The sequence below is a fragment of a genome, unplaced genomic scaffold (genome assembly GCF_019419815.1).
Source record: "Pyrus x bretschneideri cultivar Hongxiangsu unplaced genomic scaffold, Pyrus_bretschneideri_v1 Contig15, whole genome shotgun sequence".
Taxonomy (NCBI): Eukaryota; Viridiplantae; Streptophyta; class Magnoliopsida; order Rosales; family Rosaceae; genus Pyrus; species Pyrus x bretschneideri.
In genome coordinates, this window is record NW_025999446.1 from 7,012,913 (window position 1) to 7,085,001 (window position 72,089).

General features: G+C 38.6%; 4 protein-coding genes across 4 annotated transcripts; 2 read left to right on the plus strand and 2 right to left on the minus strand.

Annotated features, from left to right (window-relative positions):
* Window positions 1–7,141: 7,141 nt before the first annotated feature.
* Window positions 7,142–21,721, plus strand: LOC103952491 (flotillin-like protein 4). The gene is made up of 3 exons (XM_048580512.1): window positions 7,142–7,972; window positions 19,945–20,158; window positions 21,153–21,721. Exons 1-3 carry the CDS (start codon window positions 7,260–7,262, stop codon window positions 21,663–21,665), a joined length of 1,440 nt encoding a protein of 479 aa, XP_048436469.1. The 5' UTR covers window positions 7,142–7,259; the 3' UTR covers window positions 21,666–21,721.
* A 528-nt stretch (window positions 21,722–22,249) lies between these two features.
* LOC103952468 (hydroxyproline O-arabinosyltransferase 1-like) lies at window positions 22,250–23,762 on the minus strand. Its single transcript, XM_048580515.1, has 6 exons — window positions 23,604–23,762; window positions 23,415–23,512; window positions 23,235–23,304; window positions 22,986–23,057; window positions 22,738–22,851; window positions 22,250–22,617 (listed from the first exon to the last, which is right to left on the minus strand). Exons 1-6 carry the CDS (start codon window positions 23,745–23,747, stop codon window positions 22,558–22,560), a joined length of 558 nt encoding a protein of 185 aa, XP_048436472.1. The 5' UTR covers window positions 23,748–23,762; the 3' UTR covers window positions 22,250–22,557.
* A 19,755-nt stretch (window positions 23,763–43,517) lies between these two features.
* On the plus strand, window positions 43,518–46,132 carry LOC103952466 (flotillin-like protein 4). The gene is made up of 2 exons (XM_048580513.1): window positions 43,518–44,459; window positions 45,467–46,132. Exons 1-2 carry the CDS (start codon window positions 43,533–43,535, stop codon window positions 45,977–45,979), a joined length of 1,440 nt encoding a protein of 479 aa, XP_048436470.1. The 5' UTR covers window positions 43,518–43,532; the 3' UTR covers window positions 45,980–46,132.
* A 646-nt stretch (window positions 46,133–46,778) lies between these two features.
* On the minus strand, window positions 46,779–49,394 carry LOC103952465 (hydroxyproline O-arabinosyltransferase 1). Its single transcript, XM_009364049.3, has 8 exons — window positions 48,972–49,394; window positions 48,512–48,579; window positions 48,204–48,405; window positions 48,015–48,112; window positions 47,835–47,904; window positions 47,586–47,657; window positions 47,338–47,451; window positions 46,779–47,217 (listed from the first exon to the last, which is right to left on the minus strand). The coding sequence occupies exons 1-8, from the start codon at window positions 49,377–49,379 to the stop codon at window positions 47,158–47,160; spliced, it is 1,092 nt and encodes a 363-aa protein (XP_009362324.1). The 5' UTR covers window positions 49,380–49,394; the 3' UTR covers window positions 46,779–47,157.
* Window positions 49,395–72,089: the final 22,695 nt, after the last annotated feature.

The window sequence follows — 72,089 nt, forward strand, 5'->3', positions numbered from 1 at the left end:
TCCCTTGAAGCAACCTGGTCATGATTGTCGGAGGTTGCCGATTCCTTTCTTGCTATCTCTACCATTTCGTGACTAAAACTTCCTGAGCTGCTTGCTGACATGCCATGCAGTCCATCCTCTATCAGCGATGTTTATAAGATTTAGAAAGAACGGTATATGCGCCTGCAGGAAGATTATAACTATGCCACCGGTGGTCGCGTGGCTCATGTGGTTTGAAAGTTTGTTGGGTCGTGGATGAACTTGAACTTCCAGAGTTGTGGACATAATAATCCTCATCATAAAATGGCCCGTCAAAATTAAGGCGCTGTCTAACTGAAGGTGATTGGTAATTCAGCTGTTGAGGGTTGAGTCTATAAAAAAACCCTTAGCTGGTGTTGTCTCGAGCCGAGCGCTGGTTAATATTTCACCGGAATCTTAGATGCAGGTTCAGCCGAAGGTTTCTGTGGTTTTGACTCAGTTATGACGACTTCTGACTACACCTACTACACGAGACTATTGGGCTCTCAGACTCATCGAAAACGGAGTCAGACACCGGCTTAGCATATATTTGATTCGAGAAGAAACTAAGAGGTCGTTCTCGGTTGAAAAATCGATTTTCAGGTGCGGTCGAGGATTTTGTTTTAGGACATGATAGGCTGGGATGTACTCAACTTTTCCTTTTTTTTTCTTATCCTTCGGCAAATGGACGTCTACCATGCCTATTGTTACTGAAGGGAAATGATCAACATCGACCAACATCTATGTCTTTTCTGGGAACTTTAGTTTGCCATTATCAATCTAGCTTTGAATAACATCACGGAACACAACACAGTTGTTCGTCGTGTATTTGTTTGAGTTATGATATTTGCAATATGTTTTCCCTTTTAAATATTCAGCCTTAAGAATGCCATTCCCTAGCCGAAGCTTGATGATCTTTGCAAGTTGTAGCTGGTTAAAGATAGCATCAGCCTGAGTGATGTCAAAGGTATATACCTTTGATGTTCTGATGACTGTTTCAATAGAGGCCGAATGCATTTTGACATCTTTGGAACTAGCATGAGCCAATTCCTTGCATACATAAGGTTTGTTGATGACTATCTCGGCTGTGTCTATGCTTACATATTGGGACTCGTCACCCCCGGCTGATGCATATCGTATCGTTGGGTTCTTATTTATTGTCCCATAGGTTGGAGTTTTCGAGATCTTTTCTTCATAAAGCAGATAATCATATTGCTCAACATGTTGAGTCAACTTATAATATCTCGAAAGTTTGCCCCCAAGAATTTCTTCTAGTACTCTATATCTAGGACATTCTGGGCAAGCCTAACAAATTCCACCTCGGGAAGGGGTACTCGACACCAATTCTTGCCTGATTTGAACCTGGTAAGGAATTCCATCGATGACTCATTAGATGACTGGGCCGTCCTAGCTAAAGAGGAGATTAACACTTCCATCCTGGTCAATAAAATTGTTCGTGGAATTTTCAACTAGCTCATCCCGGTTTTGTGTAGAGTTCGGTGGAAGGTTAATGTACCATGCAAACACTGTGCCCGTCAACAAGAAATCAAACAGTCATAGTTTATGAAAATCATTGTTGACATTTTCACATTGGGTAGTGATTGGCCACATGTTCTAATGAGGACAACAACGATTCCCTGGCGAAGAGACTGGAACTGGAATCTTGAATCCTTGAGGATATTCAAACCTTTCTACAAAGGCTGGATATGCATAAATAAATTTTGGGAAATTTGACCCCTTTTTCAAGGCCAAATCGATCATCTTCTGGACTCGGCTGGTGTTACTTCTGTTATTCGGCCAAATTCGACCGAACTGGTGCTTGGTTCACCATATGTTTTCTTGAGATTGATTATCCTAGGCCAAGTAAGTTTTATCTTGGTCGATATCTGTGCCAACCTTTCTTCACCTAAAAGGATATTCTTGATAAAACACTGCCTAGGTTGATTGACTGGCTTATTTTCATAAGCTTTGTTAACTAGAATTTCGAGCAACTTATTATTCGAAGCACTATTATCACGTACTTCTTTAAGTACGCTTTTCATCTCTTGACCAAACAGTTGCTCAAACTACCGAGATTGTTCTTTCAATCGTCGTCGGAGGAAAGATTTAGATCGTGGACTAGAGATCTCATCATTGTCGTTACAATCCTCTACCAGACCTTCAATAAAAGAATCTTTTGCCATCTTGGTAGTCGGGGTGAAAACTACGGCAACCGCTGAGATTAATTTCCTTTTCATAGCGCGTCGTACCTGTGACTTCAGGTGTTACAGCAACAGGAGGATTCTGCGCATGCGACACGTTACTTTGTACTGGACTCTGAACTATAAGTGCTAAACTAGTAGTCGAATTGCCCATAGTTGTTTTCTTTTTGACTGACCATGTTTCAATGGTTATGAACTTCACTTTAGCACTGGGTCCCACCGGGCGTGCCAAAATGTTGACCTTAAAAACTACTTAGTCTACGTGGCGCGCTTGTCGAGTAATTAATAAGCTAACTATGTTATTCGGTCGAATGTAAGGCATGCCAACTCATCGGCTAAACTCGACCGGGGAGTAAAATGAATGCTGATGTGGCGTTGGGCGTGCTGCTGACTTCTGCATCTTGCGATTGGGATTGAGGAAGGAAATCATCTCAGCCTTTGGGTTCTAGAACCAGAAGACAAGGCTGCTAGTTTCTTCGAAGTTCACGAATCGTCAGCGTTGAGTTCGGCCTTAGTAATTATATTTGTGAGAATATAAGTACGCCGAACTGGTACAAGACTGTACGGACACAAATACTCAAATAAGATAAGTGTCTTGATTATAAATGTGGTTCGGCCGTCGGAATGCCGAACTCTAAAATGTAATTGCGCATATCCAATCATAAAATAAAATCGGTTTTCAATGTGCTGAGCTTGGTAACACCTCAGTTCACCGAGAAAGCTGATGAGATGACCTCTTCCAACAAGGACTCGGAAATCTTGTTGACAGAGACTTGGATAAATAACCAGTCGATCTTGAAGCAGTGTTATTCATCTAAATTGAAGGTGCTCCACTGGTCGACTGATTCTACGGCTCCAGTGTTGTTTATCCAAATTGAAGATGTTGTTGGTTGCCTTCATAGTAATATTTATCCAAATTGAAGATGTGTTGGCGGGAAAAAAGAAAATAAAAATCTGAAGGTGTTTGAGAGGTTTGCGCAAGGCAGTTTTGTGTTTAATTAGAGTGGCTTGAATGATGCATCTCCCTCTCTATTTATAGTAGTGATTTCCCAAATAATCAAACTAGAATTTCACTCGGACTAAAATTCCTCATCCCAATCTAATTCGGTCTTGACCAATCCTAACCTCTATAGGACTCTGAACCAAGCTATTTAATCATTCAGATTCATCCCTTGAAGTTTGGCACCTTATCTGACTTAGAAGTTTTTATTTTAACTCTAGAGAGTCCCTCTTGTATTAGGATTCGATCATTTCATCTTTATCCAGGCGGAAATCACATTCTGATAGGATACGGCCAAACTCTACTAGGCTCAACCCATGGCAGAATATTCTTGATACTCCTTATTAGACCGAGAACCCTGGGCTTTGCCGAAAATATCATTTTGGGCCCAAACAAAACTACAAAAGCAATTTGCAAGTAATTATATGTAAGAGAAGCGGATGAATACCCTAAACTGCTGCATAAAAGCTACAAAGGCAATTTATATAAAACATAAATTTATTTACTAAACATGCATTTAACTTTAGTCTCTTACATTGCAAACATACATTTATTTACAGATTATGGGATATAAGAATCGGCAAAATAGTTAAAAAACTTGAGAACAAACGAAAGTGTGCCAAAATACCATATACTTTCTTCTGAAGCTCCGCATATTACTTGAGTCAGCCCACCTCCCACCATTGTTCACTAAAATTGCCAAACTAGACATTTTCTAGAAATATAAGCAAAACAATAAGTAAAAAAAAGTGACATACAGACACGGCTAAGATCGATATATATGTGAAAATAAAGAGGGTGTTGTAAAACCTGGATTGACTCATGAGAACAAGGCTGGGCGTTAATATATATACAAGACATCATGCATTTGAGCAATGGAAGAAGGACCTTGTTGATCAAGGTGCTGTTCTGGAAGTTTACTTATGACTATTTTACGCATTGAAAAATATTAATTTGATATTTCCCAGATTATTAGTACAATAATTAACAATTTCCAAACCAAGATAAGAAGAATAAAAGCACAAAGAAAGAAAAATTTCTATTCCATAAACCCTAATTTTTCTAATATGCGCTAAAAGAACTATTAGCTTTGCCTCTAACTGATTGGCAAATGCTATTAGATTTGTCAATCTTCCACTGACACAAGAAACCTAATTTTTCTTATATGCACTAAAGACTTTATATTCCGTAAACTTTAAAAAATTCTTTTGCACTTTCTAAGAATAGCAAATCCCTCGATTCACTATCATAGTCAATAGTAACCTACAAAACAGAATCTGAATTCATAAAACACCCTTAATAATGCAAAGGTATGGAAAACTAAATATGAAGCACATATAATTCAAAGAAAAATTGAGATAAATTACGTTACAAAGATTGACGGTTCATTCTTCAATAAATATTCAACTGAAGCAAAAAACTACGAAAGCAAAGAAAAAAAATGTAGACGAGGAAAAATGAAAAAAAATTAACCATCTATGCCAGTAGTCGATGCCTTCAGTATGTCTCCACAATTTCTTAGGTTTTGACGTCAATTTTTTATCTAATAGGGTTTTGGTTTTTTAATTTATTTGGTTTTAAAGTTTGAAGGCATTTGTGTCTATTTAAGTGATAGTTTTGGATATATTTGAAAGTTTTTATAAAAACGACTATTTTTGAAATTAAGGCCAATGTTTGGCTATATTTGATAAATACTCATATCTATCCACCATTTAGAGGGAGAGTGTTTGAGTGAGTCAACTTTCCTATTTATTGTAAATTTGTAATTGATAGAATTTCCTCCTTAAATAGGAATTCCATGTACCTAGAGATCCTTGCACTTGTATATCCTTAAAGAAAAATACAACATAACAATTCAAACCATAAAACTCTCATATAGTTTTACACTTTTATATATCTACTCATTTGAAGAGAACATAACAAAGCAAAATTGCATGTCCTAACTGAATGAGATGAGGGCCAAAATTTTGGGCATATGGAACCCCTTCGCATGATTTAGCATGTATGCCAGCTTTCGAAAGCCGTACATACATTCATAGGGCAAAATCCAATTGTTTATTCTTTCAATCAAATCAAACTAACAAAAAAATAAAACAAAACACAACAAACTAAGACATTAAAAGCATCAATGTACATATGGCCAAACCATAACGAGTTAAAATGATAATTATAACGGACAAAAGGTCGACTAAATAACTACATATTTTGCTTCAATAATTTGATGGACCACAATCTTAATTCGAAAGTAAACCGAAACAAACCATAGATTTTGAAACAAATACCTCGATTTTGGGGCTCAATCGAGAAGGAGAGAATAAGAGAGTCGAGAACTCAAGATAGTATGGTGTGAGTCGTGGTGGCTGGAGTAAGATGAGAGGAGAGGGTATGGTGTGGTGGCCAGAGTCGAGACTTGGAGAAGGTTGGGGGAGAAGAGGTAGAGGTGGAGGAGAGGTAGAGGTGGAGGAGAGGTAGAGGCGGAGAGAACAAAGAGACAACTCGAGAGAGATGAGAGAGGGTTCAAAATGCTGAATGGTAGAATGTGAGAGACTGAGAAACTAAAACCTTAAGTTAGATGGACGTTTGAAATTAAATCTTAACCAATCTGACAGTCCACATAATTCCTAAACCTAATTTAAAATTATATATATATATATATATATATATATTAGTGTTCTAAAAATAGGCCTAGGCGGCGTCTAGGTGCTGGGTGGCGGAGCTCCTATCCGATTTAGACCAAAACGCTCAATTAGGCGGGCTAGGCGACGCTAGGCGGTTTGAATCTCACTATAATTTTTGCAACCGGATCTACAACTTCCGATAGCAGCAGAGCTCCGGCAAATTTTTGTAGCTTGTCTCTGTAAAGATGAGGGAAGAAAGAGTGTGAAGAGAGAGAGAGAGAGTATTAAACATTTCAATCTGTGGTGGCGCAAGTTGGATTTGAGATCCAATTTTGATGTTCTGAAAGTGAAAGGGCGAAGAAGAAGAAGAACGAAGATGAGGGAAGAGACCATGCCGATAGAGAGAGAGAGAGAGAGACTAAAAAATTCATTTTGAGGTTCTGAAAGGGCAAATAAGAAGAAACGAAATTTTCTAAGGTCAAAAGCAGGTGATGGGTCCATCTTGGGTGATGTGAAATAAGTAAGGTGGATAGCTAAGGGTCAGATGGTTTTAATTATGAAAACCACCGACTTGCGTGGGCTTTTTATATTTTTAAAAGTTTGAGACGTATATTATATGTATATAAATTATAAATTATTTAGATAATATTTTTTTTTTCCTAGGCAAGCATATTAGATATGTACATAAAACATTCATATATGTATGTTCTTCTATAAGAAATAACATATTATTCAATAATTATTTACATTTGATACAGTAAATTTAATTAATTCATATAATATATAAGAAATTTACCTAAATCCGCCAAGGCCGCCTAGATCCCTCCTAGCCGCCTAGGCGCTAGGCGCTAGCTCACCGCCTAACTAGCGCCTAATGTTTTTTAGAACCTTGATATATATATATATATATATATCTATTATATATATAAATATATATTATAAAATATGTTTCTATTCGGTTCGGGATTACTGAATGAAGACATATGAGATTCTTTTTGGGACTGATTCAGTTTCGGGTATTGAACAATATAAGATTTTCGATTTGAGACATTTTCGGTTCGGTTTAGTGACATTTTTAGTTCGGTTAGAGATTTTCAGTTATTTTTTCACCCCTAGAATTAGCTAGTTGCAGGGTCACAAGTCCTGGATGGGTTGTCCACAACAAACAAACGACACGACCCCCATCCTATCCATATAATCCACATAAATTATCCTAAACCCAATCTTTTTTTGTGAACCCAATCTTTTTTAGTTTTTTAATTTTTTTGGTCAATAAACCCAATCTTAAATAAATGAGTTCATTGACTATACCACACATAAATTATCCTAAACCCAATTTTTTGATAAATGAGTTCTGCATATCGTTTACTATATACCTATGCTCCTTGTTGCTTTCCCTCATATAACATAGCTCTTGCATTGCTCAAGTAAAGAAGGACAAAAATGTATAAAGTAGCAAACCCTTCAGAGTATCTGGTGATCACCGGGATCGGAATCACCGACATAAAGCTTGCAAAGAAGGCATGGATCCTCCCCGGCCAGTACTTCATAATCTTCGACGTGTCCCCCGTCAACTATACCTTCGAAGTCCAAGCCATGAGCTCGGAAAAGCTCCCCTTCATGCTGCCCGCCGTCTTCACCATCGGCCCACGGATCGATGACATCCACAGTCTCCAAAAGTACGCCAAGCTCATTTCCCGCCATGACAAGCTCTCTAGCCACGTGAAAGAGCTTGTTCAGGGGATCATTGAGGGTGAGACTCGTGTTCTCGCGGCCTCGATGACCATGGAGGAGGTGTTTAAGGGGACAAAAGAGTTTAAGCAAGAGGTGTTTGAGAAGGTTCAGTTGGAACTCAATCAGTTTGGGCTTTTGATTTATAATGCAAATGTCAAGCAGTTGGTGGATGTGCCGGGGCATGAGTATTTTAGTTACTTGGGGCAGAAAACACAGATGGAGGCGGCAAATCAGGCAAGGGTTGACGTGGCGGAGGCAAGAAAGAAGGGGGAGATAGGGTCGAAGATGAGGGAGGGCGAGACGCTGCAGTATGCGGCCAAGATTGACGCAGAGACGAAGATATATGGGACGAAGAGGGAGGGGGAGGGGAGGATGGCGGAGATTAAGGTGAAGGCGGAGGTCAAGGTGTATGAGAATGTGAGGGAGTGATGCGAACTAAGTAAGCACACAAATTAAAACCCTCTTGTGACAATTGTAGTAAAGATGCAAGTAGGGATCGTTCTAGACCGGGGATTAGGAGGGATTACTAAATCACTTGGAAACTGACTCAAAAACGTAAAACAAACGTTAAAAACACTAAACTAGACTCAAAGAATGTAAAACTAAACAATAAAATACTAAAGCAAATCAAAAGACTCAAAGAATACAAAACACTTATAAACACAAACTAAGACACTTTCTAACTAAATTGGACACTAAAGTAAAGGGGGATTGAGGTTTTGACGAAATTAAACTAAATGTAACGATTGTAATTTAAAGGCAGAATGTAAATATGAATGTGATGAAAATATGGATGAATGCTAGCTAGAAGGTTCTTCTCCACACATGTCACACTTGCATACAAAATGACTTTTAGTTGGTCTTTCGATAAATTATGGAACTCGACACTCCAAGTTAATTAGGTCCGCTTAAATTAACCTTCAAATTTCCCTAGAATCATTGAATTGGATGAATATGCATCGCAAACAAATTATTCCTAACAAGTTCTCTATATGAACAGCATGATAAAGATACAAGTTAGAATCATTACGTTCTTTGGAAATTATAAGCATCGACAAGGCATTTGTAACTATGAAAAGCATGATACTCTTGCCAGGAATTCAATTAACGCGATTGTTTATAAGCAACCTCCATTACTTGTGAATATAAGTTCATAACTATTAGGTGAAACTCACTTATATTCTAGCGTCAAATTCATGCATGAACATTAAGCGTGCACTCTCAATAAACATACACAAACAAGTTATCAATCAAACAGTTAAATGAATTGAATCCAACATTCATGAAATTCCAACCAAAAGTAATCAATTCATATTGCAAGTATAACCATGGTTTCCAATCACCCCCTAGCTAACTAGGGGGATTTAGCCTCTCATGTTCGCAAAAAGAGAAATACAATTGAATTTAAACATAAAGAACAAAGGATGGATTACACCTCGAACGCCCAACGAATCTACTTGAATTTCTGCGCGTCTAAGTCCTCTTTCCTCTTCTCCTTGCTGCGGCAGTGAGGTTAAATGGATGATTTGGATGTTATTTTGGGTTGGGGATGGATTTAGGGAGGATTGGTGGTGCGGCAAGGTGGTGGAATTATGGGGGAAAGCTGGAATTGGTGTTGCGGCTGTTTGTGAAAAAATCTGGAAGATGAATTAGGGTGCGGCTGTTTAGTGTGTGAAGGGGGCTGGAAATTAAGGGGTTAATATTAGGTTGAAAAATATCCTGGAATGCACGGCATTTTGGAGAGAATAATAAAAAATGGTGCTGCGGCTTTTTGGAATGGATGAAAGTGTAATGCACGGTTTATGGAATGGGAGAATTAGGTTGTGGCTGAATAGAAAATATGAATCAATCACGGCTCCCAGGGTGAATGGGATTTATTATGTGATGGTGCTGCGGGTAAAGGACTAAAAAAATTGGAATTATGGTGGCTCAATGATTAGGGTTAATGGAAAATGCACCGCTTAAAATATATGGTTTATTAGGGTTTTTGATAAATGGGGGGGGCCACGGCTGAATGGAATGGTGGGATTATGGGATGGTTTCCTTGCGGCTAAATGTGGGAAAAAGGATGGGAATGTGGGAAAAAGGATGGGATTTGCGGCTAGGGTTAGGAAAATGTATGATTTCAGAAAACTAACCCTAGCTTATTTAAAATTAAATCAAAGGCTTACGAAAATAGGAAATTAAAACATAAATATAAAGGTGCGGCTAGGAAGGGAAATAGGGCTAGGGCCTTGGTTTTGTGTCCTAAAGTGCCTATAAGGCCGTCAAAGTGGCTAGAAAATATGGACGTTTAAGTTTAGGAAAGGTTACCAAAACGGGAAACTTAGGGTTAACTTTCCTAAAATAGGAAACCTTGTTTGAGTAGGATTCCTCGTTTTGGTAAGAATTCATCGTTGGAGTATGATTTCATCGTTTCTTCAAGTCTTCAACTCATTCGTTCCTCTTTCGCTCCAAAAGACTCCAATTTGCATCTTCTTGCACACTTTGGCCTTATAATCTGAAAATACACAAAAGTGGCCTTAAACACTAAAACAACTAAGTAAACACAACATAAATGCACGAGAACAAGCTAATTAAGTCGCATGAATATGCTCCTATCAAATTCCCCCACACTTAACTTTTGCTAGTCCTCGAGCAAAACAAAACAACTAAAGTAAACAAAACGCAACAAAACAAACAAAACATAACCTAAACCTTCCAACGTTTGCCTCAGGGATTTCCAATGAAACATGACATGTCAAAGATCATTACTCACATAGCTTTTAGTCTTCCTTCCCCTCAAGCACATACTTAATCATAGTCACCATTCACTAGTTCGCATTTAATCAATTAAAACATATTTTGAATGTAGTAACATGCCTTAGAGAATTCCCTCAATTCCTCACTAGTTATGCACTCAATTTTCACTCAGATTTTCTGACTACACACCCTACACTAGTTATATGTGAGAAGATTGATGTAAACATGAAAGACTAGTACTCACATATGTTATAACAAAGAACGCAATTTCTGGAGTAATTAAACATGTTTAGATATGATCTCATGAATGGAATGCTACTACTTAGATGCGAGAACCAGTGACACCATATGCTCATACCAAATTCAAACTCCACAATTGAAATGCACAACACTCAAGATAGAAGTCAAGGGTTGTAACGGGGCCTGGGGTATTGGCTAACAACGAAAGGTAGGGATAAACAAAAGTTCTTTAAGCAATAGCAAGCAAAGTATTGAAATTAAGTCCTAGAATTCCCTTAGAATGCAGAAATCAACTTTTAAACAAATAGGGAAGATTCAAACAACTCTTAGGGCCTAATTCATTGTTTTGGGCCCTTACTTCAACAACCAATACTTTGGAACTCTTTTTCACTTCTTTTTTTTTCGTTCTTTTTTTTTTTTTTTTTTTTTTTTTTTTTTTTCTTTCTAGCCATGCCTATGGCACATAAACTCACATCAATAATCTTTCCCCCACACTTATTTCCTGCAACACATTAATCAAAAGGAATTCATTGCTTACTATGCTTCAAGAACAAGGGTAAGGATGGTCCTAATCTAGGCTAGGTGAGGAAAACATGAGTTAACAAATAATGAAGGCTAACAAGGCTCAATGGGGTTAAATCCTACAAAACAAATGAAAAGGGAAATATGGCAATTTGGCTATGGTGTTCACTACACAACTTCATCTTGAATATGTGTTATGCAAATCAATGACATGCTTTGAATGAAATGGGCATGAGTTCTAGCATTTGGAACTAAGTGATGAAACGCCTTCTAAGTAGTAACCAAGCAATGAATAATGAGATCATGCAATGACTTAGAAAACAATGATGAACAGATTACAACTCTCCAAATAACGTTTAGGCTCAAGTCTCACAGGGATGTAGCATTAGTTTGAGTTCATTCCTTCAAGCATGTTACAAAAACTAATTTTTATCATTTGTGATTACATGTGAATTCGTAAACTATAACGACAACCAAGCATAAACCAAAGAGTATATCAAACGTCCATCCATGTTTGTAACTTTCTTTAACCATCATGCAATTAAAAACCAAATCCTCATCATTGTGTTGGAAGGTACCCTACGACACAAACAAACACACAAAAATAACTCTTTTTGGGTTTTTAAAAACAATTTTTCAAATTTTTATGGTATTTTCGGATTTTTAAGTCAACACACTCTAAAATACTCTAAAATAGCTTAAAAACACTTAAAACAGTGGGAAACAAGTTTAGACATGCTAGGTGGTAATACCCTACGAATTTCATGCACAAATATCTCAAAACAGAATGTTACCCCCCCACACTTAAACTAAACGTTGTCCTCAATGTTTTAGACACAATTAAAAACACAATACACATAACATAAAGTAAGCAACAAAGGAAAGGGTTTAGGGACGCAAATCTGAGTGTGGAGCGATTCCCAAGTTCTTCCTTTGTTGATTGCATGGGTTGCCTCCCACGAAGCGCTTGCTTTAACGTTTTCCAGCCGGACGATGCTTCCATTCAAACTTTACTAGGGCCCACAGCTTCCAAGGGTATGTCATCCACGGCATGCTCCACAAAGGTGTCATAATAGGGCTTCAAACGATGCCCGTTCACCTTGAATTCATGTCCCGTTTTCAAGCTTTGGATTTGGACTGCACCATGAACAAAAACATCAGTAATAACAAATGGTCCAATCCACTTAGAACGTAACTTACCAGGAAACAAACGTAAACGGGAATTGAACAATAGCACTTTCTGCCCAATTGAGAATGATTTCCCACGGATCATGTTGTCATGGAAAGCTTTGGTCTTTTGCTTGTAAATGCTTGCATTATCATACGCCTCGTGCCTTATCTCATCAAGCTCATTTAATTGCCATCTCCTTTGACTTCCTGCTTCATCGAGGTTCATGTTAAACTTCTTGATGGCCCAAAGTGCTTTATGCTCCAATTCAACGGGAAGATGGCACGCCTTGCCATAGACAAGTCGAAAGGGGGACATCCCAATGGGAGTTTTGTACGCCGTACGATACGCCCAAAGTGCATCATCTAACCGTAAGCTCCAATCCTTCCTTGTTGGCCCAACAGTCTTCTCAAGTATTTGCTTGATCTCTCGGTTGGAAACCTCGGCTTGGCCATTCGTTTGAGGATGGTAAGGTGTAGAAACCTTATGGGTGACATGGTATTTCCTCAATAACGCTTCAATGGTCCGATTGCAAAAGTGTGACCCTCCATCACTAATGATCACTCGTGGCATTCCAAACCTTGCAAAAATGTTAGTTCTAATAAACTCTGCAACCACTTTAGAATCATTAGTCCGGGTGGCCTTGGCTTCCACCCATTTTGACACATAATCAACCGCAACCAAAATATACATGAAACCATACGATGAAGGGAAGGGACCCATAAAATCAATACCCCAAACATCAAAAATTTCAACATTTAGGATAGAAACCTGCGGCATTTGGTCCTTTGCACTAATACCACCCATTCTTTGGCATTTATCACATGTTAAGCAAAATGTTCTAGCATCCTTAAAAATACTAGGCCAATAAAATCCACATTGTAACACTTTGAGGGCCGTGCGTTGTGTGCCAAAGTGCCCTCCACATGCATATGTATGACAAAAACTCAAGATTGAATGACATTCAGAATCATGCACACAACGACGTATAATCTGATCGGGACAAAATTTCCATAAGTATGGATCATCCCACACATAAAACCGTGCATCATGCCTAAGTTTGTCACGTTGGTGCCTATTGAACTCACTTGGAATACGTTTTGACACCAAAAAATTAACTATATCGGCATACCAAGGTGTACTAACCTTTATGGACAGCAATTGTTCATCGGGGAATGTCTCTGCAATGGGTAGGGACTCCTCATTATGCACCATTCGGCTTAGGTGGTCAGCCACCATATTCTCCACACCCTTCTTATCCCGAATCTCAATGTCAAACTCTTGTAAGAGCAAAAACCATCGAATTAGTCTAGGCTTGGCCTCCTTCTTCGTGAGCAAATACTTGAGAGCTGCATGATCAGTAAAAATAATAACTTTAGTCCCAAGTAAGTATGACCGAAACTTATCTAATGCAAATACCACAGCAAGTAATTCTTTTTCAGTGGTTGAGTAATTTAATTGAGCATCATTTAATGTTCTAGATGCATAATAAATAACATGAGGTTGTTTGTCCTTTCGCTGCCCCAAAACAGCACCAATCGCATAGTCCGAAGCATCGCACATCAACTCGAATGGAAGGCTCCAATCTGGAGGTGTGATAATGGGAGCCGAAGTGAGAGCCTCCTTGAGGTGCTTGAATGCCGTGGAACATGCTTCATCAAACTCAAACGCCACCTCTTTTTGCAGCAATCGGCATAATGGCTGTGCAATCTTTGAGAAATCCTTTATGAACCGCCTATAAAAACCTGCATGGCCAAGAAACGAACGAACCTCTCTAACCGAAGTTGGAGAGGGTAAGTGACGAACAAGGTCTACCTTAGATTTATCTACTTCAATGCCTTTTTTAGAAATAATATGGCCTAGAACAATACCTTGTTTAACCATGAAGTGACATTTTTCCCAATTGAGCACAAGATTTGTTTCAACACAACGGTTCAAAATCAAACTAAGATTACTCAAACAACCATCAAATGAATTACCAAACACACTGAAATCATCCATAAAAACCTCAATAATTTTCTCTACATAATCAGAAAATATGCTCATCATGCATCTTTGAAATGTAGCAGGTGCATTACATAAACCAAATGGCATGCGACGATAAGCAAATGTACCAAAGGGGCATGTAAAAGTAGTCTTTTCTTGATCATTCGGGGCAATAACAATTTGATTATAACCAGAATATCCATCAAGAAAACAATAAAATGAATGACCCGCTAACCTTTCCAACATTTGATCTAGGAACGGCAATGGGAAGTGGTCCTTCCTCGTGGTAGCATTTATCTTCCTATAGTCCGTGCATACGCGCCAACCGGTTTGGATTCGGGTGGGCACTAGCTCATTCTCCGCGTTCTCCACAACCGTCACTCCAGATTTCTTCGGCACACATTGGATCGGTGACACCCACTTACTATCCGAGATTGGATAGATAACTCCACAATCTAACAGCTTGATTATCTCCTTCTTCACAACTTCCATCATCGGAGGGTTAAGACGGCGTTGAGCCTCTCTAGTTGGTTTGGCCCCCTCCTCAAGAAATATGTGATGCATGCATGTAGCGGGACTAATACCTTTGATATCGGCCAACGTCCAACCTAGGGCAGATTTGAACTCCTTCAAAACACGCACTAGTTTCTCCTCTTCTTGTGCCGTGAGTGATGAAGAAATGATGGCCGGTAATGTCTCCTCTTCCCCCAAGAAAATGTACTTCAAATGGCCCGGTAATGGTTTGAGATCAAGGGTAGGTGCCTGAATGATAGATGGAAGCAATTTGTTAGTCGAAATGGGAATGGACTCACGGTTAGTATACTTACCATCAAGCTTAGGTGAGGACTCAAGGGCAGCCACAACTTCAAGTAATTCCTCACTAGGGGGCACGGCATAGGATGACTCTTGTATGCCGTGGGCATGCATGCAATCTGTCCCCTTTGTTTTGAGTTCCATGCCTCGTGTAATGACTTTTTCAAGCGCATCGTCATTCAAATCGTCGAGATATCCCTGCGCCAAAGAGTCAATTATATCAATAGAAAAGCATGAATGGTCCTCACTAGGGTATTTAATGGAATCAGAAAGATTAAAATTAACAACTTCCCCATCGAATTCCATGGACAAAGTTCCACTATACACGTCAATCTTCGTCCGGGCCGTCTTCATGAATGGCCTTCCAAGTAGAATGGGCAGCGAAGGAGCATGGTCCGATTCATCCATTTCAAGGACATAGAAATCCGCAGGGAAGACCAAATGATTAACCTGTACAAGAACATCTTCCAAAACTCCCTTTGGATAGGCGTTAGATCTATCGGCCAATTGTATTATTACCCCATCATTTTTCAATGCTCCTAAGTTCATAGATGCATAAATGGAATATGGCATAACATTTATAGAAGCACCTAAATCAAGCATGGCAGATTCAAATCTAGTATTCCCAATGACACAAGGAATGGTAAAACTACCTGGATCCTTGCATTTGGGCGGTAGTTTGCGTTGCAAGATGGCGGACACATTCTCACCTACCTTTACCACTTCCTTGGTCGACATCCTCTTCCTCGTGTTGCAAAGCTCCTTTAAGAACTTGGCATACCTCGGGACTTGCTTGATTGCATCCAACAGGGGTATGTTCACTTGAACTTTACGAAACGTCTCAAGGATGTCCTTTTCAGCTTCTTCTTTCTTCGTTTGCCTGAACCTACTAGGAAAAGGGACATTCGAAGGGAAAACATTAGTAGGAACTGAATTTAACACATTTTTACCTTTATTGGCCGAATTGGACAATTTGGGGTCATTTGAAGCTTGCGGCAAAGGTATGTCCACCTTTGTCGTGGGTTGCCTTGATTCCTCCTCTTTGATTCTTCGTTTTTCATCCTCTTCGGGGCTTGATGGTGATGGTGTAGGACCTGCCCCGACTTCTTTTCCACTTCTCAATAGTATGGCCTTTGCGCTTTCGAAGCCTCCCTTCGGATTTGGAATGGTGGAACTAGGGAGTTGTCCGGGATCTCGAAACTTACCTACAAACTCGGCAATCTGCCCAATTTGTTTCTCAAGTTGATCCACCCTCTTATCTTGGTTTTGCATAGCCTTCGCTTGATCTTCCTGCCCATTAGACAACTTAGTTAGTATCTTAAGAAGTGCATCATTGTCAAGAGACGTACCTGAGGCACTTGGGCCGGATTGGGCTTGATTTTGGGGTGGGCCGTAGGTTTTGGGAAAGAACCCCGGAGGTTGTTGCCTAAAGCCTCCTTGGTTCTGAGGTTGCTGGGAATCCCTCCACTTGAAATTTGGGTGGTCTCGCCACCCCGGATTATACGTGTTGGAGTATGGATCATGTCTTGACTGATTTTGGCTTTGAAACCCAATGGCATTCGCACTCTCCCATCCGCCATTCTCGATGAGTTGAGGACACTTTTCGGAGGCATGTCCTTGGATAGAACATACGCCACATACCACAGGTCCTTGCATCTTCATTCCCTCGGCCATCTGTGAAACAATAGAAGTAAGATTAGCCAATTGTGAATGAAGATCGGACGTTGAACTTACCTCATGTACTTGGTGCCGTGGGGGTCCTCTTTGGCCTACTCCCTCATACTGTTGAGCATTCAATGCTCGGTTCGCGATCAAGACCTTGGCATCCCTGGGCGTTTTGTCCACCAATGCTCCACCCGCCGATGCGTCAAGCATTTGACGTTCTAGAGGTAGGAGCCCCTCGTAGAAATATTGCAAGAGCAACTCCTCCTTCATCTGATGCTGTGGACAAGAAGCAACCAGTGATTTAAATCGTTCATAATACGAAGGAAAAGACTCACCTTCTTCTTGCTGGATACCACTTATCCTTTTTCGTAAAAGGATGATTCGAGAAGTTGGGAAAAACTTCTCCAGAAAGGCCCTCTTCATGCTCTCCCACGATGTGACGGTTCCGGGAGCTAAATCGTACAACCAATCCTTGGCTTTGTCCATCAAAGAAAATGGAAAAGCCTTCATCTTCAATATACTTCCATCAACGTTGACGGGAGTCATACTTGAGCACACCACCTCAAATTCCTTTAGGTGCTTGTTCGGATCCTCCATGGACAACCCATGGTACTTCGGAATATGATGGAGCAAGCTTGACTTCAACTCAAACTCCTCGGACTTCCCTTCGGCCGGTGGGGGATATTGGATGCACAAGGGTGCTGCATTAGCCAATCCCGAAGCGGAAAGCTCCTTAAGTGTCCGGTTGTCTACGGCCATGTCTTGTGGCTCCTCAAAGATCCCTGCCGTGGCCTCTTCTTCCTCTTCTAGGCCTTGTTCGTCAAGCTCAGGTTCCGGGCTTGGCGGATTTGATTCGTGATGCTTCTTCCTTCGTCTCAAAGTCCTCTCAAAGTCACTGTCAAAGTCCGAGATACGCTCACGAATTGGTTGAGAACTCCGAGTCATGCACTAGTACCTAAAACAAGGAAAACAAAACAAAATCAGAAACTTCAACAAAATAAATAAATAAACAGAAATTAAACAATCCAAGGGATTAGCAAAGTTGCTAATCCCCGGCAACGGCGCCAAAAATTTGATGCGAACTAAGTAAGCACACAAATTAAAACCCTCTTGTGACAATTGTAGTAAAGATGCAAGTAGGGATCGTTCTAGACCGGGGATTAGGAGGGATTACTAAATCACTTGGAAACTGACTCAAAAACGTAAAACAAACGTTAAAAACACTAAACTAGACTCAAAGAATGTAAAACTAAACAATAAAATACTAAAACAAATCAAAAGACTCAAAGAATACAAAACACTTATAAACACAAACTAAGACACTTTCTAACTAAATTGGACACTAAAGTAAAGGGGGATTGAGGTTTTGACGAAATTAAACTAAATGTAACGATTGTAATTTAAAGGCAGAATGTAAATATGAATGTGATGAAAATATGGATGAATGCTAGCTAGAAGGTTCTTCTCCACACATGTCACACTTGCATACAAAATGACTTTTAGTTGGTCTTTCGATAAATTATGGAACTCGACACTCCAAGTTAATTAGGTCCGCTTAAATTAACCTTCAAATTTCCCTAGAATCATTGAATTGGATGAATATGCATCGCAAACAAATTATTCCTAACAAGTTCTCTATATGAACAGCATGATAAAGATACAAGTTAGAATCATTACGTTCTTTGGAAATTATAAGCATCGACAAGGCATTTGTAACTATGAAAAGCATGATACTCTTGCCAGGAATTCAATTAACGCGATTGTTTATAAGCAACCTCCACTACTTGTGAATATAAGTTCATAACTATTAGGTGAAACTCACTTATATTCTAGCGTCAAATTCATGCATGAACATTAAGCGTGCACTCTCAATAAACATACACAAACAAGTTATCAATCAAACAGTTAAATGAATTGAATCCAACATTCATGAAATTCCAACCAAAAGTAATCAATTCATATTGCAAGTATAACCATGGTTTCGAATCACCCCCTAGCTAACTAGGGGGATTTAGCCTCTCATGTTCGCAAAAAGAGAAATACAATTGAATTTAAACATAAAGAACAAAGGATGGATTACACCTCGAACGCCCAACGAATCTACTTGAATTTCTGCGCGTCTAAGTCCTCTTTCCTCTTCTCCTTGCTGCGGCAGTGAGGTTAAATGGATGATTTGGATGTTATTTTGGGTTGGGGATGGATTTAGGGAGGATTGGTGGTGCGGCAAGGTGGTGGAATTATGGGGGAAAGCTGGAATTGGTGTTGCGGCTGTTTGTGAAAAAAATTGGAAGATGAATTAGGGTGCGGCTGTTTAGTGTGTGAAGGGGGCTGGAAATTAAGGGGTTAATATTAGGTTGAAAAATATCCTGGAATGCACGGCATTTTGGAGAGAATAATAAAAAATGGTGCTGCGGCTTTTTGGAATGGATGAAAGTGTAATGCACGGTTTATGGAATGGGAGAATTAGGTTGTGGCTGAATAGAAAATATGAATCAATCACGGCTCCCAGGGTGAATGGGATTTATTATGTGATGGTGCTGCGGGTAAAGGACTAAAAAAATTGGAATTATGGTGGCTCAATGATTAGGGTTAATGGAAAATGCACCGCTTAAAATATATGGTTTATTAGGGTTTTTGATAAATGGGGGGGGGGGGGGGCCACGGCTGAATGGAATGGTGGGATTATGGGATGGTTTCCTTGCGGCTAAATGTGGGAAAAAGGATGGGAATGTGGGAAAAAGGATGGGATTTGCGGCTAGGGTTAGGAAAATGTATGATTTCAGAAAACTAACCCTAGCTTATTTAAAATTAAATCAAAGGCTTACGAAAATAGGAAATTAAAACATAAATATAAAGGTGCGGCTAGGAAGGGAAATAGGGCTAGGGCCTTGGTTTTGTGTCCTAAAGTGCCTATAAGGCCGTCAAAGTGGCTAGAAAATATGGACGTTTAAGTTTAGGAAAGGTTACCAAAACGGGAAACTTAGGGTTAACTTTCCTAAAATAGGAAACCTTGTTTGAGTAGGATTCCTCGTTTTGGTAAGAATTCATCGTTGGAGTATGATTTCATCGTTTCTTCAAGTCTTCAACTCATTCGTTCCTCTTTCGCTCCAAAAGACTCCAATTTGCATCTTCTTGCACACTTTGGCCTTATAATCTGAAAATACACAAAAGTGGCCTTAAACACTAAAACAACTAAGTAAACACAACATAAATGCACGAGAACAAGCTAATTAAGTCGCATGAATATGCTCCTATCAGGGAGGCTGAGGTGGCTGAGGCAAATGCTGAGCTGGCCAAGAAGAAGGCCGGGTGGGCGAAAGAGGCGCAGGTGGCGGAGCTGGAGGCCGCAAAGGCTGTGGCATTGAGGGATGCCGAGTTGCAAACGGAGGTTGAGAGGATGAATGCCTTGACTAGGACCGAGAAGCTAAAGGCTGAGTTCTTGAGCAAGGCTAGCGTTGAGTATGAAACAAAGGTATCTAATATATATATATATATATATATATATATATTTTTTTTTTTTTTTGCGTTTAAAAATAAAATATGCTACTCGTTTTTTTATTCTAATTAAATCTTCTTTAGTGATTTTTTTTTATTCTAGTTAGTTCACAATTTCTTAGCCTTTTTCTTTCTACTCTAAAATCTCGATTAAGTTAACTGAGTAGTGGCTCTTTCCCACAGTGATGAAAAAGAGTTGAGCCATTGCGTGACAGGATGAGTTTGAACCTCGCTAGTGGCTAATCTAACAAAATCTATCGTTTAACAAAAAAATAAACTGAGCAGTAATTAATCTCATATCTTGATTAAGTTAATTGAGTAGTAATTATCTCAAATCTCGATTAAGTTAACTGAATAGTAATTAATCTTTATAAGATCTTTATTTAATTCTCGAATAATGCCAAGGAGACTAAAATTGCAAACTAAATGATGTGAAACCAATAGAAATGAGCACGTCCATCAACATTTAACTGATAAACCAATCATCAACTTCCATATCCTTTAGTTTCTAAATTGAGTCTCCCTAGCATTACTCTTAATTCTCTATATCTTAGACTATGATTAATATTGATGTCTGGTTTCTCTTATTAGTCTCAATATAATTGTCTTTAGTATGTGTCTTGAAGTTTCTCAACGTATGAGTTGGTGATACTTGATTTTGGAATATGTAACTCATCTATTAGATGTTTTGGGTTAGAGTTTGTTAGAGGTTCACTAACATGAAATTCTAACTCTGTCACTGTCTCAACCCACATCATCTAACAAATCCATGCATATTGGAGTTTCAAAAGCTATTTTTTGTTGATGGACATAATCCTTCCCTTTGCTTATATCCATTAGTTCCAAATCCACACACGCACGCGCGCACACATATATAAATAGATTTGGAATTAATTGACGACGGTTGGTTGATTAGTAAAGTTATTGTGTCAAAGCTTTATCTAACAACAGTGTTCATAAACAAATTAAAGGTACAAGAGGCAGATTGGGAGTTATACAACAAACAAAAAGCCTCAGAGGCAATTCGTTTCCAAAGGGAGAAAGAGGCAGAGGCCAAAAAGGCATTGGCGGAGGCAGAATTCTATGCACGTCAACAAGTTGCCGACGGAGAATTTTATGCAAAGAAAAAAGAGGCTGAGGGACTCATGGCCCTTGGACAAGCTCAAGGTGCTTATCTACGCCACCTTTTGGATGCAGTTGGAGGAAACTATGCAGCCATGAGAGACTTTATGATGATCAACAGTGGCATGTTTCAAGAAATTGCTAAGATCAATGCCGAGGCCATGCGCGGACTTCAGCCGAAAATCAGCATTTGGACAAATGGCGGGGGAGAGGGTGGTGATGGTGGTGCAAGTGGGGCAATGAAGGAGGTTGCCGGAGTTTACAAGATGCTGCCACCATTGTTCAAGACGGTTCATGAACAAACCGGCATGTCGCCTCCGGCTTGGATGGGCACTTTGGAAAATTCCCACTCTAGCAACTAAACTCTCAATTGAGTCCGAGGGTACTTTTACATGTGTTGTGAATGAGAATTATCCGAGCGTATGTATATAAAAAACATCGAGTTGTTGATGTCAAATGACATATTCAGGATACCAAGTAATAAATTGACTGAGAAGTTTAATTCTTATACAATGCACCTCCCTAATCCTTGGTTGGAAGAATATTTCTCTAGATAATACTTGCATCCCTTTCTCGTGGGATGAACTCATACCTTGACACATGTTACTTTTGTTTAAAAGAAAACAATCCCTAAATTCTAGAAACACTAATCTCTTAGGGTCCGTCGAATAACGTTTTACAAAACGAAATGACAAGGACGATGGATTCGAACGTGATTCCTTAAGGGCGTTTTCATCTTTCCAAAGCGGACGAATCGCTATTTTTATTTGTCTTTTGTGTTTTTCACCAACATCAAAAGTTAAGAGGACTACAGTTAACCAAAACATAGGAGTTATCAAGTTTATGCAGCCACATCCACACCACACGATTTAAAATCAAAGGGAAACCCACAATTCCAATCAAGGGGAAAATCCCAACATTTGTTCGCAAAAGATAAATTCATAGGTAGGAGAAAGCAAATGTAGTCATCTTCGTATTCGATCATCAAATGACTCAACGGCTCTGTCCAAGCTCGTGCATTACCTATACATGTAACTTAATCATTCACAAAATGAATTCGTGTTCATGTTTGTATAATTTGGTCATACGAACAACTGAATTCAAGTGTATGACACGACGTGTGCAACCCAAGTTGATTAGCGAGACATGGCAATTCTCACCAACTTTTCTGTAAGTGGCATCTGTACCAAAAGGCGGCGCAGCTTTGTTATATACAGACTCAGTGTCTACACCAGCTCCAACCAGCTCTTTTACCTATTCCCCCCAATTGGGAATGTTTGCTGTGGCTTCATTCACCATTTTCACCAGGGTCACCAACACGTTTAAATTTCGAGACAAGATGGAATAAGCAGGGGCAAAGCAATATCAGTTATGTTATTCGCTAGCGTAACCAATTATGCAGAAACACTACTACTACTAGGTGATGATACATACCACACTTTCTGGAACACCATGTGGAGGCATGGTAAGGTTTCTAGGCGGTGCGACAGTATCATAAGACCTTTTATCAAATCTCCATTCTCCAATTTTCCCATATGTTAGTTCACCCTGATATCAGAATATCAAAACCAGACATTAAAGAGCTGAAAGTATTCATTTGAAAACTGAAGACACGTATTGGGCAGTAAATCGAACTGTCAGAAATAAAATAAAAGTATACAAGAGCTTATCGTACATACTACCTTCATATTATAGTCACATCCATAAGTGTAATGAATTATGAACTTCTTGCCAATTTTTTTATCCCACGGAGGCTGATATACATCAGAAAAATAGTAATGCTGGTAAGTTAAACGGTAGTAGTAAATAATGAAATATATAAACAAATCAATTAATCTTGTAGAAGGTAACAAATGGCTAAATTCAAAATTACGTAATAACTTGCAATCGAGATAAGTTATACGTTCAAAGAAAGAAAAGGGGTTCTAAACCTGAAGCATGATGTCCTTGTATAAGATATTACCAACCCCATGGTGAGCAGATGCAACAGCATAAGCATACCTATATCATGATGCAAAACTAACTTATAAGGTCAAGGAGTGTTCTGATAACTAATTTAGTTAACCGGCTGGAACGTCATCAAAGAACTAAATTAACTAGTGAGAGCTCACATTTCAAGAACCCAACCAAAAGCTTTATCTGTCTCAGGATCCTTCTTCATTGCCAAAGAAACATTCATCCACGTGGGAGCAATTTTCTTGAGAGATTCCTAATATGATTTATTTTAAAAAGAAAAGTCAAAACACCATAAACCTAAAGATAACTGTTGTTATAACTGGGAGAGACGACAAGTTTAATACCTTCCCAACGATAACGGGAGAATTTCCAATTGGATCAATTTTAGTTATTGGTCCCTTGTCCTCAGAGAAGTATTTCCGGAGGACTGACTCCCATCCTATCCAAGATTTTCGATTTGAGACATTTTCGGTTCGGTTTCGAGACATTTTTGGTTCGGTTAGAGATTTTCGGTATCATTTTCACCCCTAGAATTAGCTAGTTGCAGGCTCACAAGTCCTGGATGGTTTGTCCACAACAAACAAATGACACGACTCCCATCCTATCCATATAATACTAGCCTATCCTATCCAAAGTACCGACTCCCATTCTGTTTTGCATGCATTGGATGGGATTTGTTACGCCTGGCAAACGGGTCGTGTTTGTCGTGTTCGTGTCGTTTTCGTGTAACACTTGTTATCTTAACGGGTCGTGTCGTGTCACACCCGTTATGACCCGTTAAGAAAAAAAATATATTTTTTTTTTAAATTTGCACATATCACACATTGCCACATAAATATTACTTCAAAACATTAAAACATTTGTCGTTTAAGTACTATATCTACATTCGAAAATAAGAGCCTAATAAAAAAAATAATACATACACTACTAATCTATTACAAATATTAAATGTGCAAGGATATGCAAAATGGAAGAGTTTTTGTTTTCAAGATTGTAAGTCTTTCTCAAAAGTTTACACCTCTATCTACAAAATCTTCAATTTACATCGATCATTATGAAATTATATTGAAACTTTGGCTTCATCTATTGCCTTGAAGAGTTATGTTGAAGATGTTTTCAGTAAGGTTTTCCACGTCAGAACTCTCTTCCGCATAAACTAAGTATAGAAAAACCAAAAATTAAAAATCATTCAAATTATGAGAAGTTTACCAAAATAATTATGAAAAGAAATAAAATAATAATACTATACCATATAAAAATATATTAAAATAACCGTTAAATCGTGATTTTTCGTATATAACCGTCGAAAAGCTTTGTTCCATTCCTTGATCTCTGAATGTTTGTTTTTTGTGATTTTTTGTTGATGTGATCTCCAAGCATATACAAACAAGTTTGACGGTTTGGATTGTTGAAATTAGTTTTGGAGAATTCGTATCCCAACAAAACGATAGATTGACTAACACTTAGAGTTTATTTATACTTTCATTAAGTACAACATAAGATTTTGTGGTATCCACTTGTGTAAATATTTTAAATTGAAGATCGAATTCATTCATTGTATTCATATAGGGTCAAGGAGTGTACCTGTAAAAAATCATCAAAATCGGAGTTAAAATAACCGTTAAATCATGATTTTTCGTATATAACCGTCGAAAAGCTTTGTTCCATTCCTTGATCTCTGAATGTTTGTTTTTTGTGATTTTTTGTTGATGTGATCTCCAAGCATATACAAACAAGTTTGATGGTTTGGATTGTTGAAATTAGTTTTGGAGAATTCGTATCCCAACAAAACGATAGATTGACTAACACTTAGAGTTTATTTATACTTTCATTAAGTACAACATAAGATTTTGTGGTATCCACTTGTGTAAATATTTTAAATTGAAGATCGAATTCATTCATTGTATTCATATAGGGTCAAGGAGTGTACCTGTAAAAAATCATCAAAATCGGAGTTAAAATAACCGTTAAATCATGATTTTTCGTTTATAACCGTCGAAAAGCTTTGTTCCTTTACTTGATCTTTGAATGTTTGTTTTTTGTGATTTTTTGTTGATGTGATCTCCAAGCATATACAAACAAGTTTGACGGTTTGGATTGTTGAAATTAGTTTTGGAGAATTCGTATCCCAACAAAACGATAGATTGACTAACACTTAGAGTTTATTTATACTTTCATTAAGTACAACATAAGATTTTGTGGTATCCACTTGTGTAAATATTTTAAATTGAAGATCGAATTCATTCATTGTATTCATATAGGGTCAAGGAGTGTACCTGTAAAAAATCATCAAAATCGGAGTTAAAATAACCGTTAAATCATGATTTTTCGTTTATAACCGTCGAAAAGCTTTGTCCCGTTACTTGATCTTTGAATGTTTGTTTTTTGTAATTTTTTGTTGATGTGATCTCCAAGCATATACAAACAAGTTTGACGATTTGGATCGTTGAAATTAGTTTTGGAGAATTCGTATCCCAACAAAACGATAGATTAACTAACACTTAGAGTTTATTTATACTTTCATTAAGTACAACATAAGATTTTGTGGTATCCACTTGTGTAAATATTTTAAATTGAGGATTGAATTCATTCATTGTATTCATATAGGGTCAAGGAGTGTACCTGTAAAAAATCATCAAAATCGGAGTTAAAATAACCGTTAAATTGTGATTTTTCGTTTATAACCGTCGAAAAGGTTTGTCCCGTTACTTGATCTCTAAATGTTATTTTTTTGTGATTTTTTGTTGATGTGATCTCCAAGCATATACAAACAAGTTGACGGTTTGGATCGTTGAAATTAGTTTTGGAGAATTCGTATCCCATCAAAACGATAGATTAACTAACACTTAAGAGTTTATTTATACTTTCATTAAGTATAACATAAGATTTTGTGGTATCCACTTGTGTAAATATTTTAAATTGAAGATCGAATTCATTCATTGTATTCATATAGGATCAAGGAATGTACCTGTAAAAAATCATCAAAATCGGAGTTAAAATAACCGTTAAATCGTGATTTTTCGTTTATAACCGTCGAAAAGATTTGTCCCTGATAGGAGCATAATTAGGCGACTTACTTAGCTTGTTTTCGTGCATTTATATTGTTAATTCCTAGTTGTTTTAGTAGTTTAAGCCATTTTCGTGTGTTTTTAGGTTCATATGGCAAAGGGAGCAAGAAAGTGCATTTTGAGGCTATTTGGAGCATTTTTGGGCATGGATTGGATAGCTTAATCATGGAGCAAAGAGGATGGACGAAATTGAAGCCTTGCATGCTCTTTAGGACATAAAACAAAGGGCCTAGCCCAATCAAACAATCCTTTGAGCCATGCAAAACCCCTAGCCCAATCAAACAATCCATCAATTCACATGCAAAACCACCATTTCCAACCCACATGCACCCAAACACTTCCTTGTTGCCATGCCTTTCCCTTCCACTTTCCAACCTTTCCAAATGCAATTTCATCAACACATGCATTTCCTTCATCATTTCCAACCCACATGCACCCAAACAAAGCCAACCTAGCTAACCCTACATGCATTATTTATTCACTCTTCATCATTGCATTCATCACCAAAGAACTCCCCACCATTGCCGTGCATTCCCCCTAATTCCATCCATCCTCCACACCTTTCCAACCTAGCCACATCCTTTAATCATCCCCCCTTTAAGTTATGATTTTATTTCCTAACCCTACATGCATTATTTATTAACTCTTCATCATGCATCCACATTTTAAATAATCAAAAACTTCCCCCAAAGCCGTGCCTTCCCTTGCCATTTTCAGCCATCACACTTCATCATTGCAGCCACCATTCACCCTAGTTGTCAATCACATACTTTCCCATTGTATAATTCATCCACATGCATCTTTAATCATTCACTCACAAGCTTTAACCAACAAACAAATCAGCCATAACACACAAACACACCCATGCCGTGGCCACCCTTGCATTTCCAGCATTCCCATTTGCATTTTCAGATTTCCACCAACCAATCTAGTTGTCATTACACATGCATTCCTTTCTTTAATCATTCCTAGTTGCCATTCACATGTTCTCCCATCCATTCCTTCCCTATAAAACCATGCATTGCATTCATACAATTCATTCAATTCACTCTCCATTTTTCATCCACAACACAAACACAATTTTCCCCTTGTTGCCGTGAGCTCCCTATCCATTTTCTGCATCATTCTCTCCTCCACTCCATTTCCATCACTCCCCATTCCCTTAAAACACTACCCAATCCATTCAACACACCAACAACATCCCTTAGACCTTATGCTACAACGAAGAGGAGGAGAAGAGTGCCTAAACGTTCATACAATTCAAGTTTGAGTTGTTGGAATTTTTAGGTGTTGCTTTTCCTCGATTCCAATGTTTAATTTCAATTCTCTTTGTCTTGTACGTATGAGGAACTAAACCCCCCTTGGCTAGGGGGGGATTCGAAATACATGTTTATGCTTGCAATATGATTTGATTACTTCTAATTGCGTTTCATAAGTTGTGAATTCAATTTGTTTAACTATTTGATTGATAACCTATTTATGTATGTTTATTGAGAGTGCACGCTTAATTTTCATGCATGAATATGACGCTAGAATATAAGTGAGTTTCACCTATTAGTTATGAACTTATATTCACAAGTAGTGGAGGTTGCTTATAAACAATCGCGTTAAATAAATTCTTGGCATAAGTTTCATGCAATCATAGTAACGAATGCCTCGTCAACACTTATAGTTTTCAAAGAACTTAATGATTCTTGCTTGTATCTCTATTATGCAATTCATGTAGGGAACTTGTGGGGAATGCTTTGGGTTGTCGTATGCAATCATCCAATTCATTAACTTAAGGAAAACTTGACGGTTAATTTAAGCGGACCTAATTAACTCGGGGTGTTGAGAATTCATGGTTTATTGAAAAGCAATTAGAAATCGTTTTGTATGCAAGTATAACATGTGTGGAGATAAACCCCTTAGCTAGCTTCCCATCCATTCATTTCCGTCAAATTCGTATTTACAATTTGTTTTCTTTGCAATCTATCCATTTTAGTTTAATCTCGTCCAAACCTAAATCCCCCCCCATATTTTGTTTAAGTCTTAGTCTTAATCTTTCTTATTTTTAGTTTTGCATTCTTCGCATCAAATAGTGTTTTAAACTTGTTTTTACGTTTTTGAAGTCAAATCCAAGTGATTAACAATCCCTCCTAATCCCCGGTCCAGAACGATCCCTACTTACATACTTACTACAATTGACAAAAAGAGGGTTTAATTTGTGTGCGTATAATTCTCGCATCAAATTTTGGCGCCGTTGCCGGGGATTAGCAACTTTGCTAATCTCTTGGATTGTTTTATTTTCTTTTGTTTTTATTTATTCCAAATTCTTAATCTTGTTTTGTTTCTTGTTTTAGGTACTAGTTTATGACTCGGAGTTCTCATCCGATTCGTGAACATATCTCGAGCTTTAACGCCGATTTCGAGCGAGAATTGAGACGAAAGAGAAAGAACTCAGAACCTAGCGAATCAAGTGAAAGTTCCGAGTCCGTTTCTGAATCCGAAGAAGAACCCAAGACAACAGTGGGTGAAGAAGACATGGCAGCAGACAACCGAACAATCAAGGAGCTTTCCGCTTCGGGATTGGCCAATGCCGCACCATTATGCATTCAATACCCCACGGCTGCCCAAGGCAAGACTGATAAATTCGAGTTGAAGTCAAGCTTGTTACACCACATTCCGAAATACCATGGGCTTTCCATGGAAGATCCCAACAAACATCTCAAGGAGTTCGAGGTTGTTTGTTCGAGCATGACACCCATAAATGTCGACGAGAACATTCTGATGATGAAGGCTTTTCCATTCTCACTTTTGGAAAAAGCGAAGGATTGGCTGTTCGAATTAGCACCCGGAACGGTTACATCTTGGGATAGTATGAAAAGAGCTTTCTTGGAGAAGTTTTTCCCAACTTCAAGAATCATTCTCTTGAGGAAACGGATTAGTGGTATCCAACAAAATCAAGGTGAATCGTTTCCTTCTTATTATGAACGTTTTAAATCACTTGTTGCTTCTTGTCCACATCATCAAATGAAGGAGGAGCTGCTCATTCAATACTTCTACGAAGGACTCCTTCCCATGGAACGCCAAATGCTTGATGCCTCGGCGGGAGGTGCGTTGGTGGATAAAACTCCGTGGGCTGCAAAAGTTCTAATTGCCAACCGAGCACATAATGCACAACAATACGAAGGTGTTGGATAAAGAGAACCCCCACGGCAACACCAAGTCAACGTGGTAAGTGCCATAACCGAACTTCAAAATCAAATGGCTAACCTTACTACGTTGCTTTCTCAGGTGGTGGAAGGTCCAAAAGTCAAAACCGTAGCTCCTTGTGGCGTATGTTCCATGCAAGGACACCCTACAGACACGTGCCCACAATTGATTGAGAATGGGGGATGGGAGAGTGCAAATGCCATTGGATTTCCAAGCCACAATCAACCAAGGAAGGATCCATATTCCAACACGTACAATCCAGGTTGGAGAGACCATCCAAACTTCAAGTGGAGGGAGCCCCAACAACCTCAACAACAAGGAGGCTTTAGACAACAACCCCCGGGGTTTTACACCAGAACCCACAGCCAAGACCAAAACCAACCACAATCCAGCCAAAACCATCAAGGTACGTCTTTAGATAATGCTACAGTTCTTAAATTACTTACTAGTCTGTCTCAGGGACAAGAAAATCAAAACAAGGTAATGCAAAACCAAGACCAAAGGGTGGACCAATTAGAGAAGCAAATAGGGCAGATTGCGGAGTTTGTGGGACAATTCCGAGATCAAGGCAAGCTTCCAAGCTCAACAATTGTCAATCCAAAGGGTGGCTTTGAAACCGCCAATGCAATCACCTTAAGAAGTGGCAAGGAAGTTGGAACCACCTCACAACCACCAAAATCAAGTCAAGACGAGGAGGACAAGTTGTTGCAAGAAGAAGCACAGGGAGCAAAGCCCACGGCCAAGGATGACCAAACCTTGCCAAATTCATCTAGACCTCCTAAACCATCCCAAACCACCAAGGTAAGTCCCAATTTGACTTTTTCTAGTTCTATTCCACTAAACGTGCCCTTTCCTGGCAGGTTTAGGCAATCAAAGAAGGAAGAAGCCGAGAAGGACATTCTAGAGACCTTTCGGAAAGTTCAAGTCAATATCCCGCTCCTTGATGCGATTAAGCAAGTCCCGAGGTATGCTAAGTTTTTAAAAGAACTTTGTACAACAAGGAGAAGGATTTCGAACAAAGAGGTGGTTCAAGTAAGTGAAAATGTCTCTGCTGTGTTACAAAGGAAATTACCCCCTAAATGCAAAGATCCGGGTAGTTTTACAATTCCGTGCGTTATTGGTAATACTAAGTTTGAACAATGCATGTTAGACTTAGGGGCTTCGATTAATGTTATGCCATACTCTATTTATACATCTATGAACTTAGGTGAGCTTAAAAATGATGGTGTGATAATTCAATTAGCCGATCGTTCTAATGCATATCCAAAGGGTGTTTTGGAAGATGTTTTGGTGCAGGTTGGTAACTTGATTTTTCCAGCGGATTTCTACGTGCTTGACATGGAGGATTCACCCCATTCCACCCCATTGCCGATTCTATTAGGGAGACCCTTCATGAAAACAGCCCGCACCAAGATAGATGTGTTTAAAGGAACTTTAACGATGGAATTTGATGGGGAAGTCATTGACTTCAATCTTTCTGAAAGTATTAAATTTCCTAAGGACGATCATTCTTGCTTTTCTATTGATATAATTGATGATTTGGCGCAGGATTTTCTCGATTCTTTGGAGAGGGATACACTTGAAACAACAATTGCACAAGGAATTGGGCAAAAATCTGGTTTTGCCGTGCCTAGAAGTATGGAGGAGGCCGAGATAGTGGCTGCCCTTGAGTCACTACCTCAACACCATGGTAAGCCTTCTAACCCAATTTCAATTTCAGTTTCCACTAATAAGTTGTTACCCTCAGTGATTCAGGCACCCGTACTTGAGCTTAAACCAGTGCCCGATCATTTAAAGTACGTCTTTCTGGGAGACAACGAGACATTGCCCGTCATTGTCTCCTCATCACTCACGGCCATAGAGGAGGAGAAGTTGATCCGAGTGTTGAAAGAGCACAAGACGGCCATTGGGTGGACTTTGGCCGATATTAGGGGAATTAGCCCGACTACGTGCATGCATCGCATACTTCTAGAGGAGGGGGTTAAACCAACTCGAGAGGCTCAGCACCGTCTCAACCCTCCAATGATGGAAGTTGTGAAAAAGGAGATTATCAAACTTCTTGATTGTGGAGTGATTTATCCGATCTCTGATAGCCGTTGGGTATCACCGGTGCAATGTGTTCCAAAGAAGTCCGGAGTGACAGTGGTAAAGAATGCCGAGAATGAGCTTGTGCCAACCCGTATCCAAACAGGTTGGCGTGTCTGTATTGATTACAGGAAGCTAAATACCGCAACAAGGAAAGATCACTTCCCTTTGCCATTCATTGATCAAATGCTTGAAAGGTTAGCCGGTCATTCTTTTTATTGCTTTCTTGATGGTTATTCGGGATATAATCAAATTGTCATAGCGCCGGATGATCAAGAAAAGACCACCTTTACTTGTCCATTTGGTTTATGCAATGCACCAGCCACTTTTCAACGATGCATGGTAAGTATATTCTCAGATTATGTTGAAAAGATAATTGAAGTATTTATGGATGATTTTAGTGTCTTTGGGGACTCATTTGATGATTGCTTGCATAATCTTACTTTAATCTTGAAAAGATGCGTGGAAACTAACCTTGTTTTAAATTGGGAAAAATGTCATTTTATGGTTAAACAAGGCATAGTTTTGGGTCATATCATCTCTGAAAAAGGAATTGAAGTTGATAAGTCTAAAATAGATCTTGTACGTTACTTACCCTCTCCTACTTCTGTTAGAGAGGTTCGTTCTTTCCTTGGCCATGCAGGATTCTATAGGCGATTTATCAAAGATTTCTCCAAGATTGCACAACCCTTATGCCGTCTCCTGCAAAAAGAAGTGACGTTTGAGTTCAACGAGGAGTGTGAGAAGGCATTCAAACTTCTCAAGAACAAGCTTACCACGGCACCTATCATCCTTCCACCTGATTGGACGTTGCCTTTCGAGCTCATGTGTGATGCATCCGATTATGCAATAGGGGCTGTTTTGGGTCAAAGGAAGAATAAGCAATCCCACGCCATCTACTATGCTTCTAGGACCTTGAATGATGCTCAACTAAACTATTCTACCACGGAAAAAGAACTTCTTGCCGTTGTGTTTGCTTTAGATAAGTTTCGTTCATATTTACTTGGCACTAAAGTGATTGTATTTTCTGACCATGCAGCTCTTAGGTACTTATTCACTAAAAAGGAGGCTAAACCAAGGCTAATTAGATGGATGCTTCTTCTCCAAGAGTTTGATATTGAAATTCGAGACAAGAAAGGGAGTGAGAACGTGGTGGCTGACCACCTAAGTCGAATGGTGCGTGAAGAAGAAGACCTTCCCATTTTAGAAACGTTTCCGGATGAACAACTTCTGTCCGTTGAGGTAAGTAACCCTTGGTATGCTGATTTAGTTAATTTTTTGGTGTCTAAGCAAGTTCCTAACACCTTAAGCAAGGCTCAACGTGATAAATTAAAAAAGGATGCACGTTTTTATGTTTGGGATGACCCTTATTTGTGGAAAATATGCCCGGACCAAATTGTGCATCGTTATGTGCATGAATCTGAATTTAATTCCATTTTGAGTTTTTGCCATACATATGCATGTGGTGGACACTTTGGCACACAACGCACAGCGTTTAAGGTTCTTGAAAGTGGTTTTTATTGGCCTACATTGTTTAGAGATGCTAGGGCTTTTTGCTTAACATGTGATAGATGTCAAAAGACCGGAAGTATAGGCCAAAGAGACCAAATGCCGCAAACCCCAATCCTTGTTGTTGAAATCTTTGATGTTTGGGGTATTGATTTTATGGGTCCATTCCCTATGTCTTTTGGTTTTACGTACATTTTACTTGCCGTTGATTATGTGTCAAAGTGGGTGGAAGCTAAAGCCACCCGAACTAACGATTCTAGAGTTGTTGCAGACTTTGTAAAATCTAACATTTTCTCTAGATTTGGGATGCCTCGAGTGCTCATAAGCGATGGTGGGACTCATTTTTGCAACCGCACCATTGTAGCATTGCTCAAGAAGTACAACGTGATGCATAAGGTTTCCACACCTTATCACCCCCAAACCAGTGGCCAAGCCGAAGTTTCAAATCGAGAAATCAAGCAAATCCTGGAAAAGACCGTTGGGCCGAATAGAAAAGATTGGAGCTTGCGCTTGGAGGATGCACTATGGGCCTATCGAACGGCGTACAAAACGCCCATTGGTATGTCCCCATTTCGGCTAGTCTATGGCAAGCCGTGCCATCTACCCGTAGAGCTTGAGCACAAGGCACATTGGGCGGTCAAGACCTTCAATATGGATGTGGACGCGGCTGGAAACCATAGGAAGCTACAATTGAGCGAGCTTGAAGAGATTAGGCATGAAGCGTATGAGAATGCCCGGATTTACAAGGAGAAGACCAAGGCCGTCCATGACAAGATGATTAGAGGCAAAACCTTCTCAATCGGGCAGAAAGTGTTGTTATTCAATTCTCGTCTTCGATTATTCCCCGGTAAGTTACGTTCTAAGTGGGTTGGTCCTTTTATTGTCACTAATGTTTTCCCTCATGGTGCAGTGCAAATCAAAAGTTCAAGGACGCAGCAAGAATTCAAAGTGAATGGGCATCGATTGAAGCCCTATTACGAGACGTTTGAGGAGCATGTCGTGGAGGAGGTACCCCTCCATGCCGTAGAACCTAATCAAGCTTAAACGGAGGTACCGTCCGGCTGCAAGACGTAAAAGAAAGCGCTACTTGGGAGGCAACCCAATACAGTGAATAAAACAAAGCTTGTTCATTGATTTCCGAGAGATTACAAGTGAAAAAAAAAAAAATGGCAGAAAGATGAAGCCTTCACAAAGGTTGTGTACGTAAAGCCCCATTACGTGGCAACACTCTCGGAGCGGGAGGCATCGGAGCAGAAGGCATCGGAGCAAGAGGCATAGGAGCGGGAGGCACCGAAGATAGATCATTCAAGGCCCCAATCCTTGGTGGAACGCTAGATGATGCAGGAAAGAGGTGCCTCTGGAAGAAAGCCGCAAGCCTTTGACGGTCATTTTGAATTCGACCTTCAGATTCTTGCAGCTCATCAAGCTTCCTCTTCATGCCTGTCGAATAATTGTTGGCAAGCACGTGCAAACTTCGATTCTCGTACTTAAGCTGTTTGATCTCTTGCTTAAGACTCTCCACCTCCGCCATCAATGATTCAACCTGACGGGAGCGAGCAAGTAGGCGTTGGCCCATGTTGGACACAGAGCCAGCGCACTGAACACTGAGAGCCAGGGACTCTTGAACGGCTAACTCATCGGACCGTCCTGAAAGCAACTGACTATCTTTGGGAGTGAGGAGGTTCCGAGCTACTATCGTAGCTGTTGTTGCATCCGTCATCACAGAGTCTTCACCTGTAAGAGGGCCATGAGAAGATAAGAAAGACGGGCACCATACCTTACCCTGACGAGGCGCGACCGGATCACTGCTTAGACTCAAATCTAAGCAAAGGTTAGATGGGTTAGATGAGCTAGCCATTGTTCAAGAAGTTAAAAGAGAAAGGTTGGATGGAGAAAAATCTCGACGGGCCGGAGACGATTTTTGGGCAATCTTCAAAGTGTGCATGCTGGAAGTGATCGATCACCTCTATTAAAGGAGAGGCGTTCACCGATTCAAAAATGAAGAGACACCACTCTTCAAAGCCGGATTTTTCGGCGTAAAGATCGCCAGCTCTTCAGACGCAATCCCGGCTTTTCAGAAGACGCGTGGAGGGCGAGAAAGCAGCTGCACACTTTTGCCGACAAGTGTGGGTGACAAAGCCGAAACCTACCGGCTTTTCAGAAAACGCGTGCAACTTTGTCAAAAGCTCCCGGCTTTTCAGAAAACGCGTGCCATTTTGTCAAAAGCTCTCTGAAAAAGTTGAAGACACGTGGAGGACACTGCCGCATCCGCACTGCCACTTGCCATTACAATTCCTATATACATCAACATTCATGGCAAGGCATACACCCAAAAACGCATGACTTCCCTTCTCGGCCGAGAATGTAGCTGCAACCAACCCTCTCAAACATGTTCAGTTTTCTTCTTCTCTTGAGAACACATTTTCAACCATGGATGTATCCCCCAAAGAAGGTACTAGATGCCTGGAGCACAGATGAGCCAAGAGGAAACGGTGGATCGAAGCATGTGGAGACATTCACCGCTTCTTCAAAAGCAAAGGTATCTCATATCATCAAGGTCAAAAGCAAAAGTATCTCATATCATGCTCTTTCCCTGTCTTTTCCTTTGTCTTTGTTATTACTTGCATGGCAAAGTGAAAGAAGCAATCAGCCGGCACTTGGAGTCAGTCTTCCGATCTGGAACCAACTACCTGGAATCTATTCCCTGGTTGCTTACCTAGCGTTGCTCTCGAGTAGTCATCTTCAACGGTTGATACACTTCCAGAGAAGGGACCACTTCTGCAAAGGGGAGCAAGTGAGGCAAGTGAAAATGATACATTGAAGCATGTGGAGACAAGCAACAACTGCATATGCTGAGCTATCCTCTAACCCTCTTCAATACGAATTGGAGAGATTGAACAAAGAAACAGATAAAAGGAGTAAGCTCAGACCTTCGGGGAAGACCAAAAGAATCCTGCTGCCCAGTTCAAGAGTAGCAAAAAGGAAAATCAACGATTGGAGGAAACCAAAAGAATCTTCAGCCCAGTTCAAGAGTAAGCCTGTGGAATCACCAAGATCATGCCCATGCAGTCAACAAAGGAAGGCCGAGAAAGCACTCCAATTCCAGATTTGCGTTCCTAAACTCTTCTCTTGTTGATTTTGTTTATGCCATGTTAGGTTGTCAGATGTTGTTTTGTTTGTTTGTTTGTTATTTGTGTGAGTCTATGCTTGAAACATTGAGGACAATGTTTGATTTAAGTGTGGGGGGGTAACTAAGTATATTTGATGCAAATTCGTGGGATTTTATCACCCATAACTTCAAATGTTGTTCTTTGTTGTTTTTAAGATGTTTTAGAGTGTTTTAGTATGTTTTGTTTTTATAACTCCGAAAATCACATAAAAATTTGAAAAACATGTTTTGAAAAGCCTAAAAAGAGTGTTTTGAGTCGTTTTTGTGTGTTTGTGTCGTAGGTCACCTTCCAACACAATGATGAGGATTTGGTTTTTAATTGCATGACTGTTAAAAAGAGTTATAAACATGGAGAAAAGTTTGATTTACTCTTGGTATATGCTTGGTTATGGTTATAATGTATGACTTCACATGCAATCATAAAAGGAAAATTGGTTTTTGTAACATGCTTGAAGGAAGGAATTCAAACAAACGCTACAACCTTGTGAGGCTTGAGCCTAAACGTTATTTGGAGAGTTAAAATCTGTGCATTATTGTTTTCCAAAGTCGTTGCATGATCTCATTATTCTTTGCTTGGTTACTACTTAGAAGGCGTTTCATCATATAGTTCCAAATGCTAGAACTCATGCCCATTTCATTCAAAGCATGTTATTGATTTGCATAACACATATTCAAGAAGAAGTTGTGTAGTGACCACCACCAAAGCCAAATTGCCATATTTCCCTATTTCATTTGTTTTGTAGGATTTAACCCCGTTGAGCCTTGTGTAGCCTACTTTCTTTGTTAACCCACAATTATCCTCACCTACCTAGAGTAGGACCACCCATACCTTTGTTCTTGAAGCATAGTAAAAGCATAACTCAAGATGAATTCCTTTTGATCATTGCATTGCAGAAAACAAGTGTGGGGGAAGGATTCTTGATATATGGGTATGCCAAAAGTCTTGAATGAGGCACGGCAAAGAAAAGAAAGAAAAGAAAGAAAAAAAAAAAAAAAAAAAAAAGGGAGTTGCAAAGATGTGAAAAAGTATTCTCAAGTGTTGTTTGTTGAAGGAAGGGTCCAAAACGTTGAATTCGGCCCTAATTGATTGCTTGAAACTTCCCTTTGAGATTAAAAGTTGATTTCTGCATTCAAAAGTGAATTCTAAGTCGATTCGAATGCTTTGCTCACTATTTCTTTAAGAACTTTTGTTTTCCATATCCCTTCTTTGTTAGCCAAACACCCCAAGCCCCATTACAACCCTTGTCTTCTATCTTGAGTGTTGTGCATTTCAATTTGTAGAGTTTGAACTTGGTATGAGCATATGGTGTCACTGGTTCTCGCATCTAAGTGGTAGCATTCCATTCATGAGATCATATCTAAACAAGCTTATTAACTCCAGAAATTGCTTTCTTTGTGATACATATATGTGAGTGTTCGTTTTCATGTTTACATCAATCTTCTCACATATACTTAGTGTAGGGTGTGTAGTCAGAAAATCTGAGTGAAAATTGAGTGCATATCTTGTGAGGAATTGAGCAAATTCTCTAAGGCATGTTACTACATTCAAAACATGGTTTTAAATGCTTAATTGTGAAATAGTATGTGGTGACTATGATTAAGAATGTACTTAAGTGTGAAGATGACTAAAATCTGTGGGAATGATGATTTTTAACATGTCGTGTGCATTGGAAATCCCTAAGACGATTGTTGGAAGGTTTAGCTTGTGTTTTACTTGTTTTGTTTCGTTTCGTTTCGTTTTGTTTTGTTTTTTTTTCTGTTTTGCTCGAGAACTAGCAAAAGCTAAGTGTGGGGGAATTTGATAGGAGCATAATTGGGCGACTTACTTAGCTTGTTTTCGTGCATTTATATTGTTAATTCCTAGTTGTTTTAGTAGTTTAAGCCATTTTCGTGTGTTTTTAGGTTCATATGGCAAAGGGAGCAAGAAAGTGCATTTTGAGGCTATTTGGAGCATTTTTGGGCATGGATTGGATAGCTTAATCATGGAGCAAAGAGGATGGACGAAATTGAAGCCTTGCATGCTCTTTAGGACATAAAACAAAGGGCCTAGCCCAATCAAACAATCCTTTGAGCCATGCAAAACCCCTAGCCCAATCAAACAATCCATCAATTCACATGCAAAACCACCATTTCCAACCCACATGCACCCAAACACTTCCTTGTTGCCGTGCCTTTCCCTTCCACTTTCCAACCTTTCCAAATGCAATTTCATCAACACATGCATTTCCTTCATCATTTCCAACCCACATGCACCCAAACAAAGCCAACCTAGCTAACCCTACATGCATTATTTATTCACTCTTCATCATTGCATTCATCACCAAAGAACTCCCCACCATTGCCGTGCATTCCCCCTAATTCCATCCATCCTCCACACCTTTCCAACCTAGCCACATCCTTTAATCATCCCCCCTTTAAGTTATGATTTTATTTCCTAACCCTACATGCATTATTTATTAACTCTTCATCATGCATCCACATTTTAAATAATCAAAAACTTCCCCCAAAGCCGTGCCTTCCCTTGCCATTTTCAGCCATCACACTTCATCATTGCAGCCACCATTCACCCTAGTTGTCAATCACATACTTTCCCATTGTATAATTCATCCACATGCATCTTTAATCATTCACTCACAAGCTTTAACCAACAAACAAATCAGCCATAACACACAAACACACCCATGCCGTGGCCACCCTTGCATTTCCAGCATTCCCATTTGCATTTTCAGATTTCCACCAACCAATCTAGTTGTCATTACACATGCATTCCTTTCTTTAATCATTCCTAGCTGCCATTCACATGTTCTCCCATCCATTCCTTCCCTATAAAACCATGCATTGCATTCATACAATTCATTCAATTCACTCTCCATTTTTCATCCACAACACAAACACAATTTTCCCCTTGTTGCCGTGAGCTCCCCATCCATTTTCTGCATCATTCTCTCCTCCACTCCATTTCCATCACTCCCCATTCCCTTAAAACACTACCCAATCCATTCAACACACCAACAACATCCCTTAGACCTTATGCTACAACGAAGAGGAGGAGAAGAGTGCCTAAACGTTCATACAATTCAAGTTTGAGTTGTTGGAATTTTTAGGTGTTGCTTTTCCTCGATTCCAATGTTTAATTTCAATTCTCTTTGTCTTGTACGTATGAGGAACTAAACCCCCCTTGGCTAGGGGGGGATTCGAAATACATGTTTATGCTTGCAATATGATTTGATTACTTCTAATTGCGTTTCATAAGTTGTGAATTCAATTTGTTTAACTATTTGATTGATAACCTATTTATGTATGTTTATTGAGAGTGCACGCTTAATTTTCATGCATGAATATGACGCTAGAATATAAGTGAGTTTCACCTATTAGTTATGAACTTATATTCACAAGTAGTGGAGGTTGCTTATAAACAATCGCGTTAAATAAATTCTTGGCATAAGTTTCATGCAATCATAGTAACGAATGCCTCGTCAACACTTATAGTTTTCAAAGAACTTAATGATTCTTGCTTGTATCTCTATTATGCAATTCATGTAGGGAACTTGTGGGGAATGCTTTGGGTTGTCGTATGCAATCATCCAATTCATTAACTTAAGGAAAACTTGACGGTTAATTTAAGCGGACCTAATTAACCCGGGGTGTTGAGAATTCATGGTTTATTGAAAAGTAATTAGAAATCGTTTTGTATGCAAGTATAACATGTGTGGAGATAAACCCCTTAGCTAGCTTCCCATCCATTCATTTCCGTCAAATTCGTATTTACAATTTGTTTTCTTTGCAATCTATCCATTTTAGTTTAATCTCGTCCAAACCTAAATCCCCCCCCCCATATTTTGTTTAAGTCTTAGTCTTAATCTTTCTTATTTTTAGTTTTGCATTCTTCGCATCAAATAGTGTTTTAAACTTGTTTTTACGTTTTTGAAGTCAAATCCAAGTGATTAACAATCCCTCCTAATCCCCGGTCCAGAACGATCCCTACTTACATACTTACTACAATTGACAAAAGAGGGTTTAATTTGTGTGCGTATAATTCTCGCATCAGTCCCGTTACTTGATCTCTGAATGTTTGTTTTTTGTAATTTTTTGTTGATGTGATCTCCAAGCATATACAAACAAGTTTGACGGTTTGGATCGTTGAAATTAGTTTTGGAGAATTCGTATCCCATCAAAACGATAGATTGACTAACACTTAAGAGTTTATTTATACTTTCATTAAGTATAACATAAGATTTTGTGGTATCCACTTGTGTAAATATTTTAAATTGAAGATCGAATTCATTCATTGTATTCATATAGGATCAATGAATGTACCTGTAAAAAATCATCAAAATCGGAGTTAAAATAATCGTTAAATCATGATTTTTCGTTTATAAGCGTCGAAAAGTTTTGTCACATTACACTATCTCTGAATGTTTATTTTTTGCGATTTTTTGCTGATGTGATCTCAAAGCATATACAAACAAGTTTGACTGTTGGGATCGTTCAAATTAGTTTCGAAGAATTCGTATCTCATCAAGTTCCAATGGTGTATATATATATATATATACATATATATATTTATTTATTTATTAAGTAGATTTAAATCTATTTATTTTGTACGTATAATTGACTGGTACACGGAGTAGTATATCACATGTATCATTATAAAAATAGTGAGATATGTCATATGTGTGATAAAAAGTTAATAACTTAAATAAATAAATAAATAAATTTCTCACCACTTCTATTAATTTTCATTTTTCCCTCTCTTTTTTGTTTCCTTTTCAACTTTTCTTATAATTTTCACTTTTCCCTCCAACATCTTTCCCTAATTCCCTCACTTTTTTGTTTCATTTTCAACTTTTCTTATCATTTTCATTTTCCCTCTATTTTTCTTCAAAAAGGGTGGCAGGAATGGAATGGAATCAAATCAATGGATGCATCATGCATATTAATTAATAATTACTATAGTTTTTATAAAATTTAATTCAAAATTAAATATATATATATATATATATATAATTATATAATTATTATAGATAGTTAATATTTTGGGGGTATAATTATTATAATTATTATAGACTTTATAGTTAATTTAATATATATATATTTATTATAGTTTTTAGGGGTATAAAATTGTTAAATTAATGTATATAATTATTACAGCATTTTTTTTAGGTTATAAAATTATAAAAATAATATTCTGCTTATCGTGTATCGTGTTACCCACGTGTATACCCGAATCAACCCGTTATCTTAACAGGTGCTTATCGGGTTACCCGATAACGACCCGATTCGTTATCGTGTCGACCTGAACACCTGTTAATTTCGTGTCGTGTCGTGTCGGGTTATCGGGTCGTGTCAGGAATTGCCAGGCCTAGGATTTGTAATGTTAAGATTCTAAAATGCGCTAGGCATTAGTCAGGCAATAGATAGAGGTCATGCATTTAGCGGGCTTAGGTGATTTTTTTTTACTTTTACTTAAATTTAAACATATATAATAAATTGTCTACTTATACTTCATACATACTATACTGTGGTATATAAATTACAAAATAGAATGACATGTAAATTATAAAGTATTATAACTTGTTGAAAACATGAGGAACAAACATGTAATGAGTGTTCATCGATCTAAGTATTCCACAAGTCTCCTACATTTGATGAAAAATAAAATACAAAATGAAAGTTATTTATTTTTTGTCTAAGTGAGAGTCGCCACATAAGTGGGCTAGAGGGACACCTAGGCATGTGTAGGCGTCATTTTTTAATTTTACAAGCTTTGGGATTAATAGTGGCGGTGGCCCGCTTTGCGTCTAGGAGATATATATGCACCATTATGAGGGAAAGCGTTGGAGTAAAGTCAATTTTCCTATTTATTATAAATTTGTAATTGATAAGAATTTCCTTTAAGGGATTTCATGTACCTAAACATCTTTGTACTTTTATATATATTTTATATTTGGAGAAAAATACAACACAACAATTCAAACCGTAAAACTCTCACATAATTTTACAATTTTATATATCCACTCATTTGAAGAGAACATCAATGTCCAAATGACAACCATAACGAGTTCAAAAATGACAATTATAACGAACAAAAGTCACTTAAACAACTACATATTTCGCTTCAATAATTTGATGGACCACAGTTTTAGCCGTCCGGTACCTCTTCTAATGGTTGCCAGCTGCATTTGCATGTATACTAACGAAAACAAACTCAAAAATTATAAAATCGTCGCGGACAAAAGTCGCTCGAATAATTAACAAGCTCGCATCATTAAAAAGCACCATTAACAAAACCCAAAAAGCTAAATTCCAATTCTGCTGTAAATATATAAATTAAATTAAGGATGAAAAATTTGGTGATGGAATTTTACCGTCCTGTACAATGTCGCGTAATAAAGCTCTTATGAAGGGAATACATGTGTCAAGACTCTGTTGACAAATTCAAATAGATAAGAGAAGGGAAACACTAAAAATTAAAGAAAATTAATTTAAAAGATAAGAACAGAAGGAAGAGCAAGTACGATATTGAAATTGACAGCCCAAATTTTTGACTTTTTGCCATTGACATTATCAAGCAGAGACACCCACAATCCCCCAAACATCTATATATTTAAACAAAAAAATTACAAAGAATTCAAAGTAAACTGTTGAGAAAATGGAAAGAAGAATCTTGCATGAGTTTATAAAAAATCGGAATATTTTTTGTATTGTTAATTTGTTTTATGGTGAAATTTCAATTTCTTCATAGTATTAGAACATGTTGTCCTTTCTGTTAAGCCCAACAGCCCCACATGATCCACATCACCTGGCTTGTGTTTTTCACATGTTAGACTTCAACATTTGCTACACATGAGGGGAGCGTCTTGAGAATGAATCACACGTTGATGGGAGGAGGGATCTTGCATTGGCTTACAAGAAATGGAGCTATTCCTCTTATTGTTAATTAATTTTATGATACATGTCAACTTTTTCAGATAATGCGCGTGCTGCTAATTAAGCTCTAGTTATTACATAAATTATCCTAAACCCAATCTTTTTTTGTTAACCCAATCTTTTTATGTTTTTTAATTTTTTTGGTCAATAAACCCAATCTTTAATAAATGAGTTCATTGACTATACACACATAAATTATCCTAAACCCAATTTTTTGATAAATGAGTTCTGCATATCGTTTACTATATAGCTATGCTCCTTGTTGCTTTCCCTCATATAACATAGCTCTTGCATTGCTCAAGTAAAGAAGGACAAAAATGTATAAAGTAGCAAACCCTTCAGAGTATCTGGTGATCACCGGGATCGGAATCGACGACATAAAGCTTGCAAAGAAGGCATGGATTCTCCCCGGCCAGTCCTCCATAATCTTCGACATGTCCCCCGTCAACTATACCTTCGAAGTCCAAGCCATGAGCTCCGAAAAGCTCCCCTTCATGCTGCCCGCCGTCTTCACCATCGGCCCACGCATCGATGACATCCAGAGTCTCCACAAGTACGCCAAGCTCATTTCCCGCCATGACAAGCTCTCTAGCCACGTGAAAGAGCTTGTTCAGGGGATCATTGAGGGCGAGACTCGTGTTCTCGCGGCCTCGATGACCATGGAGGAGGTGTTTAAGGGGACAAAAGAGTTTAAGCAAGAGGTGTTTGAGAAGGTTCAGTTGGAACTCAATCAGTTTGGGCTTTTGATTTATAATGCAAATGTCAAGCAGTTGGTGGATGTGCCGGGGCATGAGTATTTTAGTTACTTGGGGCAGAAAACACAGATGGAGGCGGCAAATCAGGCAAGGGTTGACGTGGCGGAGGCAAGAAAGAAGGGGGAGATAGGGTCGAAGATGAGGGAGGGCGAGACGCTGCAGTATGCGGCCAAGATTGACGCAGAGACGAAGATATATGGGACGAAGAGGGAGGGGGAGGGGAGGATGGCGGAGCTTAAGGTGAAGGCGGAGGTGAAGGTGTATGAGAATGTGAGGGAGGCTGAGGTGGCTGAGGCAAATGCTGAGCTGGCCAAGAAGAAGGCCGGGTGGGCGAAAGAGGCGCAGGTGGCGGAGGTGGAGGCCGCAAAGGCTGTGGCATTGAGGGATGCCCAGTTGCAGACGGAGGTTGAGAGGATGAATGCCTTGACTAGGACGGAGAAGCTAAAGGCTGAGTTCTTGAGCAAGGCTAGCGTTGAGTATGAAACAAAGGTATCTAATATATATATATATATATATATATATATTTTTTTTTTTTTTTTTTTTTGCGTTTAAAAATAAAATATGCTACTCGTTTTTTTATTCTAAAATTTCTTTAGTGATTTTTTTTTTATTCTAGTTAGTTCACAATTTCTTAGCCTTTTTCTTTCTACTCTAAAATCTCGATTAAGTTAATTGAGTAGTGACTCTTTACTACAGTGGTAGAAAAGAGTTGAGCCATTGCATGACAGGATGAGTTTGAACCTCGCTAGTAGCTAATCTAACATCTAATCTAACAAAATCTATCGTTTGACAAAAAAATAAACTGAGCAATAATTAATCTCAAATCTCGATTAAGTTAATGGAGTAGTAATTATCTCAAATCTCGATTAAGTTAACTAAGTAGTAATTAATCTTTATAAGATCTCTATTTAATTCTCGAGTAATGCTAGGGAGACTAAAATTGCAAACTAAATGATGTGAAACCAATAGAAATGAGCACGTCCATTAACGCTTAACTAATAAACTAATCATCAATTTCCATGTCTTTTAGTTTCTAAATTGAGTCTCCCTAGCATTACTCTTAATTCTCTATATCTTAGACTATGATTAATATTGATGTCTGGTTTCTCTTATTAGTCTCAATATAATTGTCTTTAGTATGTGTCTTGAAGTTTCTCAACATATGAGTTGGTGATACTTGATTTTGGAATATGTAACTCATCTATTAGATGTTTTGGTTTAGAGTTTGTTAGAGGTTCACTAACATGAAATTCTAACTCTGTCACTGTCTCAACCCACATCATCTAACAAATCCATGCATATTGGAGTTTCAAAAGCTATTTTTTGTTGATGGACATAATCCTTCCCTTTGCTTATATCCATTAGTTCCAAATCCACACACGCACGCGCGCACACATATATAAATAGATTTGGAATTAATTGACGACGGTTGGTTGATTAGTAAAGTTATTGTGTCAAAGCTTTATCTAACAACAGTGTTCATAAACAAATTAAAGGTACAAGAGGCAAATTGGGAGTTATACAACAAACAAAAAGCCTCAGAGGCAATTCTTTTCCAAAGGGAGAAAGAGGCAGAGGCCAAAAAGGCATTGGCGGAGGCAGAATTCTATGCACGTCAACAAGTTGCCGACGGAGAATTTTATGCGAAGAAAAAAGAGGCTGAGGGACTCATGGCCCTTGGACAAGCTCAAGGTGCATATCTACGCCACCTTTTGGATGCAGTTGGAGGAAACTATGTAGCCATGAGAGACTTTATGATGATCAACAGTGGCATGTTTCAAGAAATTGCTAAGATCAATGCCGAGGCCATGCGCGGACTTCAGCCGAAAATCAGCATTTGGACAAATGGCGGGGGAGAGGGTGGTGATGGTGGTGCAAATGGGGCAATGAAGGAGGTTGCCGGAGTTTACAAGATGTTGCCACCATTGTTCAAGACGGTTCATGAACAAACCGGCATGTCGCCTCCGGCTTGGATGGGCACTTTGGAAAATTCCCACTCTAGCAACTAAACTCTCAATTGAGTCCGAGGGTACTTTTACATGTGTTGTGAATGAGAATTATCCGAGCGTATCATGATAAATAAATGTGATAAAAATACGTGTGTTGTAAAATTGAGGATATATGTGCAATGGAATAAATGTGAGAAATATATTTGGAAATTTTATGTAGTTTTTTGTTAGGGGTATATGGACGCTACTTGCATCCACACACCACACTAGGATGCACCACCTTGTCAATACTTTGCTACCAACGTATTTTTATCATATAAATTTAATTATCGAATTTTTTTTTAGCCTTCATGGAAAATCGTCTATCTAAAGTGTTAATCAAATGATAATTGTCTAGTCATATGTATGTATATAAAAAACATCGATTTGTTGATATCAAATGACATATTCAGGATACCAAGTAATAAATTGACTTGAGAAGTTTAACTCTTGTACAATGCACCTCCCTAATCCTTGGTTGGAAGAATATTTCTCTAGATAATACTTGCATCCCTTTCTTGTGGGATGAACTCATACCTTGACACATGTTACTTTTGTTTAAAAGAAAACAATCCCTAAATTCTAGAAACACTAATCTCTTAGGGTCCGTCCAATAACGTTTTACAAAACGAAATGACAAGAACGATGGATTCGAACGTGATTCCTTAAGGGCGTTTTCATCTTTCCAAAGCGGACGAATCGCTATTTTTATTTGTCTTTTGTGTTTTTCACCAACATCAAAAGTTAAGAGGACTTCGGTTAACCAAAACATAGGAGTTATCAAGTTTATGCAGCCACATCCACACCACACGATTTAAAATCAAAGGGAAACCCACAATTCCAATCAAGGGGAAAATCCCAACATTTGTTCGCAAAAGATAAATTCATAGGTAGGAGAAAGCAAATGTAGTCATTTTCGTATTCGATCATCAAATGACTCAACGGCTCTGTCCAAGCTCGTGCATTACCTATACATGTAACTTAATCATTCACAAAATGAATTCGTGTTCATATTTGTATAATTTGGTCATACGAGCAACTGAATTCAAGTGTATGACACATAGTGTGCAACCCAAGTTGATTAGCGAGACATGGCAATTTTCACCAACTTTTCTGTAAGTGGCATCTGTACCAAAAGGCGGCGCAGCTTTGTTATATACAGACTCAGTGTCTACATCAGCTCCAACCAGCTCTTTTACCTATTCCCCCCAATTGGGAATGTTTGCTGTGGCTTCATTCACCATTTTCACCAGGGTCACCTACACGTTTAAATTTCGAGACAAGATGGAATAAGCAGGGGCAAAGCAATATCAGTTATGTTATTCGCTAGCGTAACCAATTATGCAGAAGCACTACTACTACTAGGTGATGATACATACCACACTTTCTGGAACACCATGTGGAGGCATAGTAAGGTTTCTAGGCGGTGCGACAGTATCATAAGACCTTTTATCAAATCTCCATTCTCCAATTTTCCCATATGTTAGTTCACCCTGATATCAGAATATCAAAACCAGACATTAAAGAGCTGAAAGTATTCATTTGAAAACTGAAGACACGTATTGGGCAGTAAATCGAACTGTCAGAAATAAAATAAAAGTATACAAGAGCTTATCGAACATACTACCTTCATATTATAGTCACATCCATAAGTGTAATGAATTATGAACTTCTTGCCAATTTTTTTATCCCACGGAGGCTGATATACATCAGAAAAATAGTAATGCTGCTAAGTTAAACGGTAGTAGTAAATAATGAAATATGTAAACAAATCAATTAATCTTGTAGAAGGTAACAAATGGCTAAATTCAAAATTACGTAATAAATTGCAATCGAGAAAAGTTATACATTCAAAGAAAGAAAAGGGGTTCTAAACCTGAAGCATGAAGTCCTTGTATAAGATATTACCAACCCCATGGTGAGCAGATGCAACAGCATAAGCATACCTATATCATGATGCAAAACTAACTTATAAGGTCAAGGAGTGTTCTGATAACTAATTTAGTTAACCGGCTGTAACGTCATCAAAGAACTAAATTAACTAGTGAGAGCTCACATTTCAAGAACCCAACCAAAAGCTTTATCTGTCTCAGGATCCTTCTTCATTGCCAAAGAAACATTCATCCACGTGGGAGCAATTTTCTTGAGAGATTCCTAATATGATTTATTTTAAAAAGAAAAGTCAAAACACCATAACCCTAAAGATAACTGTTGTTATAACTGGGAGAGATGACAAGTTTAATACCTTCCCAACGATGACGGGAGAATTTCCAATGGGATCAATTTTAGTTATTGGTCCCTTGTCCTCAGGGAAGTATTTCCGGAGGACTGACTCGTACTTTTTCGGTTCAATGTAGAAGAAAGGAAATGCAGCTCCAAGCCCATCAATAGACAAGTTCGGTATTGGCTTGACAATTACATGATCGGGCTCTGACATCAGTATGTAACTGCATACACAGTAAGAACAGCATACATATAAGTCAACCCAACAGAAACACCAAATATGACCGACTTATTAAGTACCGAAACTATGAAGTAAAGCATAGTGCGTACTCTTCTTTGATGTCTGCTTGCTGAAGCCATTGCACAAATGCCCATGGTCGGTTGAGAACAATATAACCCTGTGATTGCACTATGCGCGGTGAGAAACTATTACAACGTAATTTCTTGCAAAATGACAGTCACAGCGGGTTTATACTGTGTCAGCATTAGATCTCATCAACTTAACTTCTTTCGGGTTCCGTAATTTACAACTTCTAGATTGCATAATTTAATCATGAAAGTAAATTCTGCATCACTATATTAGCAATGTCCCTAAAAGCAATCAAAATCTAATTTCTCCATTTGCATTTTTTATGATCAACCCAAAATTCTACACACAAAAATAACAAAAACCCATCTCCCAAACACAGAGGAAAAGTCCAAAATTAAGCTAAATCCAATTACCAGCTTCCAAAAAAAGCAGATAAACATATACAGATTAATCAAAATTTTAAGAGAAAAGCCCACCAACCCGATCCATTCCAGAAGGCAAAGGCTGAGCAATAAAAGTAGGAATTTCATCCATGTACTTGTCCGGCTTCCCATTGTGCAAGATCCTAGTGAACCCGCCCATCTCCGAGCCGGGTTCGTTCTGAAACTTCTTGAACCAGTAGTACATGATCCTGCACTGCCACGTGTTGTAGACGGAGTCGGAGGCTGTCACCGCCGTGTGGAACAGTCGCTTGGAGCTCCCCGATTTGCCTCGCGATCTGTGCATTGGCATCTGGATGATGGGGTCCACTGCAATCGACGATGATGATCTCGACGGACCGGGGAGGTCCTGCTGGAGTGGTGAATTGGCTGAGATGATGATGTTGTATGTGATCAGAGCCACGGAGAAGGTCACGAGTACGGTGAAGAAGAAATTCCCACAACCCATTTTTCCTCTCCGTAAAGCTCTCTCTCACTAAAAATGGCGACTGGAGAAAGTCGTCTGTGAGCTCATCCCAGTAGAGCAGGTCAAGGTGGTGGCTGGACATTTCATTTAGATTTTGCCTAAATGTTTTGGGCCTGGGCCTTAAGTATGTTAGGTTGGTTGGTTAGTTTAATCAAAGAAACTTGGAGAGGTTAATTATGATCTTAAGCAACTTCTAGATGCATTTAGCAACCTATTTATTGATCAAACGAGGTGTTAATGACGACTATTTTTGCTAGCATTAGCAATGGTTGGCCTTCCTATCCTTTGTACCCATATTTTGTATCAAAAATATACCCACCTCTAATGTTTAGACACGTGTCAACCTCTACTTAAACATGTAACATCAATGACGTTAGCTGCAAAAACACTCACAGGCACCGAATCAGAAGGAAGTTGGTGGTTTTGTAGCTACAAAAACCATGCTATTGAAAATACTAGTGGGTAATGAATGCCCACAGTATTGAAAACCTTGGTAGAATATTGATATGTAGAGATCATTTGTCACAATAATACGGAGTTGCTCTATAAATAGAGCACTCCGACTGCTAGCAATGGATAGAGAGCAGAGAAAGAAAGAGAGGAAGAGGAGAGGAGAGAATAAATAGAGTTATCTTTGTACTCATATTATTCAAATTATAATGAAAGCACCACTGCTGCTCGAGGACGTACTCCAGTCATACTGACTGTAGAGAACCTCGTAAATTTTGTGTCTTGTTTTATTTATTCCACTGTACACATATCGTCGATTTTACAACACGTTATCAGCACGAGAAGCTCTCATGTCAGTGGAAAGCACAACGCCATAAATCTGGTGAAGCACTATTTACCTCTCACCTCCGTCATCTAAAATCTCACAGAATAAAAGGTATGTCCATTTTTCGTCTCTCCCACTGCACCAGAAGCACCCCACCAAATTCCAGTGAGAATTGAAATTTACGACCTGAAGTCGTAACGAGATGAGAAAACTCGTACCTGACAACTGGTTTCCAGAGATCCAGAAGAATCTCATCAGACTTGGAAACCCAGATCACGTTGTTTTCGACGGATCTTGAGAACTCCCATGAATACTTGGTTGTTTGAGATGGTGATGGCAAGAATGAATCCACACAGGCCTCCCTCTCTTTTGCCTTCGTCAACCCCACTATCATCTATGTCTCTGTAGAGAGGTTCTTGCTTAATGATGCCATGTTCCCTGGATCATGCAAGAACAATGCCAGTCTGTAGTAGCCTTTTGGATTGAATTGAATTTGGGCAGCCTCCATAACTACCCAGCTGGCCCTGCGTTTCGAGACTGACAGAGACAGAGAAGGAAGAAAATAATAGAAAAAGGGGATTGATGGAATGGTAAGGCACATGAGAAGAAGAAAAAAAAAAAAAAAAAAAAAGGTGTTGACTGCACCCTAGAAAAAAAATATAAAGGGATTTGAATGGTGCACGACACCATTTGGTCAAAATAATATAAATGGTTTCTGTTGATGCATGGCACCATGCTGCAGAAATAAGAAAAGTAACAATAATAAGGTTTGAATAAGTGCTGACAAAAGAAAGAAAAATAATAAATAAAAGGAGGTATGATACTTCTTGTTATTTATGTGAATTGGTGTTGGTTTAAAACCCTTTCACAAGTTCTATTTAAAGCAATTTATTTATCATGGACGGTTTTACCACCTACTGCTTTAAGTTTTGATTTATGTGAATGGTGTTGAATTAAAGCCCTTGTCACAAGCTTTATTTACTTAAATGCAATTTATTTACTATGACTGGAATTACCACCTATTGCTTTAATTTATTTATTGTATTTCTTTTTGTTACGATGAGTACATACTGGACCCGAAGTTCCTTGATCAGATAAGAACTTGAAATTTCTTGATCCTCATCATATAAAAATGATTGGACCTGAAGTTCCATCAAACAAAAAGATCGGGCATGAAGTCCCTAGATCCTCAAGATCAGGACATGAAGTTCCTTGATGAGTACCTTAAGTTTGAAGTGTCACAGTGCTTCAACTTAATTGCAATAAAAGCCATAAGAGTCTCAGTCTACAGACTATTAAATGAGGACCAGAAATTCCTCATGTCCATACTCAAAATGGTTTAGCAGAAGTATTTATTAAACGGATGAAATTGATTACCCGCGCTCTGCTGATGAAAATGAAATTGCCAAGTTTCTACATGGGGACATGTCATTTTACATGATGCATTATTGATTTGGTTGAGACCTATTGACAACCATCAATACTTCTTAGTACAACTCTTGTTTGGGAACCAGCCAAACATTATACGTTTATGAGTTTTTGGTTGTGTTATCTATGTGCCTATTTCACTACCACAACATATTGAAATGAAGCATCATTGCGGATTAGGCATTGATGTTGAACATCATCTATCATTCAATATTTAGAACCCTTGACTGGGGATATATTTACCGCATGGTTTGCGGACTGTCATCTTGATAAGATAATTTTCCAACCATTAGGGGGAGAAAATAACATCGTTCTAGAAGAACGATGAGAAAATATCATTCCAGAAGAGTGATGAAAAAAAAACCTTTCCAGAAGAACGAAGAGAATTTGTCTTATTCACAAAGCAATCAATGTGAAAATGAAGTAAGAATAATTGAATGATGCAACGATATGCAAATCAAATGCCAAATGCATTTAATGATGCAACGAAAGTGATGAAATCACATATACTTGCTGCTAAAGAATTAATGTCCCTATTGGACAATATAGTGAGGCAGCAAATGATTTATCTATTGCACACCTGAAGCGTGGCAGACCCTCAAACTCAAAAGGTTCAGTCATTCAAAAGAAGAAGAATATGGCACTACCAAAACTATTGCATTCCCGAAGCATAAATGTCGCATGCCAAACACATGACAGTTGCCGCAAGGATACTTGTCTCGGAAAGGTCAATCCGCGGACATGGGAATATTGATGTCTCATGCATGAAGCATGATAGACGTATAGGTTCCAATGACTCAACTCCCGAAGTAGAGATTAAAATCCAAGCTCTATAATGCTCAAGAGGAGGTTATGATCCGCATTCTCTAAACTATGACTATCGTGGAAGAGATAGTGTAATGCCCTTGATGAGGTAATGGATATCCAAAGAAATGAAAAGCTTTTATGCATGCGCATGCACATGAGAATATGGGATCATAGATTGATGATAACCAATGGTAATTTTGGTTTTTACAAGTAGCTACTAAATTCATCAATGAGCTGTGTTGGTATTAAGTCCCGTTCTTTTTCCATCAACAAAATTATGGGCCAAAATGGAGAAAGGCAATTCCATTACAATTTTGTAAGAACATGGAAAAATAGACCTATATACTTGAATACAAAACAAATAGCCAAAATGATGTTGAACCTAGAAGGTTACATATGGGTATTTGTAATTCCGTGAAATACACTCACATGATATGACACATGGTTGTAAAGGAGTTCATATAAATGGAGAATTATATACGAAGGGTTATGAGTCGTCCACATCATATCTCCATAAGTAAATCCCTCAAATATACATGGAAGCGAATTGCTCTGTATCAATTCTAAAGGAAAATGTGTCATGAAGTGTAGAAAATCCCTGAAGGATTCAAATTGCTTGAAGTAAGCCCCAGAAGGGTAAAGTATAAAATATGTACTCAATACAATGGATGGTATAAATTGCCTTAGTGAGTACTTTCATTATGGTATTGTTGCAACATATTAAAATCTCTTGCAAGAGTTAATGATATTAAATTGGGACTCCTGAAGAGTCAAGAAAGATTATGAAGTGTTGAGAGAAATATTGTATCGAACTGCAGAATCGAACAATTTGCCAACACGAATCTTATCCATGATGTTTATGATATTAAAGAATCATATGCATTGAAGGTTATGAGTTGAATACTCAAATGATTTAGACACTAAGAATGATCATTTATCTTCGCGAGAGTAAAGATAAATTGATATTTGGTTCAGAAATACCACATCTTAGTAAAGTATATGCTTTATTGTATTTAGCACAATACACTGAATGAAATAAAGCTTATATATTGATATCTTCGAGAAATTACATACACATGAGTTAAAACAAACAAACAGGAGGGAACCTTTACAAAGGTTGCTCATGTGAAGCCTCAGTACTCGGAAGTACCCCAAAAGGGGGAGACACCAGGGGTTGATTATTTGGAGTCTCAATACCTGGTGGAACTCCAGGCAGCTGAGACAATGGATGTCTTTGAAATAAAGACTCGAACCCCTGATTGTCATTTTGAACCCGACCTTTGGATTCCAGGAGCTGGTCGAGCTTTCTTTTCATGCTCGTAGAGTAATTATTTGCAAGCATGTGTAACGCTCTATTCTCATGCTTGAGCCCTTTAATCTCTTGTTTAAGACTTGCCACCTCAGCCATTAATGATTCAACTTGGTGAGTTCGAGCAAGTAGGCGCTAGCCCATATTAGATACAGAGCCCGCACATTGAACACTGAGAGCCAATGAGTCTTGAACGGCCGCTTCATCAAATCGGTTTGAAAGGATTCTGTTATCCTTTGGAGTGAGAAGATTCCTGGTTACCACTGTAGCAGTTATGTTATTCTTTATCACAGAGTCCCCAACCGTAAGATGACCATTAGAAGATGAGAAAGATGGGCGCCATATGTTATCCTGACGCTGCTCGTCTGTATCACTTCTGAGACTCAAATCTAAGCAAATGTTAGATGGGCAAGCCACTTTCAGAAATGATGAAGGAAGTCAGATAAAATCTCAAAAGTGCAAGAAAGGAAAATTTCTACAGGCAACAATTTTCTGAGTGTTTCTGAACAAAATTGATATCTCTATAAAAAGAGGGGCAACATGACCACTTATTCAAAAATCGAAGAGACACCAATTTTCGAATTTCAAAAGCTGGATTTCCCTGCATGACGTCTGTCAACATTTCTCAGATGCAATCTCAGCTCTTAGATATCATGTGCAACTTTGTCAAAGATCCCTGATAAAGTTGAAAACACGTGAATCTTACTGTTCTAATTACACCACAGTTGCTGACAAGAGTAAAGGCATAGCACTACTACCTGCTATTGGGAAATCCCTATATATGTCAACCTCTGTCCTTCATGGCAAGGCAGAACTGAAAAATATCTAACTCTTCCTCATCTCCGAGAATGCATTTTTCACAAAGTATCTCGAAATACTCAGTTTTCTTCATCTCCGAGAATACTTCTACAAACAAGTCACACCAGAGCAAGAGTATCTCATATCATCAAGGACAAGAGCAAGAGTATCTCATATCATGCAATCTCCCTGTCCTTTCCTTTGCCCTTGTTCTTACCTGCCAAGACAAGGACAGAGAAAGCAATATATCGGAACCTCCACTCAAACTTTCGCTGCCATCAAGAAGTGATGGTCCATTCAAATGCAAGGTTTGCATTTAACTCTTGCATCGGTGAGCAACTACTACAAGAGGAGATGCCACACATGCATGGGGAAAAACTAAGGAACATACCACTTCTGCAAAGGGAACAAATAAGGCAAGTGAAAATGATACATTGAAGTATGTGGAGACAAGCACAACAAACACATGTCAATTCATCCCCAACAAAGTCTAAGATTACTTGTCACATGAAGCTTCTCATGATCCAATTTCATTCAGGATCAAGCCTAGACGGCCTTTGAAGAAATCACAAGTCCGATTCAAGATCAAGTGTCCACCATCCTCGAATCAAATTTAGCTCCAGATAAAATAGGTAAATTCAAACCTTTGGAGGAAGTCTAGCAGAAGGCCTTCCAACCCAGTTCAAGAACAAGTCTATGGAAAGTTAACAACAAGTAAAATACCTCATTCGGCAACTATCACCGCTAAGAGACTAAAGTAGCAGGATCAATGATTAGCCTAAAGAATTTGAAATCAGGAGGAGATACTCATCAAGGGGGAGCATCCAAAAATAGATCAAGATTTTAATGAGGCAACTGATGTTGATATGTGGGTATTCAAGAGGGAGTGTTGAAAATACTAGTGGGTAATGAATGCCCACAATATTGAAAACCTTGCCACAGTATTGAAAACCTTGGCAAAATATTGATATGTGGAGATCAATTGTCAAAGGTGTGGTGTAAATATTCAAAATGTAATAATACGGAGTTGCTCTATAAATAGAGCACTCCGACTTCTATCAATGGATAGAGAGCAGAGAGAGAAAGAGAGGAAGAGGAGATGAGAGAATAAATAGAGTTATCTTTGTACTCTTATTATTCAAATTATAATGAAAGCACCACTGCTCCCCGAGGACGTACTCCAGTCACACTGACTGTAGAGGAACCTCGTAAATTTTGTGTCTTGTTTTATTTATTCCATTGTACACACATCGTCGATTTTACAACACATGCAAAGTTTTGAAAAATTGCAAATTAAATAGGGTAGTCCTATCCACACACTTTTTTATTTCTCATAACCGTTCTCAAATTTCTAAGAAAATCAATGGTAAAAAAATTAACAAGGTGTGAGGGAGGTAAAAATGGGCGTGACACCTTGTCCCAAATTTAATATAATTTTAATCTCTAACCTTAGAAAATTACGAAAATGCCCCTGTTGGACTATATTCATGGATGTTTGAATCCTTAACACTTTTTTTTTATCACCTTGCACATATTTCTACATCGTATGCGTCCTTATGAACATGTGAGCATAAATGGGCGTAAATCGGACGATTTATGCTCGTTTCCCAATAAGGGGCAAAATGGTAATTTTGCAGTCTTAGAAATTTTTTACTTGTTTATCAAAACAACAGTGAGTTGTCGGTATTGTAGGTTGCATACCGTATATCGATGGCTTATTGATGCGAGTTTTATGCGCACAAATTAAACTCTCTTTTTGACAATTGTAGTGAAGTGTAAGTAGGGATCGTTCTGGACCGGGGATTAGGAGGGATTGTTAATCACTTGGATTTTGACTCAAAAACGTAAAAACAAGTTTAAAACACTAATTAATGCGAAGAATACAAAACTAAAAGTAAGAAAGACTAAGACTTAAACAAAATAAAGGGGGATTGGATTTGGACAAAAATTGAAATAACGAAACAAGTAAATAAACTAGATAGAATGTAAATATGAAATTGATGAAAATATGGGTGAATGCTAGCTAGAAGGTTCTTCTCCACACATGTCACACTTGCATACACTTTGATTTTCAGTTGGTCTTTCGATAAATTATGAAACTCAACGCCCCAGGTTAACCGTGATTGCACTAATTAACCCTCAGATTTTCCTAACGTTATTGAATTGGATGATTGCATACGACAACCCAAAACATTTCCCACAAGTCCCCTACATGATTGCATAATAGAGATACAAGTAAGAATCATTACGTTCTTTGAAAACCATAAGCATTGACAAGGCATTCGTTACTATGATTGCATGATACTCGTGCCAAGAATTCATTTAACGCGATTGTTTATAAGCAACCTCCACTACTTGTGAATATAAGTTCATAACGATTAGGTGAAATTCACTTATATTCTAGCGTCAGATTTATGCATGAAAATTAAGCGCGCATTCTTAATAAACATTCATAAATAAGTTATCGATCAAGCAGTTAAACAAATTGAATCCACAACTTATGAAATTCCAACCAAATATAATCAATTCATATTGCAAGTATAACCATGGTTTCGAATCACCCCCTAGCTAACTAGGGGGATTTAGCCTCTCATGTTCACAAAAAGAGAATTACAAATGAATTTAAACATAAAGCACAAAGGATTGATTACACCTAGAACGCCCAACGAATCCACGTGAATTGGTGCGCGTCGAAGCTCCTCTTTCCTCTTCTCCTTCTGCGGCAGATTGGTTAAATGGATGATTTGGATGTTATTTTGGGTTGGGGATGGATTTAGGGAGGATTGGTGGTGTAGGAAGGTGTGTAAGGTGATGTGTAGAGGTGTGGAATGGAAGGAGAATGGATGGTAGGCTGCGGACTGGAATGGTTTATGCACGGATGATGGAGAGAATTGTGCGGAATATGGCTGATTAGTGTTGCACGGATGATGGGGAATTAGAATTGTTAATGAATTAGGTTATATTGGCTACGGAGGGAAAAGAATGTGAGAATGCTCCACGGGTTTCAATGAATAATGGGATATATTGTATGTAAAATGGGATAGTGGTGTGGGTGGAATGGTGTATATAATAATTAGAATGGTGGGTGATGGTGCTACGGATGGAATAATAGGTTGAATGTGCTGCAAAGAATAATGGTTTAATGGATAATTAGTGGGATATGGCACGGCAATATGGAAGGAAAATGGGAAGTGGTGGATTTAAAAATGGGAAGTGGACGGTTTGTGAATGGGATATAGTGGTGTAGGTGGAATGGTGGGGGGATATTAGATTAGAAAAAAGGCATGGTGGAGGTAATGCACGGTTTGATTAGAATTATGGAGGAATTAGGAGATAATGGAGAATAAGAAAATGGAGAATGAATGGGATTTGCGGATGTAGGTGGGAATTATCAATGGGTGGATTAAATGTTTAACTAGGGTTAATAGGATGAATGGATGAGATGGTTTCATAGATCAATGGGTGGATTAAATGGAAGGCTATGGATTAAAGGGAATTAGGGTTTATGAATGATAGATAGGAATGGTGGGATGCACGGCTTAGGAGGAAGATTGTGTGATGCATTGTTTTGGACGTCCATTCCTCGTGCTCTATTTGCATACACCACATTCCAGCTCAGTTTTGCTCCAAATTGCATCATTTCATGTAATATGTCCTTTAAACCTGAAAACACATGAACGTAGCTTAAAAGACTACTTTAAAGAAGAAAACATAACAAAAATGCATAAGAACTAGCTAACTAAGGCGCATAAATATGCTCCTATCAAATTCCCCCACACTTAGCTTTTGCTAGTCCTCGAGCAAAACAAACAAAAGAAAGAAAACAAAACGAAACAAACTAACCAAAACCAAAAACTAAACCTTCCAACGTTCGCCTCAGGGATTTCCAATGAAACATGACATGTCAAAATTCATTACTCACATGGCTTTTAGTCATACTTCCCCTTAAGAACATACTTAATCATAGTCACCATTCACTAGTTCGCATTTAATCAATTAAAACATATTTTGAATGTAGTAACATGCCTTAGAGAATTCCCTTAATTCCTCACTAGTTGTGCACTCAGTTTTCACTCAGATTTTATGACTACACACCCTACACTAGTTATATGTGAGAAGATTGATGTAAACATGAAAAACTAGTACTCACATATGTTATACAAAGAAAGCAATTTCGGGAGTAATTAAACGTGTATGGATATGATCTCATGAATGGGATGCTACTACTTAGATGCGAGAACCAGTGACACCATATGCTCATACCAAATTCAAACTCCACATTTGAAATGCACAACACTCAAGATAGAAGTCAAGGGTTGTAACGGGGCTTAGGGTTTTGGCTAACAAGGGAAGGTAAGGAATAACAAACGTTCTTTAAGCAATAATAAGTAAAGTAATGAAATTAAGACCTAGAATTCCCTTAGAATGCAGAAATCAATTTTTAAACAAATAGGGGAGATTCAAACAACTCTTAGGGCCTAATTCATTGTTTTGGGCCCTTACTTCAACAACCAATACTTTTCAACTATTTTCAACTCTTTTTCCATTTTTTTTTTTTTTTTTTTTTTTTACCGTGCCTATGGCACAAAAACTCACATGAATACACTTTCCCCCACACTTATTTTCTGCACACATTAATCAAAGGGAATTCATTCATGCTTACTATGCTTCAAGAACAAGGGTACGGATGGTCCTAATCTAGGCTAGGTGAAGATAATGTGGGTTAACAAAGAAAGTAGGCTACACAAGGCTCAACGGGGTTAAATCCTATAAAACAAATGAAAAGGGAAATATGGCAATTTGGCTATGGTGTTCACTACACAACTTCATCTTGAATACGTGTTATGCAAATCAATGACATGCTTTAAATGAAATTGGCATGAGTTCTAGCATTTGGAACTAAGTGATGAAACGCCTTCTAAGTAGTAACCAAGCAAAGAATAATGAGATCATGCAACGACTTTAGAAAACAATGACGCACAAATTTTAACTCTCCAAATAACGTTTAGGCTCAAGTCTCACCGGGATGTAGCGTTTGTTTAAGTTCCTTCCTTCAAGCATGTTACAAAAACTAATTTTTTTCTTTTGTGATTACATGTGAATTCGTAAACTATAACTACAACCAAGCATAAACCAAAGAGTATATCAAACGTCCATCCATGTTTGTAACTTTCTTTAACCATCATGCAATTAAAAACCAAATCCTCATCATTGTGTTGGAAGGTAACCTACGACACAAACACACAAAAACAACTCTTTTTGGGTTTTTCAAAACAATTTTTTCAAATTTTTATGGGATTTTCGAATTTTTAAGTCAAAACACACTAAAATAGTTTAAAAACATTTTAAAACAGCAAGGAACAACACTTGAAGTTATGGGTGATAAAATCCAACAAATTTTGCATCAACATACTTAGTTACCCCCCCACACTTAAATCAAACATTGTCCTCAATGTTTTAAGCTTAAAACACACCAAACAAAAGAAAACATATAAAACAGCACTAAACATACTAAACATGGCAGAATGTATCTAACAAAGAGAAGAGTTTTAGAGATGCAAATCTGGTTATGGAGTGTAAATTCCATCTTCTCCTTGGTGATTGCAGTGAGGCTTCATCTTTCTGCCATGTTTTTTTTTTTTTTTTTTTTTTTTTTTTTAATCACTCGGAAATCAATAAACAAGCTTTATTCACTGTATTGGGTTGCCTCCCAAGTAGCGCTTTCTTTTACGTCTTGCAGCCGGACGATGAACCTAATCACTCCAGGATATGTTCACGAATCGGATGAGAACTCCGAGTCATGAACTAGTACCTAAAAAAAAAGAAACAAAACAAATTTAAGAATCTGGAAAAATAAAAACAAACGAAAATAAAACAATCCAAGGGATTAGCAAAGTTGCTAATCCCCGGCAACGGCGCCAAAATTTGATGCGAGTTTTATGCGCACAAATTAAACCCTCTTTTTGACAATTGTAGTGAAGTGTAAGTAGGGATCGTTCTGGACCGGGGATTAGGAGGGATTGTTAATCACTTGGATTTTGACTCAAAAACGTAAAAACAAGTTTAAAACACTAATTAATGCGAAGAATACAAAACTAAAAGTAAGAAAGACTAAGACTTAAACAAAATAAAGGGGGATTGGATTTGGACAAAAATTGAAATAACGAAACAAGTAAATAAACTAGATAGAATGTAAATATGAAATTGATGAAAATATGGGTGAATGCTAGCTAGAAGGTTCTTCTCCACACATGTCACACTTGCATACACTTTGATTTTCAGTTGGTCTTTCGATAAATTATGAAACTCAACGCCCCAGGTTAACCGTGATTGCACTAATTAACCCTCAGATTTTCCTAACGTTATTGAATTGGATGATTGCATACGACAACCCAAAACATTTCCCACAAGTCCCCTACATGATTGCATAATAGAGATACAAGTAAGAATCATTACGTTCTTTGAAAACCATAAGCATTGACAAGGCATTCGTTACTATGATTGCATGATACTCGTGCCAAGAATTCATTTAACGCGATTGTTTATAAGCAACCTCCACTACTTGTGAATATAAGTTCATAACGATTAGGTGAAATTCACTTATATTCTAGCGTCAGATTTATGCATGAAAATTAAGCGCGCATTCTTAATAAACATTCATAAATAAGTTATCGATCAAGCAGTTAAACAAATTGAATCCACAACTTATGAAATTCCAACCAAATATAATCAATTCATATTGCAAGTATAACCATGGTTTCGAATCACCCCCTAGCTAACTAGGGGGATTTAGCCTCTCATGTTCACAAAAAGAGAATTACAAATGAATTTAAACATAAAGCACAAAGGATTGATTACACCTAGAACGCCCAACGAATCCACGTGAATTGGTGCGCGTCGAAGCTCCTCTTTCCTCTTCTCCTTCTGCGGCAGATTGGTTAAATGGATGATTTGGATGTTATTTTGGGTTGGGGATGGATTTAGGGAGGATTGGTGGTGTAGGAAGGTGTGTAAGGTGATGTGTAGAGGTGTGGAATGGAAGGAGAATGGATGGTAGGCTGCGGACTGGAATGGTTTATGCACGGATGATGGAGAGAATTGTGCGGAATATGGCTGATTAGTGTTGCACGGATGATGGGGAATTAGAATTGTTAATGAATTAGGTTATATTGGCTACGGAGGGAAAAGAATGTGAGAATGCTCCACGGGTTTCAATGAATAATGGGATATATTGTATGTAAAATGGGATAGTGGTGTGGGTGGAATGGTGTATATAATAATTAGAATGGTGGGTGATGGTGCTACGGATGGAATAATAGGTTGAATGTGCTGCAAAGAATAATGGTTTAATGGATAATTAGTGGGATATGGCACGGCAATATGGAAGGAAAATGGGAAGTGGTGGATTTAAAAATGGGAAGTGGACGGTTTGTGAATGGGATATAGTGGTGTAGGTGGAATGGTGGGGGGATATTAGATTAGAAAAAAGGCATGGTGGAGGTAATGCACGGTTTGATTAGAATTATGGAGGAATTAGGAGATAATGGAGAATAAGAAAATGGAGAATGAATGGGATTTGCGGATGTAGGTGGGAATTATCAATGGGTGGATTAAATGTTTAACTAGGGTTAATAGGATGAATGGATGAGATGGTTTCATAGATCAATGGGTGGATTAAATGGAAGGCTATGGATTAAAGGGAATTAGGGTTTATGAATGATAGATAGGAATGGTGGGATGCACGGCTTAGGAGGAAGATTGTGTGATGCATTGTTTTGGACGTCCATTCCTCGTGCTCTATTTGCATACACCACATTCCAGCTCAGTTTTGCTCCAAATTGCATCATTTCATGTAATATGTCCTTTAAACCTGAAAACACATGAACGTAGCTTAAAAGACTACTTTAAAGAAGAAAACATAACAAAAATGCATAAGAACTAGCTAACTAAGGCGCATAAATATGCTCCTATCACTTATTCGTTGGGTTCATTAAGCAAGTGGGCAATCAGGCCCATTGACGTTAGTATTTTATTAATTAGGTCTCGTACCTAATTAATTATTATTAGGGCTTGAGCCAAAGGTACGCACAAACATATTCCTGAAGTACTCGACGATATGAATGTGTGGGCACAAGCGGAATCGAATTTGGAATTAAGATGAAGATTTTACAGAACTACGAAGCATAAGGGCATTTTGGTAACTTCATTATTCTAGATTAATTGCCCCTTAATTATTTTAATATTTCTTGTGGGGTTTTTTCTGTCTGGTGGGACCTACACACATGGGTCTTCTCTTCCTTTTGTCCCTGTGCCACCTTTCTTCCCACTATCTCGAATTCCCTTATCCCTCTCTTTCACTTTCATTTTAAACTCTCTATACGCTCTTTGTTTAACACAGAAAGGCTGAGCTCCACACACAACACACTCGCCACCTTTCCCGCGAGCCTTACCAGAACCACCACACAAACCATTGATGCATATCTTGTAGGGAGTCCACCAACCTCGAGCTCTCTCACCTCACACCCATTCGTCCCTCACTGAACAACAGCAAACTGGAAAATGATTCGCCCCCATCTATGGGCTTTCTCCTCCCTCCCTCATCTCACACTTCATTCCCTAAGTCAGGAACCATTACCAGCGCCACTTTCAAATTGTGATTGGGGGTGATTTAGTGCATAAAACAAGTCGGGGGAAGATTTCCCCAAATTTTTTTGGAAGGAAGGAACCGTGGTTATCATGCCACTTTCAGACCATTTTTTTGGCCAACACTGACCACAACTTGGCTCCATTTTGGAACAGTTAGTGTTCTAAAATGCGGTTTGGGTGGCCACCTAGGTGCTAGGCATCGGGTCGCCACCATGATTATTTCAAAAATGTTCAGTAAATCGACAAGGGTATTAGGCGATTCCTAGGTGGCCGACTAGGCAATGCTTAGGTAGCCGACTAGGCGGGCTAGGCGCCGGGCTAAGCGACCTCCGCGATGGTTCTGTTAGAATATTTTGTTTCATTACACTGCAAGGATGACAAAAGAGAAATCAAGAGAGCGTGAGGGAAGAGTAAACATGAGAGAGATATGTAGAAGGAATCAAAATAACAGTGCAATTGCAGGAAAAAAAACGAGAGCTTTGAATTGGAAGCCTAGATTTCTTCGTCGAAGAAAATTTCTTCGTTGTGCTTGAGGAAATTGACTGGACTTATGATTAGGTTTTGGAAAATTATATAAAGTAAGAAGATGGAAATTAGGCGGAGAGATGGGAATCAGGTGGAGCAATCGAAGAAGAATGGAAGGGAGAGGAAACAAGAAACTTAATTAGGTGGAGAAGATGGGGAATCGGGTAGAGCAATTGAAGAAGAATGGAAGGGAGAGGAAATGAGAAACCCCAAAATAAGGGCGTTACTGATTTCCAATGTGTCAAAAGTCACTGCCCTTTGTCAAAAGCCATTCCCTCTGTCAGATCGATTTCCAAGGCATCAAAAGCACTAGGCTTATGAATTATATTTAAAAAAGTTACCTACTCCATTATTAAACAAATATATTATATATTATTATCTACTCTTATTTTTCAAATTATGTACTTAAAAATTCTTTACATTACCTATATATATATTTATATCTTTTCCTTTTTAAAAAAATAATGTGTTACATTACCTATATTTGCTTACTGTTTTTTAAATATTGAACCTGTTGGATGGATGTACTTTATGTATTCTTCTACTTCTATTTTACATTTTATCATTCTTCTATTATTTATACAAGTATAGTTTTTTAAGTGTAAATAGGCATTTATTACAAGATATATAATAAATTTACCTAGACCCCGCCTAACCACCTAGGCGCCCGTCTAGACCTTGCCTAACCACCTAGGCGCTAGGCCCCTACCCACCGCCCAACTAGCACCTATCATTTTTTAGAACCTTGGGTACAATTTTGTTCTTCATATTCTTAACTTTGATTTGGTTCTTGATTCACCGAAATTGGTTGAGAATTAAGCTAGAAATCAGCTCTAGAAATAGACCTAAAAACTGACCAAACCTGTGCTTTGCAAGGAAGGCGAGTATGCCTGTACCTGTGGGCGTGTGGGCGCACGTTAGTTGTCGACTCATGCGGTGGCGCGTGGAGGAGCCGAAGGTCCCTCTTTAGGTTTCTCGACGTGTCGAATCGGTATCCGCCCTCCGTTTTCCAAAACTTGATCATTTTAAAATAATTTCTTTATTAGCCATACTTTGTACGTTAGCTCATCATATATTTACGTAAATGGTTTCGTTTCTAGGTTGAAACGCATCGCAAGGTTCTTTGATGCCCACAAGGTGGTATCGACCCGACGATACGATTTGTGAGTGGGTCTTTGCTTTTAAATATTATATATTTAGTTTCCATTTATATGTTTAATAAAGAATTTTCTACATTACGCCTAGATTAGTCTAATGTTTTTAAACATTAGTGTATTGACGGATTTTATGAAATTCTCATAAATTCTATGGGATCCACGTTTATGCATATTTTGACGTGTTGCCATAAATATATTTATGGTCACAAATATTATTATTTTATTGTTGTGAATTACAAAATTTTCGTAGCTTGATCATATTTAGATTACTGCTCATCGTGCATGCTACACTAGTGTTAGTACTCGTCCGGGTAAGGGCCAGTCTTCATGTGTATGTTCACATAGCATGGATATGCTCACTTCGGATACATTGTAGGTGCCAATTCTATCACAGATGGCTATGGGCAATTAGGACTCGTATGTGATGCGCATAACACCAGTCTTCATCTGATTGTAGTACTAGAGAGTAAATCATCATTACACCCAGTCCTATTCATGTAAGAATACCTCTGCATGAACTCGTGTGTCAACATATGTCGATGAGCACCTGATATTATATGTTCGCTTTTGCAAGATATTGTGATTACTGGATGTTATATGCAAAATATTGTGATTTATCATATTTTTGAAAAGGTTTTACAAAACTTTATTTTCGGGCCCACTCACCCTTGTTTGTGCCCCTCCAGGTTTTAGTGGCAAAACTCTTGTGTGACAAGGATTTTTGGCAGAAGTTGAAATAGGAGACTATTTTCAATGGTATAATTTTTATTCCAATTTTACTATACTTTACTTATGCTTTGACATCACCACATGTTAAGTGGGTTCAATCCCGCTCACATGCGCACTCTTGCATTTAGTCACTTTTAGGTTTCAATTTGTTTCACATTTTCCATATCACTACACCTTATGGCTTTGTCACATTTCCGGTGTTGGCCAGCACAACTTAATTTGGAGTCTAGGTGGACCTTCTGGGTCAGGGTGTGTTGATTGGGGTGTGAATAGCTGTTTAGGCCCAAAATATTATTTTGGGTCGAGCCTGGGATTATTCTCGGCCTATAGTGTTTGTCTAGAATTTTCTTGTAGGTCGTCTAGTTAGGGTCGGCCGAATCCTGTTACGAGGAGGATTAGTTTAGACATGGGTGAAGTAGTCGACTCCTAGTGTAGCAAGAAGTCTTAAAGCTAAAGATGCTTAGGATCAGGAGATGAATCTGGTTTGTTATGGAGCTTGGTTTAAAGTCTTATTGGAGCTAGGACTGGCCGAAACCTAATCAGACTGGGTTGAGGAGTTCTAATCCGAGTACATTTCTAGTTTGGTTATAAGGGGTTTTTGCTATTATAAATAGAGAAGGAAGTGCATTATTTAAGCCCTTTTCAAATCAACACACAAATTGCCCTGCGTAAAGCTTTTCAACAACCTTGAGATTTTATCCTCTTCCCATTTCTTTCCTCTAACACATCTTCTGTTTGGATAAACAACATTGTGAAGGGAACTGACGACATCTTCAGTTTGGATAGATAGCACTGGAACCGTAGAATCAACCGATGGAGGAACACCTTCATTTTGGATAGATAGCACTGCTTCGAGGCCGACTGGTTATTATCCAAGTCTCAGTTGACGAGGATTTTCAAGTCCTTGTTGGTAGAGGTCATCTCATCAGCCTTCTTGGTGAAGTGAGGTATTACCACTTTACCAGGCTCGGCACATTGAAAGCCGAGTTTCAGAGTTTGGCATCAGCCTTCTTGTTTATGATTGGATACTCGCAAGTAAGTTTCAGAGTTTGGCATTTCGATGTCTGAACCATATTTGCAATCAAGACATACATTTATTTCGAGTATTTGTGTCCATATAATTTGGTACCAGTTCGGCGTGCTTATACTCTTATGAATATAATCACTGTGACCAAACCCGGCGCTGACAATTTGTGAACTTCGCAGAACTAGCAGCCTTGTCTTCAAGCTCTAGAACCCAAAGGCTGAGACGTGTTCCTTCATCAGCCATAGTCACAAGATCGAGAAGTCAGTAGCGCGCTCAACGTAAATTAGCATATTTGACTACCCGACCAAACTCGGCCGATGAGTTAGCATGCCCCGCACATAACCGAATGACGTAGTTAGCTTATTAGTTACTTAGTTTGCGCGTCACGTAGGCTTAGTAGTTTTTAGGGTCAACATTTTGGCACGCCCAGTGGGACCCACTACTAAAACTACAAAGTTCATGACCATTGAAACACAGTCAGTAAAAAAGAAAACAGTTATGGGTAAGTCAACGACTAATCTTCTACCTGCAGTCCAAAGCCCAGGACAAGATGGCTTGCCACGGGCACAAAATCATTTTGCTGCCGTGACACCTGAAGCCACAAGTCTAACACGCCGAAAAGATGAAGTTAATCTCGGCAGTTAGACTTGTGATGTAACAATCCCCACTAAAATGACAAAAGGCATTTTTTAAGGATCAGTGGAGGATTGTGACGAGGATGGTGATGAGGCCTCCAATCCATCATCTAAATCTTTCCTCCGATGATGATTTGAAGAACAATCCCAACAATTTGAGCAAATGTTCAGCCGAGAGGTAAAAAGCATACTCGAAGAGATGCGTGATAATATTATTATACATAACAAGTTGGAAGTACTAGTTAATAAAGCCTATGCATATGGACCCGACGATAGTTCCAGGCAGCCTCCACTTAAAAATAACCCCCTGCCAGTGATATAGGTTGAGACAGGATCTGCTCAACTGAAAATGATTAACTTAGAGAAAAATAGTGGATCGAGCAGCAGATTAAACAAATTTGACCAAGGAGTAGAAACGACATCTGTTGACATGGTCGAAGTCCAGAGGATGATTGATTAGGCTTTAAAAAAAAAAGGCCGAAGTTTCCAAATTTTATTCACCCATATCCAGCCTTTGTAGAAAGGTTTGAGTATCCCAAGGAATTCAAAATTCTGGACTTTGGCCTTTTCGCTGAGGAATCATCCCTATCCTCATCGGAACACGTAGCTGATAGGGGCATATTTATGCACCTTAGTTTAGCTTGTCTTGTGCATTTAAAGTGTTTTTCCTTAGTAAAGTAGTCTTTTAAGCTAGTTTTATGTATTTTCAGGATTTAAGGGCAAAGAATGCAAAAGGATGCATTTTGGAGCCTTTTGGAGCAAATTAGAGATTGGAATGGATATCATATGCTTGGAGCCAAGAGGATGGACGAAATTGAAGACTTGAAGATGATGATTCCTACTTGAAGTAGGAAAGTTAAATCCTAAAAGACCTCATGTTTGAGCAACATTGAAGACTCCTATCTATTCTAAGTCACAAAACAAAGTCACATGCACCCAAACATCCTTTGCCGTGGCCTCCCCTTGCATTTCCAGCATTCCACACCATCATTGCAGCCACACTCTTCCATATTCCCTCTTTAATCCACATGCATTCATCATCATTCACTCTAGTTGTCAATCACATGCTTTCACCTCCATTACCACAACACAAACACATCCTGAAATTCATTGCCGTGCATCACATGTCCATTCCAGCTTTTCTCCTTCATTGCAGCCACACTTCCACATGCATTCCCTCTTTAATCATTCCCTCTAGCTGTCATTCACATGCTCTCTCATCCATTCTCTCCCTATAAAACCATGCAATTCATTCAACCATTCCACACACATCCATTCCCATACACACACCATCACATTTCCCTTTGTCGTGGCTTCCCTTAATTTCCAGCATTCTCCCCTTTGTTACACACTATCTTCCCCTTCCATTTCTGCACCATATCTCTTCCAATTCCACCACCCCCCACTCCATTCCACATACAAACCCCCCATCCCTCCAAAACACTTTCCTTAGACCTTGTGCAGCAACAAAGAGGAGGAGAAGAGGGCTTAAACGTTCATACAATTCAAGTTTGAGTTGTTGGAATTTTTAGGTGCTTCCTCCCCTTGATTTCAATGGTTAAATTTAATTCTCTTTGTCTTGTACGTATGAGGAACTAAACCCCCCTTGGCTAGGGGGGGATTCGAAATACATGTTTATGCTTGTGATATGATTTGATTACTTCTAATTGCGTTTCATAAGTTGTGAATTCAATTTACTTATCTATGTGAATCACATTGATTTGTGTGTGTTGGTTGAGAGTGCACGCTTAATTATCATGCATAAATTGGATGCTAGGATAGAAGGAAATTTCACCTAATCGTTATGGAATTATATTCACAAGTAGTAAAGGTTGATGATCTCAATCGCGTTAAGTAAATTCTTGGCATAAGTTTCATGCAATCATAGTAACAAGCGCTTCGTCAATGCTTATGGTTTTCAAAGAACTTAATGATTCTTGCTTGTATCTCTATTATGCAATCATGTAGGGGACTTGTGGGGAATGTTTTGGGTTGTCGTATGCAATCATCCAATTCAATAACGTTAGGAAAATCTGAGGGTTAATTAGTGCAATTCACGGTTAATCTGGGGCGTTGAGAATTCATGGTTTATTGAAAAGCAATTAGAAATCGTTTTGTGTGCAAGTATAACATGTGTGGAGATGAACCTCTTAGCTAGCTTCCCATCCATTCAATTCCATCAAATTCGTATTTACAATTTGTTTTCTTTACAATCTGTCCATTTTAGTTTAATTTCGTCAAAACCTCAATCCCCCCCATATTTTGTTTAGTCTTAGTCATTACAATCTATCTTATTTTGAGTTTTGCATTCTTTGAGTCTAGTATAGTGTTTTAAACTTGTTTTTACGTTTTTGAGTCAAATCCAAGTGATTAACAATCCCTCCTAATCTCCGGTCTAGAACGATCCCTACTTACATACTTACTACAATTGATAAAAAGAGGGTTTAATTTGTGTGCGTATAATTCTCACATCAGTAGCTCGGTACACCGCTCAATGTGAAGATGTCAACAATGACTTTCATAAATTACGACTTTTTAATTTTTCGTTGACCAGCTCAGCATTCGCATGGTACATCAATCTCTCATCCAACTTCATCCAAAGTTGGGAGGAATTAGTCGAGAAATTTTATGAGCAATTCTATCGGCCAAGGATGGAAATGTTAGTCTCTTCTTTGGCCAAGATGGCTCAATCATCTGAAGAGTCACCAATAAAATACCTTACGAGGTTTAAGTTGGCCAGAAACTGGTGCTGAGTACCTTTTTCTAAAGTCGAGTTCATTAGGATCGCCCTAAATAGCTTAGACGTGGAGTACAAAAAGAAATTCTTGGAGGCAAACTTCTGAGATATGTATGAACTGGCTCAACAAGTCAAGCAATATGATTATTTGCTCTAAGAAGAGAAGATCTTGAAGTCTCTATCCCGAGGAACCATCTACAAGAACTATACGATCAATTATGCATTGGCTGAATACGAAGAATCCCAATATGCCAGTACAAACACAGCCAAGATAGTAATCGACAAACCATATATATGCTAAGCATTGGCTCATGCTAACAAGCATACAACAAATAACTGTGTCATATTTCACGATGCCATTCAGAGCTGGATCAACAACGGTAATCTCCAGTTTTCTGAGTAACAAATGGTCATGGATACCGATCCTTTCCTTACGGCAACGATAAGTATGGTAGATGCTCATCTACCAAGGGATAAAGGGAAAAGGAAGGCTGAGTTTGTCCCAATGCAATTCCTCTTTAAGCGGAACTCTCGGCCATGATTGAAGATTGATTTATCTTCAAACGAGCCATCCAAATACTTTTCAAACCCAGCTTATGTTGAGTCAATGTTGGACTCTAGTGCAGAAGAAACTGACGCGCCAATGGTTTTATGTAGTTGGTGCAAATCAAACGTTGTCTTGACTGAATCGAAGGAAAAGCCATTACGGGTTGAAATACCATAGCAGGCGCCCACAATTATGGCAACATCCTAAAAGGTGCTCAGTGCAAGCCAACGCCAAAAGGCTTTTGATAGGCTTAGCCCTTAAGTACGAGATAACAAGCCGTCTTCGGCTAAACGGTGCCTTGACTTTGCCCCACCGTTTTATAATGAGGAGTATTATACGCGCAACTCTGGCAACTCAGGTTCACCAACGAACCAGTGGATCTTCAAACCACCTAAGCTACGTGACCATCGTTGGTATACATACAACTCCCCTATCGGTGTATATACTGCGTTGTCCAAGTCATAGAAACGTCGGCGCCAAATAATAAACTGTATGGCTCGTCGATGAGCAGCTTAAGCTACCCCAGCTACTAAATGGCAGCCGAAAGAAACAATCGGCAACGAAGATGACCGACAACCTTCAGCAATCATGACTGAGCTGCTTCAAGGGAAGAAGGTAATTGATCATGATTTTGAAACCACAATCAAAGAATCCGAGAACGAAAATGTTACCTTAAAAACTACCAAGCTTATGTGGTGCGTAAGCCGAGTAACTAATAAAGTAACTACGTCATTTGGTTATGTGTGGGGCGTGCCAACTCGTCAGCCGAGTTTGGTTAGGGAGTAAAATATGTTGAAGTTGTATTGAGCGCGCTGCTGATTTCTTAATTTTGCAACTGCGGCCGACGAAGGAACATGTCTCAGCGTTTGGGTTCTAGAGCCTGAAGACAAGGCTGCTAGTTCTACGAAGTTAACAAATTATTAGCGCTGGGTTCGGTCACAGTGATTATACTCATAAAAGTAGAAGCACGCCGAATTGGTACAAGACTATATGGACATAAATACTCGAAAGAAATGTATGTCTTGATTGTAAATGTGGTTCGACCGTTGGAATGTTGAACTCTGAAACTTACTTGTGAGTATCCAATCATAAATAAAAGTTAGCTTTCAATGTGCCGAGCCTAGTAACCTGGTAACACCTCAATTTGCTTAGAAGGCTGATGAAATGGCTTCTACCAACATGGACTCGAAAATCTTGTCAATCGAGACTTAGATAATAACCAGTCGACCTTGAAGCAATGTTGTCTATCCAAACTGAAGGTGCTTATTGATTGGCTAATTCTACAGCTCTAGTGTTGTCTATCCAAACTGAAGATGTCATCAGTTGCCTTCAAAGTGATGTTTATCCAAACTGAAGATGTGTTAGCGGGAAGAAAGGGGAAAATGATAAAATCTCAAGGTTGTTGAGAAGCTTTGCGCAGGGCAATTTGTGTGTTGATTTGATTGGGGCTTAAATGATGCACTTCCTTATCTATTTATAGCAACAAAACCCCCTCATAACTGAACTAGAAATGTACTTAGATTAGAACTCATCAACCCAATCTAATTAGGTTTCGACCAGTCCTCGCTCCAA

Excerpts from the sequence above, each read along its gene's own strand:
- LOC103952491 (XM_048580512.1), top strand. The coding sequence starts at position 7,260 with ATGTATAAAGTAGCAAACCCTTCAGAGTATCTGGTGATCACCGGGATC. Across the intron at positions 7,973-19,944 it reads AAGGTGTATGAGAATGTGAG|GGAGGCTGAGGTGGCTGAGG; the intron begins GGAGTGATGCGA and ends TGCTCCTATCAG. Across the intron at positions 20,159-21,152 it reads GCGTTGAGTATGAAACAAAG|GTACAAGAGGCAGATTGGGA; the intron begins GTATCTAATATA and ends AACAAATTAAAG.
- LOC103952468 (XM_048580515.1), bottom strand. The coding sequence starts at position 23,747 with ATGTCTCGAAACCGAACCGAAAATGTCTCAAATCGAAAATCTTGGATA. Across the intron at positions 23,513-23,603 it reads CTCCCGTTATCGTTGGGAAG|GAATCTCTCAAGAAAATTGC; the intron begins GTATTAAACTTG and ends AAATCATATTAG. Across the intron at positions 22,618-22,737 it reads ATGGTGTTCCAGAAAGTGTG|GTGACCCTGGTGAAAATGGT; the intron begins GTATGTATCATC and ends TTAAACGTGTTG.
- LOC103952466 (XM_048580513.1), top strand. The coding sequence starts at position 43,533 with ATGTATAAAGTAGCAAACCCTTCAGAGTATCTGGTGATCACCGGGATC. Across the intron at positions 44,460-45,466 it reads GCGTTGAGTATGAAACAAAG|GTACAAGAGGCAAATTGGGA; the intron begins GTATCTAATATA and ends AACAAATTAAAG.
- LOC103952465 (XM_009364049.3), bottom strand. The coding sequence starts at position 49,379 with ATGGGTTGTGGGAATTTCTTCTTCACCGTACTCGTGACCTTCTCCGTG. Across the intron at positions 48,580-48,971 it reads TGCCTTCTGGAATGGATCGG|GGTTATATTGTTCTCAACCG; the intron begins GTTGGTGGGCTT and ends GTGCAATCACAG. Across the intron at positions 47,905-48,014 it reads TTTGGTTGGGTTCTTGAAAT|GTATGCTTATGCTGTTGCAT; the intron begins GTGAGCTCTCAC and ends ATCATGATATAG.